The 70,829-nt window shown below is 32.4% G+C and overlaps 10 protein-coding genes across 10 annotated transcripts; 3 read left to right on the top strand and 7 right to left on the bottom strand.

Moving 5' to 3' along the window:
- The first annotated feature begins 345 nt into the window (after positions 1-345).
- Positions 346-2,824, top strand: LOC105170370 (DNA sliding clamp PCNA). The gene is made up of 4 exons (XM_011091107.3): positions 346-978; positions 2,049-2,201; positions 2,297-2,394; positions 2,486-2,824. Exons 1-4 carry the CDS (start codon positions 660-662, stop codon positions 2,708-2,710), a joined length of 795 nt encoding a protein of 264 aa, XP_011089409.1. The 5' UTR covers positions 346-659; the 3' UTR covers positions 2,711-2,824.
- A 659-nt stretch (positions 2,825-3,483) lies between these two features.
- Positions 3,484-12,502, bottom strand: ENOC (cytosolic enolase). The gene is made up of 12 exons (XM_011091108.3): positions 11,958-12,502; positions 10,719-10,893; positions 10,465-10,536; positions 10,269-10,385; positions 9,548-9,628; positions 7,741-7,817; positions 7,572-7,675; positions 5,922-6,020; positions 5,651-5,736; positions 5,291-5,377; positions 4,617-4,814; positions 3,484-4,103 (listed from the first exon to the last, which is right to left on the bottom strand). Exons 1-12 carry the CDS (start codon positions 12,215-12,217, stop codon positions 4,035-4,037), a joined length of 1,425 nt encoding a protein of 474 aa, XP_011089410.1. The 5' UTR covers positions 12,218-12,502; the 3' UTR covers positions 3,484-4,034.
- A 1,470-nt stretch (positions 12,503-13,972) lies between these two features.
- EXO70H7 (exocyst subunit exo70 family protein H7) lies at positions 13,973-16,291 on the bottom strand. Its single transcript, XM_011091109.3, has one exon. The coding sequence runs from the start codon at positions 16,130-16,132 to the stop codon at positions 14,201-14,203; it is 1,932 nt and encodes a 643-aa protein (XP_011089411.1). The 5' UTR covers positions 16,133-16,291; the 3' UTR covers positions 13,973-14,200.
- Positions 16,292-26,021: 9,730 nt separating this feature from the next.
- LOC105170374 (large ribosomal subunit protein uL29) lies at positions 26,022-27,991 on the bottom strand. The gene is made up of 3 exons (XM_011091110.3): positions 27,857-27,991; positions 27,468-27,760; positions 26,022-26,291 (listed from the first exon to the last, which is right to left on the bottom strand). Exons 1-3 carry the CDS (start codon positions 27,858-27,860, stop codon positions 26,217-26,219), a joined length of 372 nt encoding a protein of 123 aa, XP_011089412.1. The 5' UTR covers positions 27,861-27,991; the 3' UTR covers positions 26,022-26,216.
- A 4,931-nt stretch (positions 27,992-32,922) lies between these two features.
- Positions 32,923-34,846, top strand: LOC105170375 (Chloroplast-targeted copper chaperone protein). Its single transcript, XM_011091111.3, has 3 exons — positions 32,923-33,824; positions 33,932-34,007; positions 34,440-34,846. The coding sequence occupies exons 1-3, from the start codon at positions 33,252-33,254 to the stop codon at positions 34,616-34,618; spliced, it is 828 nt and encodes a 275-aa protein (XP_011089413.1). The 5' UTR covers positions 32,923-33,251; the 3' UTR covers positions 34,619-34,846.
- Positions 34,847-39,845: 4,999 nt separating this feature from the next.
- On the bottom strand, positions 39,846-40,890 carry LOC105170376 (dirigent protein 10). Its single transcript, XM_011091113.3, has one exon. It carries the CDS (start codon positions 40,821-40,823, stop codon positions 39,954-39,956), a length of 870 nt encoding a protein of 289 aa, XP_011089415.1. The 5' UTR covers positions 40,824-40,890; the 3' UTR covers positions 39,846-39,953.
- An 11,026-nt stretch (positions 40,891-51,916) lies between these two features.
- Positions 51,917-55,663, bottom strand: LOC105170377 (cytochrome P450 93B2). Its single transcript, XM_011091114.3, has 2 exons — positions 54,623-55,663; positions 51,917-52,767 (listed from the first exon to the last, which is right to left on the bottom strand). The coding sequence occupies exons 1-2, from the start codon at positions 55,517-55,519 to the stop codon at positions 52,135-52,137; spliced, it is 1,530 nt and encodes a 509-aa protein (XP_011089416.1). The 5' UTR covers positions 55,520-55,663; the 3' UTR covers positions 51,917-52,134.
- Positions 55,664-62,238: 6,575 nt separating this feature from the next.
- On the bottom strand, positions 62,239-64,290 carry LOC105170378 (glutelin type-A 2). The gene is made up of 3 exons (XM_011091115.3): positions 64,003-64,290; positions 62,627-63,347; positions 62,239-62,544 (listed from the first exon to the last, which is right to left on the bottom strand). The coding sequence occupies exons 1-3, from the start codon at positions 64,196-64,198 to the stop codon at positions 62,391-62,393; spliced, it is 1,071 nt and encodes a 356-aa protein (XP_011089417.1). The 5' UTR covers positions 64,199-64,290; the 3' UTR covers positions 62,239-62,390.
- Positions 64,291-66,725: 2,435 nt separating this feature from the next.
- RIBA3 (monofunctional riboflavin biosynthesis protein RIBA 3) lies at positions 66,726-69,581 on the top strand. Its single transcript, XM_011091752.3, has 6 exons — positions 66,726-67,247; positions 67,353-67,574; positions 67,892-68,217; positions 68,501-68,630; positions 68,710-69,006; positions 69,103-69,581. The coding sequence occupies exons 1-6, from the start codon at positions 66,843-66,845 to the stop codon at positions 69,364-69,366; spliced, it is 1,644 nt and encodes a 547-aa protein (XP_011090054.2). The 5' UTR covers positions 66,726-66,842; the 3' UTR covers positions 69,367-69,581.
- A 270-nt stretch (positions 69,582-69,851) lies between these two features.
- On the bottom strand, positions 69,852-70,481 carry LOC105170833 (RING-H2 finger protein ATL66-like). The gene has a single exon (XM_011091753.3). It carries the CDS (start codon positions 70,479-70,481, stop codon positions 69,852-69,854), a length of 630 nt encoding a protein of 209 aa, XP_011090055.1.
- Between the last annotated feature and the right edge of the window lie 348 nt (positions 70,482-70,829).

A 70,829-nucleotide genomic window follows, 5' to 3' on the forward strand; every position in this document is an offset into this window, starting at 1 on the left:
TTGAGGGTAATCGTGCCCAATCACCGGCAGAAGGAAATGGATTTCGGTGGATTTTAGCCCAATCCACCCTTGTCACATAATGTAATCCACTCCTAAATTAATTTCATATAATATTGAACATACATATATTTACAGAATATTATCTAAAAATTTCACAAATAGAAGAATAAAGAGAGAAAATATATTGCTGTTCAAGAGTTTTTTTAATACTGACTTTTGACTTCGAAATTAATTCATCAGAAAAGCTCAAGTTAGAATCGAGCTTTAAATTTGATCCAATTAACTTAAAAAATATTTGTAAGTTGGACTCATCTTACACTTCGAAAAGAAAAAAACATTTTATTTGAGGTTTTGAAGCATTTGAGCTTCAACAATTTTCAATGAGGCAAACCCTTTACCTTTGTATTTCCAGAAGTTATGGCGGGAAGAAAAACGTATTTGCATTTTGATCCCCCGCTCCCGCCAATCGAAAGCCCTAAATTCCCCCAGCACTCTTCAGCTGCCTTCTTCTATATAAATCCCTAACCCTCCCATCTCCCCCCATTTCGACCCCAACTTTTTAAACCCCAATCCCGAAAAAACCCTCCAAAGGTCCGTCCCATACCCTGAATTCTCTCTCGCACCGTGGTAAAGGAGAGTAACTTTGATTGTGATTAAGGATGTTGGAGCTGAGGCTAGTGCAGGGGAGCCTGCTGAAGAAGGTGCTGGAAGCGATTAAAGATCTGGTGAACGATGCTAATTTCGATTGCTCCGCCACTGGATTCTCCCTGCAGGCCATGGATTCGAGTCACGTGGCGCTGGTGGCCCTGCTGCTTAGATCAGAGGGTTTCGAGCACTACCGCTGCGACCGCAACATTTCCATGGGAATGAACCTCAATAACATGGCCAAGATGCTCAAGTGCGCCGGTAATGATGACATTATCACACTCAAGGCTGACGATGGCAGCGACACTGTCACCTTCATGTTCGAGAGCCCAAGTATGTTCTTACTATTCTTGCAGCTAGGTTCTGTCTGTTATTAATGTTTACGTTTCTGCTCGTTCCTAAGATTTTAGTCTTCCATGTCGTGGTCTGTTCCTTTTTCAAGAATACAGTAATGCCCAATACTGTTTAATTTTGTACATACTATGGCGCGCACCCGCTCGCTCCGGTGTGTATTTTCCGTGTGAAGGATAAATTTGTTAATCATTCCATGTTTTAAAAGAATGGGGTAATATTCGGTGAAATCTTGATATTACCTTCAGCTTCTATTGAGCCTGCTTTTAGCTGAGACTTTCTGTTTCGCTCTTGTCTTAATTATATATCAATATTAAATTGTAGAAAGAGAGGGGAGTGATGTATCTTTTTGTACTAGTACAGTTCTTTGAACTGTGTTTTGTGGGGAATTTACAATATATATGAAGAAAGCTGGAATTGGACTTGTACCTAGGACATTTTCTGGTGTTTGCATTGCGTGGGAAACTGTCTCCTTTTCATAAAGAAATGTTTGTTTTTTTTTTTCCCAAGATATTGAATGAGTGAGAATTGATTGAATGTTAACGTGGCAGAGGAAAATTGAGGAACATGTACTACTCTCCGCTGGGCCAATCTGAAAAATGTTTGATAGCTTTCAACATTGGTAGGGTAAATGCTATAGCTATGAACATGCTTTAGAAATTCTAAATTAAGTTTGATTAGATGTGTTGTCAATTCTCTTAGATTTTGAAAATGAAATAGCTTTTACCAAAATGAGTAAATTCAATTTAGTTTCCTTAACATCTTCGTACTATGAATAGGTTTTTCAGGCAGACTTTAAAGTTGGAAATGAGAATTATATCCAATTCGTTTTCTTTGGAGATAAAAGCTTGCTTTAGGCAGTTAACACAATTGTATATCAAATGTCCAGAGTCTATATGACAAAAGGCCCAGAGTTGTATGGCAAGATTGAATCTGTGACATGGTTCACACTTGAAGTCTGGTTTAGCTTTTTTAACTCTGTTAAACTTTACACTCATGTTTGACTTATTAGAGCCCATTTTTATGCTGATTTATTTGTTTATTTATCACAGCTCAAGATAAGATTGCGGATTTTGAGATGAAGCTCATGGATATTGACAGTGAGCATCTTGGAATTCCAGAAGCAGAGTACCATGCTATAGTTAGGATGCCATCTGCAGAGTTTGCAAGAATTTGTAAAGATCTTAGTAGTATTGGTGACACAGGTGATCTTACTGATGATCTTAATGTAGTTAATGCATTACATAAGATTTTTGTTTAGCGTAATATGCCTCTCATGTTGAGTAATTGGTGCTTGCAGTTGTGATTTCTGTTACCAAGGAGGGTGTAAAATTCTCAACAAGAGGAGATATTGGAACTGCCAATGTTGTTTGCAGGCAAAATACCACTGTTGACAAGGTTTGCTTCTCTAGCCTCTATCAAGCACAAAAGTCTGATTTCCCTTTTGGTAGATCACACTGATGTTTTGTCATTGTTCTCTAACATGCAGCCAGAAGAAGCAACGGTTATAGAAATGAACGAGCCAGTGTCACTGACTTTTGCGCTGAGGTATTTGAACTCCTTCACTAAGGCGACTCCCTTGTCAAACACGGTTACCATAAGCTTGTCTTCCGAACTCCCAGTGGTGGTAGAATACAAGATTGCAGAAATGGGGTATGTAAGGTTCTACTTGGCGCCCAAGATAGAGGAGGATGACGAGGAGACTAAGCCTTAAGTTTATTACTTGGAAATTCTCATCCTGCTAGTAGTTAGTCATCACAAGCTTTAGGTCTTGTATATCTTTTTACTGCATTTACTTCCCCTCAATGAGAGAACTTATGTTGAATTCCTTCTTTTTGTACCAGCATTTTAACTTCCTTGTCTGTTGTGCAGTGTGTTAGCATCTTGCCTTACTGCCCATCACATTCTTCGCTCATGTTATTAGCTGGAATGGGCAGAAGTACATAGGCAAATATACAATCAGGATTATGCTTTGATGTTTTGAATCATCGGATGGATACAGTATCTTTAGGGAGTATGCTGCAGCTTGGAAATAACGTCCGTGCATGATAATCTAATTTTACCTTCCTGAACTATGTAAAATGTTGAGCATAGTGATCATGATCTTTTAGATAGCAAAATTTGCAAATGAAGAATGTGAAAGAGCTGTGTATGGCAACTAACTAGATTATTCTTCCAAGTAATTTCACATTACAAATCACAATACCAATCATTAGAACTCCAAATTACAAAAATCAACTACATAAGGCACATGCTCAAACAACACTGAATTATTGGCAACTCCATAATTGAGTTCTCGTGAAAAAGTAACTGTAAATGTATTCCAGATTTTCTTTATGATAAGTTACGGATTCATTTGAGCCAAACAATTTTCAACCTATGGCTACAAGTATACTAGGAAATCTCAACTCTCCAAAGGGAATTCTATTCCAGATTGAGCTTAACATGCCAGTCCCTTGTAAATGAGCAACTATACTGGCATGTGGATTGTGATTAATTTGAACCTGGGCACAAGTTCAAAAATATTAAGGGAAAAATATACCCCCTCAAGGGAATATCACGCTTCCTATTTGGATACATATTCAATGACTGGATTATCGGATAGGAATATAATACTTCAACACCAAATACATCTAAAGATTCACGACTGACTTGGGTATGTACCAGCTTGAGTGACATAACTGTTGCTCAATAATCTTTTTGTCCATTGCATGAATACCATTTCAACTCAAAATAGTATGTCTTTTTTTTTCCCCTTTTGTTCTTTTGTTTCTTTGATCTTTCCATTTTGGCATCCAAACTTCTTGTCACACTACTTAAACCTCGTGAAACGACTCCTGTTACAGAACCCCTCAAATCTCACCAGACAATAATCAGGCACCAACCTTAACAAAATTGCAACCACAAATCATTTCAAGCAGCGTTGTCTCGGAACCATACCCCAATAACAGATATTATCTTGAAATCACGGGAGCCACTTGCCTCATAACGTAATAGTTCAACATGAAAACCACTGTAATAGAACTGTGCAGAAGCTGTCAGCAGTGCCTCCAGTCATCACCAGCATAAATCGATTTATCCCCGAGCTCTTCCTCAATTCTGAGCAACTGCAGATAAAGCATTCATTAAATCAAAAAATTTAAAGAATAACAAAAAAGAAAGACTGCAGTTGAAACAATATTATCAGTTCCATCCAAATCTTTGAATGAATCACTTTATCAAAATAAAATTGAGATAGCATTTGTTATTGTTTTCAGTTGAAGGAAGCACCATCAAGATGACAGCAATAATATCCTTTATTAACATTTCTAATCACGAATATTCTATATTTTAGTCACTCAGTGTTAATCATCAGAGTTTTTTGGGAAGAGACATCTTATCTTCCAAGTCTATACAGGTAATCAGAAGAAAACACATTATGCCTACTCAGGCAGATGAGTACGCTTAACAAGAAACCGTTTCCAAAAGATTTTTAAAGGCACCTAAAGAACAAAAGTTTTTTCTGACTTGTATATAAGCTACTAGAGCTACTCCACAGTCATACTTACTATGTGACAACTCCTGTGCTAGTAAAAACAGAAGAGGCAAACTACAGTATATAATAATAGATAGCTGTCTACCTGGTTGTACTTTGCTAGTCTCTCTCCACGACAAGGGGCACCGGCCTTAATTTGACCAGTGGCAAGGCCAACAGCTAAATCTGCCAGGAAAGAATCTTCACTTTCCCCACTTCTTTGAGATATCACCACGCCCCAGTTGGCATCCTTTGCTAACTTGGTTACTTCAATGGCCTCCGTCACAGTTCCAACCTGATTGATCTGAAATTTGTAGTAAGGCAAAATGGAAGTCAGAAAGACATTGTTAACAAAAATAACATATGTAACATCATCAAGTTGAGGCTATCATAGAGAATTGTTAGTGTTAGAGGAAACCAGGACACCAGAAATCATTAGGAAAGTGAAACAGAAGACTAACACCTTAGGCTACTTTGCTAATTGATCGAACAGATTCAAAGTCATAAACATATTCAATCAAATCAAGTTACCAGCAAACAGCATCTTATGTAAAAGTGCAACACCTGTGTGGTGCTGCTTTTAAATGGTGATAGGTTGTAGATGCTCTAGAGTTCTTCTTACATGGACATTTTGGATCTAATGGAAAGAGAGTAAATACCAGAACCATATTTATCTCATTTAGAAACTAATCTAAAATATCAGGTTGCCGCAGACATGTCATAACCTTGCTAACCATTCACTTGCAAGCACTAAAAGTTTGATTACCAATCAGAAGGTACCTTTAGCAGAAGAGCATTGCAAGCTGCTTCCTGTACAGCTCTCTCTATTCGTTTAGCATTTGACGTCAACAAGTCATCTCCTACAACCTGAATAATAAGAAACTTTATTAACTGAATGGATTCAGTGATGTTGAGCAAGCAAGCACACGTAAACTTGCGATTAGTTTCACAGACGAGCACAGGAGTCAGATCATATAGATAACGGAAGTCCACATGCTTAGCTGAAACTTTGAAGATGTGAGCTCATCACTTAAATTATAAATTGAAGTACTCTTGACTAAAGCTGTGGTGGTGGTTGTGGTGACTTCAGTATCATAAAAATTGCAGAGGATAATTCAAAAGTACGAATGACAAACAAACCTGGCATATTCCAAGACTAGAGAAATACTTGGAGTGTTCCCAATCCTCCTTGTCAAATGGATCTTCAATTGACACAATAGGGTAGGCTATACAGCACCAAACAGGAAGTAATGAGAGTCAGCAAACTTTTCAAATCAAAGACAAATTTTAAAGGTAACTCTAGAGTAAAGAACTAGAAGAGAAAATTATAACTGCAGTAGAGCTACCATAATAGATCTTTCCATTTCAGATAAAAGAGCTTGAAGAGAAAGTTGAGCTGCTATAAAGATACCTTCACATAGTTCTTTGTACATATCAATCATGTCCTCCCCTGACTTAAAATTTTGACCTGATTTATTTGGTGATTTGTAATCCAAATCATACTTGGTACCTAAATAAACAAATCAAACAAAATCAGCCTTTTGTCAACTGTAGATCAACAAAAAACTTCCACAAATTAGGATAAATCAGAATATTAAATTTGATCGGAGTTACAGCGGATCCTAAGAGGTGGTTGCATGCTCAAAGAATTCAGCAGGCAACTAACATATCAGGAAATATTTCTGTCTAACCAAAAGGCAATTTTCCACTCTAAAAAATAAAGGAATGATACAGACAGAGTATTACTGACAGGAGAGGACACAACTTAGGTGTTTGAAAATAAACAGTTCAAAGCAACTTTGAGCAAGATGACGTCTAGGAGGGTGAAATAGGGTACATCATTAAATGAGACTTAGTTACATCATACAATATGCGAAACATATAAAATCCAAAAGTACTAGACCTAGATAACATGTCAATCATAAGCGTTGAAATACGCAACAAATAAAGGTAAAGGCATGTGTAGATGCCAAAAACGACACTAAAATGCTAAATATTGTCTGCATAGATCTTTATGAATAATTAAACACAAATATAACATAGTATTCATAACATGGCCAGAGTTGGAATTTGCTATTAATATTTCTTTTTCTTCAAACTAAGTGTTCACACATTTTGTGATACAAAAACAAAAAGGTGTTTGGTTTCACTAAATTTTCTGGTGAAATACATTTACCCCTCATGATATTCACCTCCAATTATGTATGTTGAATCATTTATTGATGTAACAACACTAACAATCCTATAACACCTATTTATATACTTCACGCTGAATTCCATGAATGAAAACATTAAACCACACAACATTTCTTGTTTCCATTTCCATTCCTACCTAAACTATGTAGCCAAAACCCACTTTCTTTTATCACATACAAAAAACACCACTAATCCAAACACATCCTCATTTTCATACTAAAACCAATACAAAAACAAAGTTGAGCTGGAAAGATGAAACTAAAATTAAGTATGAGAAAGAAACTAAAAGGTCTTTTCATTTTATAAAAGCATATTGCTACGGAAGAATGACTTGAGTGCCACTGCCGCCTCAAAGAAAGACCAAATTCACAGTTACATCATAATGCTGTCAGAAAAACTAAATTTTATACTAAACCCACTGAAATTGTGGTAAACATAATTGAATCTCCCAGTTCTCATATTTCTTTCACCAGTTTTCAACGATCCACAACTTCCATTGTAAAGAAAATTACAGAATAGTCACTCTTTCTGTTCCCATATTTCCTAATCGGACCATTTTAAAGGATTCAACCATCATTCATGCTTTAAACAATCAAATAAATAAAATAAAATGAACAAAGAGGACATTTGGACCTCAACGCAACACCCTAATTTGGATATTTTGGTGCTTGTGGAAAAGGGTCAGCTTGAAACTGTGGCACTAGAGCCATATCTTGGGAGCTAGACATATGCACAAAATTACTTCGATATCTTGGATAAGGACTTTTTTTGCACAGGTTCGTGGCACCTCAAAATTTGTTTAACCTAGCAAGATAGTACATTCTTTCATGGTAAAGGTGCTGTCTCATAAGACGAGGAACATCACCTATGCAAAATTCAGTAGCACCAACACCAATTGCTATCTTTATTTTCTCGTTATATCCCGTTCTGGCAATGGCCTCCTTTACAAAATCCAAGCCTTCTTTCAAGCTGCATGTGCAAAAATTAAGATCATGATTTCACTCAACAGATGAGATCAAATGAGGAAAACTTGCCTGGATATATTTGGAGCAAACCCACCATCTTCCCCAACATTACATCCATGTGAACCATATTTTTCTGTAATCACAGCCTGATGAACCAAGAAGAGGACTAGTAAATAATGTGAAATGCAAGTCATAGAGAGTTTTCAGTCAAGTTTCAACCAAACAAGTTTATCATTCAAACAAAATGCATACTATTTATGGATATAGAGAAAGTTTCTCCCCTTAGTTTGATTTTGTTGTTTCGGTGGTCTCCTTTTAGAAGCATAGAAAAAGAATTTGGATATAAGGTTGTGTAGCTTTGGAAGACAAAAGAATGTTTGGTTTTCTTTATAGGGGAGAAAAGTTACTATAAATGCCAAATCATGTTCCAAAAAGTATTTCTTTTTACATTTATGTTTAAAAATGAGATTTATGCAGTTAATGTACTATTTGACAATGGGGAATCAACATATGATAATTGGATGATATTTTTAATTATTACAAACGGGGTAGAATATAATAGTTATTTCATAATTATTAAGAATTAGTAATATGTATAAAATATTTCTGGAGGTAATAACATATATGTTGGACTAAGATTGGAAGAACATCTTTAATATTGGTTTAGAAACTTGTTCACATGCATACGCATTTGCATGGAAAACTCTAACATTTCAGAGATTATATTTACAATGGAATTTACTGTAGTATGTATAGATAACTATTTATATATATATATATATACAACTATAAGTCCTTCACCTTAATCTGCTAATAAATTATAGTAATAAAGAAAGATGTATATAATTACATATACACATTTTATGCTCCTTCATTAATTTCCCGAATCCAGATGGAAAACACTGATGGATTGAATACCACCAGCCCATTATCAAGATGGAGCAAAAAGATTAGCTGTTGTGCAGCAATTAAAGACTGAAACCCAGATAAAAGGTAAAGAAAAGAAAGAAAGAACAGTTGGAAGTTTAATGGATAGTGAGTTCGTGCTAGGTATGTGTCTTTGTGCTTTCTAGGAGAGGACAATTGCTTGGCAATATATCTGAGGGAAGAATAGCATGTACGCAATATGCGACCTGTTTGGCAATGTGCAAAGAGTTGGACCACCCAGTACAAGAGAAGGAAGGAATATAACAAGAGCATGGTCCAAGAGGATGCTTTTTGTTATATTTTCCAAATTAACTAAAAAAAAGAGAGAGAAGGGGCATAAATTTCATTCACACCTCTTTCTTTCTATTTAAAAACAAAATTAAGTTATTTACAAAAGCATGGATGAAATCCACGTTTTTATAATTTTAATTAGGACAGAGAAAGGTGCTGGAGACAGGCCAATATTTTCAGTCTTGGCCTGTCTCCAAGAGTTGTTTTTTCACAAGACACACCCAAACATTTGTGAGATTTAGGAAAAACAAAAACAAAGCAAGTTGTTAGAGTCTTGCCAGGATCCTGTATGATTGACATCATAATAAGCACTCTCAATGGCATGCACACTAGAACCTTCATTCTTGAGATGTCAATGTAGAGAAAATAAGCATACAGACAATGTCGATGCAAGTTTTGTTACTAGCATAAACCATAAAAGTACTAAGAAAGAAGTCCTATTAGATCACTTTGATACCAGCATAAACCACAAAAGTGCTTTCAAATCATTTTTCAGACTAAGGAAGTAAATACAAATAAAGGGATGAATTGTAAAGTATGACTGGAACAGAGCAAAGGATAATTAAACTTTGAACAGTTTCAATCCTTACTAAAAAGAAATTAAAACAGGAAAATTAAATATTACAAATAAAGGCATTCTTTACTTTGGAGAACTCACCTTCAAATGTTGATAAGTTTCAGACCCTATTTGCAATGCTTCCTCAAATTTTCTTGCCCCAACAGGAAGAATCATAATTTCCTGATAACATTTTAGTTGTCATTGTCAGTTACATGAGGGACTAAGGGTCAGTGGATAGGGTATTCAGTTCCTCATTGACACAGTAGAATAACATGCTTGTATACTCGTCCATTTAAAATAGGAATTAATTAATAACACTGTTGGGATGAATAATCCATTCCGGCATAACTGCATATAGTCCGGGTACATGGTGTGCTTTGAATATTTGTTCAATGACATCACACAACTGATACAGAGAATAATAGAAAAGTACAGATGACTTAGACTGGCAATCAGACTGGAAAAACCAACTGCAGGAAGCCCAAGTGCCCCTTGCACTAACATGGGTAGTGCTTGCGCTGCCAGTGCATAAATTCCCCAAGACAGAGAGTAAGTACTGGACAATGGTAAAAAGACCCACCAAATACTCTCATTCTCAATTTCAGTTCCAAAAACACCATGCTCACTAAAAACAAGAAGACATTTCTCATACTTAAATAAAAAATAACTAAGTTTTGTGGCAGGTTCCGAATTCTTTGTGAGGCTTAGTAATCAAAACTTTTGAGCATGCTATTAGCATGTGTGAAAATCAAAGATGAGACAAGCTATGTCAATTAAATATAGAAACACGTCGTTGCCATATGTAATTCAACCACATTACCTGAATTGCCAGAATGTTCCCAGCATGTTTTCCACCACTTATGAGAGTGAAAGCTGGAACAGGAATATGGTAATTCGTTTTACCAGCAAGATCAGCAATGTGTTTGTAGAGTGGAACCTAAAATGAACTTTTAAGCAGAATTAGAACAAGATTTCTTCGTCTGTCAAAGAAAAGTTACATAGTCAAGTTTTCATGCCTCCTTTTCAGCTGCCCCTGCTTTGCAAGCGGCCATTGAGACTGCTAGAATTGCATTTGCCCCAAGTTCACCCTATAAGTAAACCAGCAAGCTTAATCTGGAGAATAGATACAATTTGGCAAGTCTTTCAAATGGCAGGGGGTGCCAAATAACATATGAGCGGAGTCATGTATAACCCAGATGTAACATAAATCTGAATCTTCCGCATACACACACATAAAACTAAATAACTCCGATCACAGAACAAAAGCTACCTTCTTCTCGGTCTTGTCCAAGTCTATCATGGCTTGATCAATTTGAACTTGAAGAGTTGGATCCATACCAATTAAAGCTTCTGATATTTTTTCATTGATATTCTTAACGGCTCTACTGACACCATTTCCAAGATACATTCCCTTGTCTCCATCTCGCAACTCAATAGCCTCGTACCTGGGTACAATAGCAAATAATAAATTCATACACAACTTGTAAGAAATCAAAGTGGATGGTCTCAGTCCCTTCCATATAACAAAGCTAAACAAAATACATGTGATTCATGTAACCAAATGATAAAACTAACTGGCACAGACACAACAATGTGCAGATATTTCTTATATTGAAACATCAGACTAATCGACATCAACAAGGGTTCGAAAATCAAAGCCCCAAAAGTAATTACATCTAACGAGTAACTGGTGCCAGACTGCCAGGTGAAATGGTAGCTAGAGCAACAAACTGAACCAGAAAACCATCTAGCCTTTCTCATAATAGCATCAGTTAGAAGAGAAACCAAGAAGATCAAAGGCCTTGCTAAAAACCTTACAAAGTGGATGATCTCAGTGCCTTCCTATAACAATGTGTATTCTGCTGAACAAGATAGTATTCAGACAAGTCAAGGGCTGATAGCTTTAAGAAAATTGCTGTAAACATGATAAAAAGAAGAGCAAAAAGACACCAGAATGAGCAAATGCAAGTAAAGACCAGCTAACTACGTAATATTCTCCAACGATTATAGAGTAAAACTCGAGTATCTCATCAGATGGCTCTCCTTCTCAAAAGGACTACATAGTTAAAATTTACATCTACCTTTATTTTTGTAGTCTTAAATGTCTCCATTAAATGGTTAGGATTAACTACATTTAGTATGTCTCCATTGAACTTGCTTTGATAAAAAGCAAAATTGAGCTCGACAAGCTAGATAACTTTACATTATTTCATAACTTCTGAAATATCCAATTCGAGCTCATAAGTTCATCATTCTTCGAAACGTGAAATCTCTCATCCTTGGTTTCATATGTCAACAATACGATCTAATCTCAAATAATCTGATTGATTCTTTCTCCACTATAACCACCTCACCCTACACATAAATACACACATCCAAAGAACAATATACCCAAACCTAAAATATAAATAATAGACTAAACAGAATAACGATACAGATAGAAACCTTTTTCGTTTTGAATCCTAATAAAAACAATATCATAAACAAGGAAGGGGAGACAAATGCTTACATCCCAGAGGAGACGCCGCTAGGTGCGGAAGCCCGAAACACGCCTTTATTGGTGTGCAAATCGACCTCAACAGTGGGAATTCCTCTGCTGTCGAGAATTTGCCTGGCTTTAACCTTGGTGATGACAGAGGGCACGGATTTCCTCATGTGATTGGAGATGAAGAGCACGGGATCCGGCGTCTTCGCTCTAACTGCGGCATTAACGGCGTCTTCTATTTTCCTGGAGAGCATGTGCTTGTCCAGATACTCCTGCACCGACATTTTCTTCTCGTCACTGAAATCACTATAACGCTTCTGGTTTTTCTTCTACTTCTTCCTCTTCTTCTGCTTGCTGCAACTGAAATACCAGAGCTTTGAGACTGAATTGGAAATAATGGGGTAGGGTTTGAAGATTTTGGGAGATGATCCGAAACCGAGGTAGATGGACGGAGAAATGGGTGCGGGCGGGTGTATGCTAGAGGTTTAAGCAAATCAAAATCCAAAATTCCAAATCTATTCATGCCTCATGCTATGAATGTCCGATTTTATTCTAATTTCAAGTTCAAGACCTTGAAATTATTTAAATCAAAATCTATCAACAATATATTATTAAAAGAAATTTCATACCTACAAATTCATCAATTTATTAAAGTTTAAACATAGTTAAGTAGTAAAATAAAAATGTATTTGTATCAGAACGTTTCATAATATTTTCTTTAAAATTTAATGAATTTATCCAAATTAATTACAAAAATATTATGTATTAATATTTTGTATAAATTTTTATAATCTTATTACAAAATTTATTTTTAAAATAAAATTTAATATTGGGTATAAAATATATGAACAGTTAAAACGTTTTAAATACGGGTTTAAGTGCGTAAAATTAGAATGTTTGAAGCCCAAACTCAATAATTTAGATGTATGGATCCGCCCAACATTTGTGCCATCGCTAGTCCTATTCCTAAGTTTGCCGAAAGGGCTTTCAGAAGAAATTAGTAGGACAAGAGAGAGTTTTGGAAGTCCATTGGCAGCCCAAACCCAAATACCAAGATACAATTCTCTGTTAGATTCCATAAATTATCAATTTCTTTTTTCAATTTTCCAAACTGGTAAAAATAAAATCAAATCTTGAAAGTAGAAACAAAAACTTCCTTTTCACCTTATTTTTTTTCAACATATACAAAACCACCCAAAAGAAAAAACAATTCGGTAACAATTGGGAGTGTATTCTCTATTTAATCTACATGTAGTATGTTATTTTTTTTAATTTCAATCTACATGGTAATAATGTCAAATTAAATGCCAAAACTCTTAAAATAATATCAATTCAGAATTTTCAATTCAATATTTGATGTCACTTGAAATTTAAATTCCAACACAGTTTGATTTATTTACTTAGGTGCACAAATAAGTCAAACTTACAGGGTGTGGTGTTCTCTAAGCTTATTTAAAATATCCTACAGGCTCGTACATTCTGTGAGATATTTTAAATGTTTATAAGATTTTGAATTTTACTTTAAAATTAAAATTTTAAAGTATTTGAATAAAATAAAATTGTGGATCAAAGTTGAAGGAGCTTGTTAATAATTTAAAAATAAATAAAAAAATTCTTGTGTTTTTTTTTTTAAAGTTATAAAGTCTTAACATTTTTGTATCTAATAAACCGATTCATTAAGGGTGTATTTGAATTGATAGATTTGAATTTGAATGAAGAATTTGAAAAGAAGTCCATTCGTTAAGGGTGTATCAACTTATTGTTGAAAATAAACTGATTTTTATTTTATTTTATAACTTGTGCTTTTGAATCGTATAAATTAAATTAATTTAACCGAAAAGTTATGAATAGTTTTCTATCCGTTTCTGCAACTTATTAGTAACATTACAAATACTATATTATTTTTCCAAACACTTTTGACTTAAAACTTTTTTTCACTTATTAACTTTTACTTTGAAATATTTATAACTTGTACCCCTATGTTACTTACAATTTATTAACACAACAAAAGTAAAAGTTATTGCAATTGCACGTTAATCTCTTGAGAAAAATCAAAGAATTTTCAGTACTGATAAATACCAAATGGTATAGGCCTAATATACTGGAAACGTCCCTCTCAAAGCGACATTCTCTACAACTGGAAGTTTGTATCTTATACATACACAAAAGATAACTCTAATCTTCCACCACATATCATGCACGTAGTGGTCTACTTAAACTATACATACAACGCCGCTGGCCGTCCATTCCAACGCGGACAAATTCCATCAACGGCCGTGTGAAGAAGATACCGAAGATCCAGGATAAGTCTCATACGGCGACGTCTTGCTTCCGAAAAACAAGTCCGATAAGTAATTATCCAAATCTTCGGGGACATATCTGACAATTGGCACCATGCCTGGTTCCCGAGCGTACTTCCCTCTATGTTTCTGGTAGAAGGCCCGGTAACCCGGAACGATCATTTTGGCCAGAGAAATTTTCACCTCGTCGCGCAGTTTCGGGTCGGGTATGACCCAGGAGGTCTGCTTCTTGTATGCCTCCTCGAAGGCTAAGTTGAATCGTCTGAAGCATTCCCTCGCTTCCTCAAGGGGAATCTCCGCCGTTGGATCATCGGGCAATGAGGAGACCACTTTACTCCAACCCATTCTCTCGTAGTTGGCTACGTAGCGGTTCACCTTTGAGCGGGTCTTCCAGATCCAGTCGAGTCCCATCAGGAGCCCCAGATTGGAGTTCTGGACCTTGGAAACGACGTAGTTCAAGTTGTTTGCCAGGAACAAGTAGGACAGTGCGACGTCGTTGTACAGCACAGCTTTTCCGTCCAGCTTACAGAGGAGCACGAGAATGACCCACGCGAGGCGGGCGGTTATAGCCGCAGCTGAAGGGTCCTCTCCGCCGCCGGAGGTGGGGCTGGAGAAATAAGATTCCGGCAGAGGCGTCTGCGCGGTCACTGGCCAGTCCGCTAATATGTCGGAGAGTGCGCCGCTGTAATCGCAGAGGAAAACGAGGTAATTCATCACGTAGCGAGTGAGCGGGTGCACTGCGCCGGCCGTTGGCGTTTTTGAGGAGTCCTTCTGAATCGCCGCCTCAAATTGGTCCAACATAATCCTCACCGCTTCCCCCAGCTTCACCAGCGCCGCCACCGCCTCTGACCTCACTGCGGACAACGATTCGTGAGAAAAAATCAATTCAATCTCCGGCCACAGGTCAGAGATTGACTCGTAGAGGTCCAGAGCGCGGAACATTTTCTCCGGCGAGAGAATTTTCTTACTCTTCCCGAAATTTTCGGGGAAACTAAACAAACTCAGAGCCGCATCCCTAGAAATCTCGGTGAAGCACGACTCGGCAATCTTCTCCGACGAGGAGAAGACGATATCGCAGAGAATCCTTTCGCCGTGGAACAGGGTTTTTACTGCAATTTTGACTGCGTGGAGCCAGTTCTTGATTTTCGGCTCCAGAACATTCCATTCCATTTTCTGCATCTGAGAATGGTTTAATTTTTCAACTCCCAAATAGTACAAAGCCTCGTCGACTATCGATTTCCGGATGAGTTTGTAAATGTTGACGCATTCTCTTGCGTAACCAGAGGCAATCATACACTCAGCAATACTCTTCAAATCCGCCATGGCAACATCCAAAGCTCTTTCAGCTTCGGATGGCGAATTCCCACCTCGAGGCGGGGTGCGCGGAGGAGTTCGCGGCGGCGTCGTGCTCTCTTCCTCTTCGGAAATTTCATCTTCATAGTAGTCGGAAATGGTGGACCTGGTGGAAGCCCTGGAGGACATTCCAGAGACCGATTCAGAATCAAGATTTCTTCTGTTGGCTGATAAAATTACATAAAATTCCTTCTCGAGTCTTTTGATTGCAATCTGCATCAAATTCTGAGCTCTGACGAGTTTATGGGAGCTGGAAGTCAGCTTCACGTAATAGTGCATGGCGCTCTGCAATCCACTCACGGCTTCAAGAAATCTCTTGGCTTCTCTTCTGTCGTCGGCAAAGAGAGGCGAGAATTTCTCGTGGTTATGGGCATCCAAATCCCATTTCCGGACTATGGATTCCGCGTGGTCGATATTCTCCTCCATCATCGTGTCGGAGAAAGTATGGTGGGCGGCTGCGCGGGGCGGCGTGGAAGAAGGGGAGACGTGGCTGCCATGATGTGAAGGAGAAGAACCCCTGCTGGAAAACAATGAACCACCCTTCATTTTTCTCGAATAATAAAGACTTAAGTTGAAATTTGCGAAAGTAATTGATGGTGTTGGGGATGAACAAGTAACTGAGAAGGAGTGGAAAATAGAGGAGAGGTTTTCAGTTGCTTGAGAGTTTGAGAGAGAGAGAGAGAAATGGGTTCTAACAAATGGAAGAGGGGACAGGGGGGGTATATATAGAGAGAGGGGACTGGGGAGAGAAAAGGGTGGTTGACTGAGCAAAGAGAGAAGTAGAAAAAAGGAAGGCACGGTGAAGGCGTTGCCTTTTCATTGGAACCAACGAAAAGTAATAATCTGGGGGATTGGGAACAAGAACAAGCAATTGGGTCGGCGTCTGCAGGAACAATCAACTCTAGTCAAACCATGAATTCTTAACCTTTACTATTTTCATATTTTTAATGTGGATATCCAAATCAACAGATAACTCAGTTTCATTTATCTTATTATGTTATCAGTATGCATTTTTTAAAGACATGAATATATAGCCAAAAAAATTAGTGTATAATTAAGTACATCTAACTAGAAGTATTCATTAAATTAAAAATTCGATTCCCATATTTAATTCTTAATTTTACAAAACTTGGTATCAGTTATATTTTAGATTTTTATTTTTAATTTATCAAATCATACTAAAAACCAAAATATTATTATTAAATTAAGCATATGCATAATTTTATATTTACCAATTATTTTTACATCATCTTAATTATATTACTTATCAAAATTTAAAAAAAATAATTATTTTAATAAAAAAAGTTGGTTTATCTAAGCATCAAGCTGAAATTTTGAAAGAGAAAAAACAAAATAAGTTACTATCAAAATCGAATCCAATTGGCATACTGAATATCTGATGTATTAAAATTTCGGTCTGATTTTATCAAATGAACTCGTGAACCTAAACCAAACATAGGTTGTGCAGGATGCTTCTGTGAAAAATAAATCATGGATGTAAGAATAAGAGAGCGACTTATTTGCAGATTGAATTTTATATTATAAAAATTTATTTTATATTTTATTTCATCCAACATATACACGTCATGTACATAAAGTAATTTTCAAAATAAAATAGATGACATGTTATTTTTTTTTTTATAAATGTAACGTATATACAGTTAAATGAAGTAAAAGATATAATGAGAATTGTATAACAAAATCCAACCCGATTTATCTGTGGGTTTGTAAGCGCGAGAAATACAAGGAACTCTCAACAGGTTGTGTCTAGCTGGGGATTTGGCTTGTTTTTTACCCATTAATGCTTACACAAATTCCCTTCAACCCAAAACACCTCCTTATTTTTGTTTCTATAATTTATAATTTTTATTTCATTAGATTAGATGATATAAATTCTCACCACTTTATTTCAGTTTTATTTGAATATATGGGATTTAAAGTTTTTTTTTTAATTAGACCTCATTTCGCTTTATATATTTTAGAAAGGAAAAAAAAAAAACATTCACAATATTGTGAACATGGAAATGGTATGGTTCTTTCGGACTATTTTCTTTTTGGCTAAAAAAACATAAATATTATCATTTAATTTTGAATTTTGTTAAGTATGTTATGAAAAAAATGCACATAATCACAACATAATTTCTTAAAAATATGATTAAGATCATATAAATTTATACTAGCATAATAATTTTTACACGATGTTTATTTGCATATTTATTTATATTACGTGTTTTGAACTCGTACAATTCAACCTTTATTTGTAAATTAGATAATTAATTAATACTTCATCTTATTCATGCAAATGCTGTTTTTTGATCGTATTCAAATTTCATCCGGAATATGTTACAGTAACTCGAGGTTTTTTCAAAATAAAAAAATTCAATGTTTCATAATAATTTATTGAACATCAAGCTTGTTGTTTGATACAGGTTAAATACATAAAATTACCAAAATACCCTTATTTTGACCTAATAATTCGAGATCACAACCTTTAACAGTTGGACATGTTGCACAATCCAAGCAAGTCTAATGCATTCCACATTGGTTCAAACGTATAAGTAGTGCCTCATTTTCCTTCTACAGGTATGATTGGTATAACAATCTAATATACGAATAATCACTTTATAAATTTAAAGGTAAATTATAATTTCCTTTTCTGAACTTTGGCTTAATTATAAATATCTCCTTATTATTTGAAAAATTACAAGTACTCTCCTTAAATGAAAAATAATTATGTAACCCCTAAATGATAAAGTGGATAATACTATTTTATCCTTACTAATTTTTTTTAAAAAACTATTTTAAAAAATGAAAAAAAAAATTGAGGGTAAATAAACAATTATAGGGAATATTAGCTCATAAAAATATTTTAAAAAATTATAAAATATATATCACATTATAATTTTAATTCAGCATTTTGGTCGATTCACTATAAAATTTGGATGAAAACCTAACGCAATAAGCTTGTTTTTAGATAAATATTAAAATCAGGGAAATATTTGTATTTTTTTAAATATTAAAAAGATAATTACAATTATGTCGAAAAGCAAGAAAAGTAATTATGATTTATCCTTAATTTAATTAGGGCATAACTTGGAATCAATGCTGACACAGCATTTTTCCTTATAATTTATCCCGACCCTTTCACCACAAGCATTTTTCCTAATAATATACTTATATATTTGCTTCTGCTTTTTGGGCCTAGTTTTGATAGTTTGTTGCATGTGTATATCGACTACATATATAAAATGATTTACATATTCTACAAAATTACAAATATATATATTATGAAAATATTGAACAAAATATAAATAAAAAAGAACTTAATTAGGCTAAATTTATGATGGACAAATTAACCAGTATTATGAATAAAGTTTTTTATATTTTATTCCGAATTTTATTAGATCTTTTATTTCATCTAATACATCAAAAAATTATTTCATCTCTTACATAAATGGAAAATGAAAAATTGTAATGTATATATGTTAAATGAAATAAAATTTATGAGTGGATTAAAATATGAAAATATTTGAAAAGGTGATGAAGAGAGAAGTAGAAACAAAAAAGAAATACGAAAATTCCAAATTCTTGATTCCTAATAAAATTCAACAAAGATTGGTCAACTATAGTGGTCTATGGTCTAATTTACATCTCTAATCTGCTTTTTGTATAGAACAGTTGGTCAGGTTTTTAGGTCGTTCACATCCATGCATTATGGACAAAAGAAAAGAAGGCTATTCATCCAACTTTCCTAACTCAATAAGTTTCGAGGTGATGTTTAAATTTTATTAGATATATACGTATTTATCTTATTTTATATGATTTATTATAATTTATTTATTATTAATAATTATATTAATGTATTGATTGAATTAAATTATTATATTTTTTTTACTATAATTAATAAAAAAAAAAATAACGTTCCTAACTCCCACAAGTTCTGAACTTCATGCCTAATTCTCTTTATAACCTACGTAAAAATCTTTTGTCAAATGGTCCCATCCTAGACATATATATATATATATAATAATTGAAATTGAATGTGGGAGACCTTTTCATCTCTATTCCAACTGCCCTATAATTTAAGGCACTGCCAAACCATCCCTATCGTAGGGCAATTTCAATAATAAATTGAGGAAAATTATAATTGAGACTTCTTCAAACGCTTTTGCTATATTCAGAAACTATGACCAACATTTTATGCCTTTTTCAGTAAACTGTTGACCTAAATCCTATAAATATTTGGTTCAAAATTGACCTTTTCATTGTCTTCCTCACAAATATTGGACTATAAGAAAATATAATATTAGGGACGAGAAAATATTAAAATTGTCATTAGTTATATATATTAACATATAAAGTAATAAAAAAATTTTATTTTATTATTATAATGATTATTATATATCCACTTGTTTCAATATATATATATATATATGGTAAAAAAACTTAGAAACTTAAAAAGATGTTATTTGCACATGATAATAATGTATATATTTGAAATGTGGGCTATGTATCATTCTTTTTAATTAATTTATGTTGTACATTTTTAAATTTCAAATTTTGCTTAATGAGATAATAGGGTCGTAAAATATTTCATAATTAACATCAATATTGTATGTTGTAACGACTAGTTTTGAAATGGTAGATCTAGATCTACTATGAACCCTGCATGGAAATATGGAATCTATAAAATAAAAAATCAAAAAAATAGAAGCAAAAACAAGTAACATATGTTTGCAAGTGTACGAAAGCTCTCACGAGACATCACATGATTAGTGAATTAGATTTTTTATTCCGGTGATGTCTTAACTTATTAGTTAAAGTAATGTTTTATAAATAAGTTTGAGGTAATGGATTTGTGTCTCATCGGATGCATGATTTTACTTGAGTTGTTATAATTTATTTATTGTTATTAATTATATTGATGTATTGATTGAATTGATGTGTTACTCACTTTATTGAGATGTTGATGTAATCATATAACTAACAATTTAAAAAATTCACGAACAATGTAATGTTCTTCTTTAGCAAAATCACCGAATCTGCTGACATTAGCAAAAATATTGAATGACAATTCATATTTACCTAGATTGATTTATTGTAGGTCAAACAAATCATTTTTTTATCAAAACACCCTTATATATCTTCACACGCTAATGCATGTGGGAAAGTTATCTTCATCTTTAAAATGGTAGTTTGGTAAGAAAAATATTTGTTTGATCTACAATAAGTCATTAATAAGTAAATCAGGGATAAATATAGATTTTCATTCAAATTTTTTACTAATATCAATAAATTTGGTAAATTTTCACTAACAGGGGATTTATTTATTAAATAAAAATGAACATTAAGAATACTAAATATAATTTTTTAAATTATAAAAGATTTATATATAATTATACGGAGTATCCAGTTTATTCTTTTATATTAGGAGGGAGAAAAGTAGTAATATTGGTATAAACGTTGAATGGCTTTGGTATTTGAAGATTAGCATTAAAAATTGAGTTTGACATGAAAAATGAGGAGTACGTGAGAGTCGTCCAAATACTTAATAAACAAAGCAGCGCGTGTAGTATAAAAGTTTGACCATACGTATTTATTCACTCATTTTGTAAGAATGACGACTTTCAATCAAATAATTGTTAGTGCGATTTTGTGTGTTGAAGTGAAGTTGTGGTGGTGCATAACTCGTAAAAATCCCTATACAATTATGAAAATATGTGTTGGTCATGAAACTATTTAGATTTTGTCCATACCAAAGAACACATGAATTAAGAATTTAAATAAAAAAAGAGTGGAATAAAATTTCTTTATTCTATAAATATAAATATTTGATACCTAATATTCCAAAATTGCTGTGAAATAGTCTTACAGATGACTTATTGTCAACTAATACTATTCTTGGTAGCAAGAGAGTAAGCAAAATGAAGATAATTACAAATATGCACAATTAATTAAACAATAGTTATGTCATTTTTTGTTGAGTCGAGAAGGAATTTTGTTTTTGGAGCAACGACTTGGTCATATATATATATATATATATATGGTTGTGGGTTCATAAAAGACATATATATATATATATATCTATATATATATGATGCAATAGTTTGACGTTGTTAAATAGGACTGCCCCAGCTATGTACTCTGCAAATACATGTCATCTATCTGCCCAATATCATACTCAAATCGTTTGTAGGACTTGTCACTATGATTCAACACTTTTAAGGATAATTCATGCTTTCTGTTTTTGGTTTGTTTGAATTCAACCCCACCCAATCACCCAAAATTATAATTATAAATACACAATCCAATTTATTAGTGAACTTGCAAACTCAACAAAAGACTTAATACCTAACTGTTGGTCTCCACATCAGATCTAAAATCTTTATTATTATTATTGTTGTCGTTTTGAGGTGTAATAATTCCAACAAGTTAAGTATGTAATTAGGTATATAGGATTTGAACATGTGAATGTGTGCTTGTATATATAATTTAATCTTTTATTTATTAGGTATTATTATTATTATTTTGTTCTCTTGGATGATGACTAAGTCAGCCTCTTGGATAATACGTCAAACTGATACATCTGGATGCCTTTAGTTTTAGCTAAAATTTCCGACAAAAGTGTTCATAAATATTATGGTAAATTGTATGTGTTGAAAAGAAATATTTATAGGATCAAATATAAGTTGATACGAAGACAATTCAGGTATATGTGCGGGCCACTAGAATCTCATGAAAGAATCAGCATGTTTGTTTACGTTTTCATTTTCAATTTTCAGTTTTTGAAATATTGATTAATATGAAAATATATTTGTTTATGCTGATTTTATTAAAAATATATTGATTTGACACCATAATTTAATATAAAACACAATTATTTATTAATTCAAACATATTCTCATTTCAAAAGAAAATGCTTATAACATAGCTATTTCATTGAATTAGTTTTTCCTCTAAAAAAAATTATAATATTTTAATTATACTTTATATACATTTTTTATTTTGTGTAGAAAATGACATCATTTATTTTATGTTAAAAAAATATACACATTTGCGATCACAATGTTTTCTTTTTAATAGCGCGTTTCCTATTAACTCATTGTTGAAAATAAGTTGAAAAAAGGGTTCCTAATTCATAGTTTTTGTTTTTGAATTGTTTAAAAAATTAAGTTAATTTAAGCAAAAAATTATAAGCAACTCCCTACTAACTTCTGTAACTTGCTAATAAAACTGTAAATATTAAGTTGTTTTTTTAAAGTAAATATTCCAACTTCAATTCCCCCCCCCCCCTACTTTCTACTTTTATTTTTAAATATTCCCAACTATTATTCTGCCTAACGTACAATTTCGTTTTAAATTTATTCGCACCGCAAAAAACAAAAGCTATTGCAAACACTGCTTAATTATGAGTGTGAAAGGTAGAAGGTAGTGGTGTTGAGAAGGGAGTTATAATTAGAGATAGAGAGAAGCGTAGAACTTAGACAAATATGTGCACAAATGTATAAAACTCAAAGTGTTTGTTGTGTATAGTGTTTATATATAGAAATTCTAGAATTAGGAACTCCATCTACACCAACTTCAAATTACCATCTCTTTCTTTATAACCGTTGTTTTTATTTTTTTTCTGGAAATCAAAATAACTTGATGACTCTAACAATAATTATGTATTGAAGTCTTTAAACAATAAATTAGAAATTTATTTATTTTTAATATTTTATAAACTTTCAAAACATATAATAAAATATATTGAAGAGATTATAAATTGGGAGAAAGAGCCTCTGAATAACGCCAAAATCGCGTGTGTACCCTCAGCATTCAAGATTTGACGACTTAACAATTCCTTCAAGTTAAGTAATCGTGAATGGTATTAATTGATGTGGAAATTATACATTAAAATTACTGAAACAAACAGCGACTTCAGTTTCCGGTCCCAACACGTCGCATTCTTTAGCAATTGCGTTGCCTCGTTACCACGATTTAATTGCTTGATGAAAGACAACTGGGATTAAAAAATAATATAAAAACAAATAATTGAGACAAGGAAAAAAAAATCAAAATCGCTATCAGAAGAAAAAGGAGTTGAGTGATGATAGGTATATGTGTAGAAGCGCATATTACAACTTGCATTATCTTATTATATAATAATTATGGCATTTACAACATATCCCAATAATCACTCAAATTAGTCCAAATTTATCTATACTATTTATTAAGTGTGAGGAAGTCAGAGTAACGATATTTAATTAAAAAGACACATGTTAATCAAAATACTTTTAATTACGTGTATTTATTTTTACACAAAATAACCCTCTCTTTTGATGTCTCTGTTAATAATATTTTGTCCACGCACATTTAAAATTAACAAAAAAAAATATTGAAGTACAATATAGCTATTTATTTTATTTTTTATAATTAATTAAAAAATTAAATTATGCATACTCGTCGACTGTACTCCTGTAGCTGGTATATATTATTACACTAGCAACCACATCATTATAAGTATCGTAAGTCTTCTTGTATAATTGACTATGCAAAAATCACTAAAATGGGTGTGTATATATATAGCAAACTTTGTTAACATCATCCAGTTACTAAAATTAAATTTGGGGAGCATGTAACTGGGGAAGTCTATTGACTAAGACCTGAATCAACCCAGAAATTAACAACGTAATGATTAACAAATCATTTACCGCCTGATTACTAATCAAACAACACATAAAGAACGTATCATGTCAAGATATCAATTCAGGCCACATCGTACTTAATTATGTATAACTAACATATATTACACATGCACACACACAGACACAGTAGTTAATCTTTTGATTAAGTCAAGAATATTATTGTTTTGGATTGATCCAAAACATTGATAAAGTTGGTATGGTGGGGGGGTCAAGAATGGGAAGTCGGACCTAATTATTCCCTTATCATTCATGTGATGGTGATTTGGATGTGGATGTGGAGTATATATATACTTTTTATTTATTATTTCGGAATAAATTGACTCAGCAACATCGGAAAGACTAATGCTGCTTTTCGATTAATTAAGATAATTATAAGATTATAATAATTAATGATGGATTAGGAATACACGTTTAATTGCCATCTCCCACTATCTTCAACTATTAACTTATTCATGCTTTCTTAATGTGTCCGTGGCATGCACGCATTGCTTTCAACTATAAAAATGTATACGTCTCTTTTAAATTAATATTATCCTATCAATGGAATTTACCTTTTTTTTGCTTTTCCTTTTACGAAATAATTATTTTATTTCAGATGGTTTGGTTATTGTTAGAAAAAATTGCAAATAACCCCTCTGTATTATTCAAAATATTTAGATAAGCCCCTGTTAGGCTGCATATATAAAGAAATTGGAAATTGCAGTAAAATTGATGTTGGGTTGTTTTACAAGCTGCTTATGCAATTGCATTTATGGAGATTATCGCAATAAATTAGGAACCCAAAGGCATACTCATGTCATCAAGAATGAAACCTCCAGCAAAACAATGTTCAAAGTGGCATTTTTCCATAAAAGAGAAACAAATGCAGAAAATCGTGGTACAGAGATGAACCAAACCGCGGCCGCCACAATTAATATGACCCGTATCCATGTTTTTAAGTTACGATGTTTTGATCCTTTATGTCCAATTCAATACTGATAACTGGCAAAATTGGCAGAAAGTTTTAGCCAAAACCAGTAGCTTATCTCTACTCTTACCCAATATTTAGCGCGTTGCTTCAGTTCTAAAACTGTGGAGCAACCCACAAACACGCCTTCTTTCAGAAAACTGTTGGACAACATGGTCTGAAATGAACTGTAGGAAACAGGGTTTGGAGTCGAACAAAGTCACAAGTTCAGTACCATTCTACAATAACACAACTGTCGATGAAAATAAGACTAGCGCTTATGGTTTAAGACAAAATTATATTTTCCAACTAGCAAAGATTTAGGATTAAACAATTTCACCATTTTGTCTTGTCAGTTTAACGTTTTTCCTTTCTTTCTCTCTGCATTTTGCTTCCAAGAGTAACACAATCTAAAAATCCGATTGCAACTCATGTTATACATCCTTAAACACTTATAAGTTGTATAAATAATTTTTTTCCTTAAATAAAATAAATGACATTATTTTTATTTACATTCACCCAACATGCTCAACTTTATTTATTCTTTTTGAAAGAGAGATTTATCATTATATATATCTTTCTATTTAAATGTTCAATATTAGTATCAACAACTTTTCATATAATAACGTAATTATTATATTACAATACATGTTTTTTCATTGATGATATCATGATATCAACAACTTTTAGTGTTTTCTTAAAGAGCTTCGCACAACCATTAAGAAAACACAAGTAACAAATTGCAGTTAAACAAGCAAGTTCGACCATGGGGTCAGTTGGAAAAAGCAAGAACAATGTCAGATGAAGCCATGTAAAAAGATGTGGGATCATTATATAAGATGGAAAATGGTACTTCAAGAGTCTACATATCACTTTTAATTTTAATTAATCAGAAAACTACAAATTCATTAAAACTAAAAATTCACTGGCACAAAATATGAATATCCTCCAAGATCAGAAATCAACACAAGCAAAACTGCAAAAGGAAGGAATTAACTTAAACTTTAATGGCATACTTTCTCATTGGGAAGTACATCTCTTTCTTCTTCTCCCTTTCTGTCTTCAAAGATGCCTGCAACAAATCCAGACCAAGAGTTAACAACCTTCAGCAAGGAGGGTCCAACCAACCAGGAGTAATGTTTCAAAATGAGTCACAATAGAATTTGGGACAATTATAATAACTACACAATTTTTTTTACAGTATGCATAATGGAAGTACATATCTTCGTGTTGTATCGATAATGTTGCAACTGTTCAATTGTGGACAAAATGCCAACTAAGATTGATGGGTATGATGAATCAGAATAAAGAAAGATAAAGAAATAGACATTCTCAAGATATGATACAGCAGTAAAGATTTTTGAGCATTTAAGAACCCAAAACCAACATTTGCTGCACCATGAGAGCCAATGCCAACTCAAGGATGACTTCTTTTATACAATAATACTACCTTCTGAAGTGTTCACAACAATGAACAACAGATAAAATTCAAAAGAATGAACTATGCATATAAGTCTCAACTAGGATGAACTGCCACAACTTTAATATGCCAGTAGTTAAAGGGGTCGAATTTCAAGAGGCATAAAACCCACCATACTGAGTAAATATGCATTACATACTGATGCCATGCACAAGAAATATAGGAGAATACACAAATGGGTCAAAAAAATTGTAAAACCACATCACATCATCCAAGCTGCAAACGCCGTTAACAAAATTTCTATCCAAAAATGCTACAGAAAATTGATGCTATCTACAGTTCTTCAATTCCTTCACACAGGATATCAGCTGTAGCAACAAGGAAGAATAGTAAAGCAAGTATAAAGATACTGATTGAGAAACATCAATAAAATTCTGAAACATTGTATAATCCTGATGAAAAGGCTATACATATCCAACAACACAAACTAACTATTCCGGAACTTAGCAAGGATAAGCGGTAGAAGAGTAACAGTAAGGTTGGAACTTTGGTTCATGGGGAAAGACATACAAGAAAACTTTGGGGGGGGGGGGGGAGAACATTTATGCAGACCCTAAAATAAAAGACACCGATAATTATCACTAGTGCGTCCCAACTAAATTTCCAAGCCGTGCAATGAAATAATAGCAAGATATTGCAGAAGAAATTACGATTATTTCTAAATAAAGCTCCAATGGACATACCAACTAAGCAGTCCAAACAAAACAAACATTTCTTTACAAGAAAATCACAGAAAAAGAGAAAAAGACCCTCGTCGAGGGCACAGACCTGGTGTTTAGTGAGGCGGCGGCGGATAGCACGGGTCTTCTTCGGGCGGAGATCAAGTGGCAAGTATTTCTTGTTCTTGTAGGCTTCTCTGAGAGCGGATTTCTGCTTTTGCGAAATGACAGTCAGCACCTGGGCAATAGAGAGCCTCACCACCTTGATCTTCGAAAGCTTGTTGGGGGCGCCTCCGGTCACTTTGGCCACCCTCAAAAGCGCCAACTCCGCCTTCAAATCCTTGAGCTGAGCCAGCAGCTCCGTCTTGTTCTTCTGCCTCAACTCGTGCACCTTAATCCTCGCTACATTAATGAAAACAGACAAGAAAGTTAAACAATACACTGAAAAATTGAAAACGAAAAACACTTGATTGTTATCTATCGAGGTTTTACGCATACCCATCTCGTCGTTCTTCCTCCTCTCGGTTCCTAAGTGGGGGTGGGGGAGTGTTTGGGACTGGCGGCTAAAAACCCTAATGTACTTATTTATGAATTTGGGCTTAAGGTTTCCGTGTCTTCAACTTTGGGCTAATCGTTTTATAATTGGTCTTCTTATTGGGCTAAAATATAACAAATTCTAGAAATGGATTTATGTTATACAAAGCCCAAATATAGAATTCTTGGGTCTTTAAAGCCCATGGGCCCAATCACTACCAATCTTGCAACATTTTTCCAAGTTTAAATTTCATTTATATTTGAAATTTGAGAGAAAAATTTAGAAAAAAAAACCGGAAACTAACCTAGGCTATACTTAATACACAAATACCTCCCGCTCTTTAATATTACAAAGATACCCCTTAAAATTATAATTATCATTACAACTACATTCTTTATTCGAAAACAAAACTTACACAAATATTTCTTAAAAAACATTACACTCAAAAAATATACTGATAATTTCATTAAAAACATAAATTATTTATGTATTTTGATCAAATCTTAATCGATGTCAATATAATTCATCCTATATAAATGGAAAAGGATAAACGGGGGCATGGCCACAAGAAGGACATGATGAAAGAAGTGAATTAGGTTGAAATTGAAAGGAAAGAGAATGTTGAATTAATGATCAGAGTTTGATTTGATGAGATTAGTAAAATCAAATTCATAATAATCTTTTTCACAAACTACTGTAGCCCCCACCCCTCACACCTCTGCTTTATACGCCTCATTTTTAAAACTAAAATATTTACTTTGAGTAAACCCCACACAACCATAATTCTCTGTAAACCTCCTAATTGATTAACAATTAAAATTGGAAGAACACATTTTCAACCCTGGAATCTTATTTCTAACCGAATTGCCAAACATTGGAGCTCTCGTAGGTAGGCCAACATGTACTAAACTAGGCTAAAATTTAGACCAATTCAAAAAATAACACACCTCAATCCAAACATACCCCCAATGCACCGGTAATAATATGATAAGACATCATGTTCCAAAGACAATTACAAAAAAAAATTTAAAAGAAAAAGGAAATTAAACAAAATATACTAAAAAGACGGCAAAAATTCATAAGAATCCAAATAATAACAATGGTTCGTCATAATTTAGATTCTTTTTAAGAAAGATTAAGATAGCATGCAACTGAAGGATCTTCAAAACTTTTCCTATATTAAAAAACTATTATTCTTTTTATTATTTTAAATTTTTATCGATCCAAACACCCTCAAAATGATGTGTGTCTACATCAACATTTGCCCTTTTGGTCCTGCTTACAACTAATAGAAGAGAACAGTTGTAGTTAGAGGTAGGGAACGAAAATGAAGGGCAAAGCAAAAGGTGTTAAAAGTACTGGTTGAATATTCCAAATGTTTTTTTTTTTTTTTTGAAAGGGAATATTCAAGTGTAATTATGGAACCATCTAATCAACTTTATTAACTGCTAAAAAGGTTTTCAATTTAATTGTCCCTACCAAAAGATTCATTATTTAAGGTGTAATAATTGCACAAATTATAATAAAGCAACATTAACTTTTATTTTAAAATTAATAAATGATCATCTCCTGCTGCACCATTATTTTTCCCTTCTAATTAAATCTTTAGATCAAAAAGGGTTGTGGTAGAAACTACTAATCCTTACAATTTAATGATCATTAGTGAATTGCATATATTATTTTATTGAATTCATTACATTTATAGAATAAGGGACACTTTGAATGAAAATAAAAATAAAAATATACATATATTAATAGTTGTAATTGTCTTGTTATAGTTGTTAATTATTTTGGTAGAAGTAATTAATGAGCAAATCATGGAGCCGCAGCCCATAAAACATGGTTCCAAATTTTAAGCAAGAGGCAAAAAATAAGGATGATATGAGAATTAGATCTTCTATTTTTAATTTTGTGGTTGTTTTTATTTTATTAAATATATATAAAGTATATGATTTATTTTATTTGAATAAAATAATTTATACACGTAACGTGCATATATTAAATGAAAGAAAATATGTAATTGAATCTTAAATAAACTTATATGCATTTTCTTACCATAACTTGAAACTTAGAAACGTATTTATATATTCACTTCTTCAAATTAAAAGCTAATTTAATGTGAAAACAAATATTCAGCTGAAAACCTGAAAACTAACACTATTGTTTGCTGGACCTCATAAATTAATTATATATATACAGAAGAAAAATCTAAGAGCAGTACAAACAGAGTTTTGAGGCTTTGTGGTCTGTTTGCTTACAGTACACACATTTCTAGAGAAATTGAGGTATTTGTCTATGTACTACGTACTTAGACGAGAAATGGGTAAATTATTTTTTATAAAAAAAAAAAATTATTTCTTATATTTTTCAAAAATAGAGTAATATACTCTCTTAAGTAATTTTGTATAATCCACGCGTGTTTTCTTTATTTTTTATTTTTTTTAATTTTTAATAATAAATTATATTTATACCCTTACTTAATAACTATTGAGTCTAATTCAATTTAAGGTTCACATTCAACTAACAAGATTGATGGTCTAATTTTTTTTAGTTTGAATCAAGGGTCTAGATTTAAATTTGTATATTCATGTTATATATATATTTATTTATATAAACTTTACCTTAAAAAGTATTTGAATTGAAGAGTGATTTTTGTTTTATATAATCGATCAGTATGAAAACAAAGAAAACATTTCTTAATTTATTTTAAACAAACTGTTGCATATATATATATATTCTTGCCAAGTAGACATTCCATATGAGAATCCAATGACAAAAACAGCATTCATGTCACGGGTATTTGTGATTAGCAGTGGAGACAACGGATAGTGAAGCAGCAGCAGGAGCGACAATGTACGTATTACATTATAGTACCTAGATCTGTGCTTGAATTAACCAAGACTGATCAGTATTATCCTTGGTGCATGTACCCCAGGTACAACATCACGTGCTCCACATCAATAATTGTCTTTATTATTCATATTTTCCAACCATTAAAAATAAGTAAAATATTTTTTTAGTCTCATAACATAAGGATAATTTTTTTTTTTTGTATCAAAATTATGGTAAGTGACACTTTTAGTCTCATAAAACTCAAAATCACGTTTTTTTAGTCCCAAAATCATAACGTCTTTTTAGTCTCAAAACCACAACGCACATAATTTTTTGAGATTAAAAATACTTGATTATGAATTTTACTGGACTAAAAGCGACACCTGCTATAATTGTGGTATCAAAACAAATCCTGTCTGTGTTTTATGGGACTATAAAAATATTTTACCTATTAAAACTTTACATCAATTACATATTGGTTGTCTGATAACGTAATTTGAGTTGATCAATTCATTTGTTAAAACAGATTCGAAGAGTAGCTGTTGGGACAAAATTCTGAATGTTGTGTATAATTGATCATGATTGCACGTATAAATATTTTTTTGGTACGATATTCTTTACTGGGTGGATACGTAATGCTCAATTTTGGGCTTCATTTTTGTATATTAATTGAAAAAAGTCAAGATAATTAATACTTAACGGGCCCTAAATAATACTTCTAATCAATTAAGGGATGAACCATTAATATTGAGCTTATACCAATTTTAAGATTAGAGTGTTAAACATTTGAATATTTCCTCGTTACTTAAAAACGCTGACAGTCTTTTTGCACTTGCTCATAATATTGTCTTAGACCGAACCAGTCCATGTTTTGCTCATTACAACATCATTAATACTTGTCCTAATCCCTACCTAGTAGTCGCAATGTTGTCGTTGGATTATGACCTTTAGCTTTGTTTGCTGGTGGATCAAAGTCTAAGGGTCCCTGATACACATCTTTAACCACGCTTTTTGGAATCACAGTACGTAATAGCAGGCAACACACACACACACATTTGAAATGATTGAAATTATTTCTGTACTAAAAATAAGGATGACAAGAGACACCGTTGTTTGCTTAAACAGTTGCCATCTTTCAGGTCACACGTATTATCATTGGAAACTGAAGTAGAAAGATTCTGTGTTCAGTGCCTGTGCTAGCTCGAGTGTTTTTTGCTTCCGCCCTCTCCCTCGTAGTTTGGGGTTTGGTGGGGGTTGAAATTCTTGTATTATTGAATATGAAAAATATCGAACAATGTGAATATATATATATATATATATATCACATTCACATAAATTAGTATGGTTCGACCCACGATTATATTATATTGCTAGAACGTAATTCATATTATTTGATGTTTTTTAAATATCATGTGTACAAATATTTTCGAGATTTCTTGGTTGAGTGCTAGCACTAGGAGAAATATAATATTTAATTCTTGCTAATGAAAATGGTTAAAAATAAATAGTTATAGTAAATAGTTATCGACTATGGCTATGCAACTCTATAAAAGAAAATTTGAGAAAATTATCTTGTAAGTTCTTTTTTTTTTTTTTTTTTTGTGGGTGGGTGGGAGATAGGATAACAGTTTTTGGTGTACTTAAATTCATTTGACAATAAAGAAAAATAATTTGAAAAAAATGGCACATTAAGTACATTTATCAATGGAAAATGTCTCCAATTTGTAGCCGTCATGTGTCATTTTTCACTCAAATAAGTAACTTTCGACAATAAATATCCTTTACCTGCCATTTTTTTGTTTATAAATTATCGTCCTTTATTATCAAAATGAATTTCAAGTGAATCAAAAGGCCACCCTGCCCCCATATTCACGGGATGAAAATCACAATTTTTTTCAGAATTTATAGATAAAGCAAAATAGCTAAGAAGCCATCTGATAGAAACAACTGGAACAAAAACAATGAGTTAGTTCCCAGAAAATATAGTACTTAGCCAAAGAAACAATTAAGAAGAAGCTAAAGGCAGACAAGAAAGGGCACACTTTCGGCTGTCCTGGCTCCTCAAGTCAATTCAGGTTGGCAAATGCTAAACCAGCAATCATACGTCAATAATAAGAGATCGCAGCAGCACACAAGTTGAAACTTCTTTTCCCCTAATTCTCCCCCCCAATAGTGCTAGTAATCATGACACATATGTGAAAAAGCCCTCAACCATCAAGCAAAAAGCAGAATCACAACCATAAAAGAATTCCAAGAAAATAACCCCCAAACACACTCTACTTTAACTAAAGCTTCCCATAATTTAATCTCAGTCCAGGTTTTACACTATTTTATATATCAATTTTCCACAGGGACCATTTTCCTTTTTTTTAAAAAAAAAAAAAATCAATTTGTACGATTTTCTGTTTTCAAATCCCTCCACTTTATATCCATATTGGATGGCCTCATTTTGAAGATCTTTCTTCACAGCCCACCACACTAATATATACCTTCCAAGAACAATCTCTCACACACACGCTGAGTAGAATGAAATCCATAGAGCTATTCTGTGCCTCTCCAGCCTCCACAGCCATATGTTCAAGCATGGACCAGAGGGCCATAATCAGGCCCGGCATCAGGCCGATTGATCGGCAGATTCACCGGTTGGGCGACACTCCGAGAAGCAGAACAAATGCAGCTCCATGCTCATCCCAGCTCCCCTTTGACCCTTCCAGGCCTTTCTACCACAAGAGCAGAAAGAACACGGCTTCTGCTAAGGAAACTGAAATTTTACGCAGGAAAAGCTCGGCCGACGTCCATGATCTTGCCAGCCCGCCAAGCTCTTCTAGATACTTATTGAGAGACAGGCCTTTCTTGGACCCCGTATCAGATTCCGAACGCGCCCTGGTTTCCAGCCACCCCCTTCTCAGGGATAACAATTATAACTACAAGCGCTTGAATCTAGACGATTTCCGGGCTTTCAGGTCCCTGTCCAGTCGCGCGGCCTATGAGACTCCTGTCTATAATCCAGGCCCGGATAACCCTCATCAGGCCCGGAAAACTTCACCTCAGAGACTCAGCGATCATTTGAATGCTCATAAATCTTCATCGAATCACCGGGTTAGTTCTTTATACGCATACCCTTTTGAATGATGCTTTTAAATTCGTCTAATATTTTGTATTACGTGTTCAAATCATTAATTAACGCTTTTAAGCTGTTTGCTCAGACTGTCGAGTTGAGGGTTTCAATTCATTGCAAGGGTTGTGAAGGGAAACTAAGGAAACATATATCCAGAATGGAAGGCAAGTACATTACTATTTCTCTATACCTATATTTTTGTGGGCAATAATAATAACAATATGCAGGAGACATGTTCCGGGGCAGTCAATGGTTCCGGTACAAGGTTTTTCTATGAAAACTCTTGTATTCAAATATGTGAATGTAAAAAAAAGAAAAAAAATCAGGAGATATATATACATAAATTCTACTCACATCAATCTAACTAAATTTCAAAGCAATTACATAATAAGTGTCATATAATTCACAGAGTGCGATCAATTACATAACAATTATATTGTACTTATGTAAAATTGGTTAAATTCAACTAAATCTCATCTGTATATTTACAAGAAAAACCATTCATTTTAAACCAATTTGTGAGATTATTTTTATTTTTTGATGCATTTTATATTAATATATATTTAAATATCTCTCTTTGTTGTGTTTATTTGCAGGGGTGACGTCATTCAGTATAGATTTAGCAACAAAAAAGGTGACAGTAATAGGGGACGTGACCCCTCTAGGGGTGCTTGCGAGCATTTCCAAGGTGAAGAACGCCCAATTTTGGCCATCTCCGACTTCGTCTTCGTCCTCCTCATCATCTCCCAGGCTCAGTCTCACAAAGATAAATTAATTAAATTTGTATTGGAAATACTTATGTATTTTGATGATAATATAATATCATATTTTATAGCTACAATAAATGGATGTGTACGTTGATTTAGAAGTATTGTGTTTTTTTTTTTTTTTGCTCTTTTTCTTTTTAATTTGAACGAGTAATGCTATAGTCGGATAATGTAATATGTTTACTGCGTGTAGATACAAACAATTTTACATAAGATAATTGCATATTTACATGACAGTATTGTTTGATGCGTGTTCAAATATTTGCTGTTTCCGAAAACTTGGGATAGTTAAGTTTGAGTAGGTACTTCTCGATGCCCTTTAAAAATAATTAATTTTTAAAATAAGTGATATCACGTTTGAATCCATATTTTTATAATTGATTACATAGATGTTGAATGTATACATAAATTGATACTGAATTAACTAACATAAAATTAGGGTTAAATGCAATTTATCCGCATGTGGTATGCGAAATGAACAAATAAACTCAGGTGAAAAAAATATTAGCAAATTAACCCACTGTGTATGGAAAAATGAAGCAAATTACCCCTCTATCAATGGTTTAGATATAGGATAATTTGCTTTATTTTTTAAAACATGGAATAATTTGCTATTTTATTTTTTATATGAAACCTTTTACTCATTTATAATATCATAGGGTAAATTATATTTCCCCCCAATTAAATTATAGTGTTTTCTAGCTAGTGATATATGTAACATTAAAAAAAAAAGTTTTATTTTTCTTTTAAATGATGAATAAAATTAAAAAGGTTTGTTTGTATATAAGTGTCTCGTGCTCTCTGATCATAATTTCTTGGGAACAACCCTTCCCCCCCGCCCCCCGCCCCGGCCCATGGCCTTTTTGTACCTTTCTTTTAATTTCGAAATATGGAGGTGCTCAGGCTGGCATGTCTCTGTGTCTGAACAAGTGCTCTTGTTTATTGCTTTCCAGATAGACAACCTCATCACGGTTCTCGTGCATTTCTTGTCAACATTTTCACTGCCTTAAATTAATTACACATATAAACTCTGACGTTATTTTTTTTTTTTAATCTCACAATGTATCTCTGTCTGTCACTTCTAAAAGAAAAAATTTATATCCCTGCATTATAAAAAAAATTTAAAAATCTTGATGAATCAATATATACTATCAACTACGACCACTTAAACCAATTCACAAATTTAAATTTCGACTAAAGTCAATTAATAATATTTACCATTTCATAATTATGATTAAAGTATTTATTATGGTTATTAGTTATGACCAAAAAATTTTAAGTTATGACAGAGTTTTGGCATCGTTTATTGGAACAACATATTCAATAATCATTTTGAATTCATAGTTAATCATTACATATTTACTGTTGTTTTTTTTTCCATATATAGTAATTAGTTATAGTAAAAATTTCACATTTTCTTACAGTAGTGTGAACAATGAAAAGAGATAATATCATTGGAAAAAATATGACTTATCGTATCTAATATTAATTAATTGTGATTAAAATTTAAATTTTGTATCAATTTAATTTAACCATAATAAATAATATTAATTTATCATAATTTTTAACTCGAAATAATTTATAATGTAGAGAATAAATTAATTTTTCAAGTGTATCATCTTAAGCTATGAGTGGATTTATGTTTTAATTTATTATTACATTCACATTCGAAAGATGCAAAGTAACTGAAATAAAAAGAAACTCGGTTGTGCCTCGGCTACGTAAACTTGTTCATTTGTTCATTGTTAGTAAGTCTATATATGTAATTGTTATTAATTAATCATTATCTTGATGGAACAATGTAACTACCATTATTTATATAGGAAAAATAAAAATATTAATGAATATATAGTTAGTTAATTATTAATAAGTTTTGATGTAACAGACAACCAACATTATTTCTCTAAGAAAAACATTATTAAAATATTTATTATGATTTCTGATTACAGTGAAAATATTTATCATGATTTTTCTAGTAATAATTAATATTTTGATTTAATCGGCAAAAAAGCAAGTAATAACTATTTTTAGCCGTAATTATTAATTGGCATGCATTGTATATATATATGAAATTATAATTATAATAATTGATGATGATAAAATATGAATTGGTTTGTAGTGAAAAACGGGTAATATTCTCCATGTGTAAGCCAAATGCATATTCCAAAATCAGCGGGAAAGAAGGTGTCCGTGATGTGTGTGTGTGTGGAAAGCAGTGTAGATATGATAATTACACGTGGAAGTGAGGGATGCATGCGGGTAAGCATTAGGGTTTTGGAAGCAGACATAACAAACTTTACACTCTTTCCCTTTTTCCTTCCCAAATAAATGTGTCCGCCAACGTGCTCTATTCTGATTATAATGTCTCAAAACTTCATTTTCTTCAAAAACAAAAAAGGAAAATAATTACTTGCTTCTATTTAACATGATACTATAAAGAGATTTCGGATTTGAATAAATATAAAAAATATATATATATATTGTCTGTACGTAAGGTAAATATATCAAGAATATTAAATAATTCATTAATAAAGATTTAATGGTGGTTTAATATTTTATAATTAAATTATTGAAATTGGAAGTTATCCAATTTCAGTATTTCATTTAGGGTGGGTTGGAAATTGGAATATATTATGAGTGGGTGGGACGGGACAACCAATATCCTCATTTCTTCTAAGGTCCTACTTTGGTGGTTGGCCTTCTTTACTTACTTTTATGTCTCTAATATCAGATATTTCCCTTCTTTTCTTATATTTTTACATTTACCATTCATTATTGTAAGAAAAATAAAATGTTAATCACTAACTATTAAAATCAATCAACTTATGTCTTACAGATGAGACATTGTATTTAAATTAATTATCATTGAACATAATTTTCTTAATTATTATTATATACGTACATGTTCAAGAAATTGTCACTGCCTACAACCTAAACCATATATTTTGTTACTATAAACCTTTTAGTGCATTAATTATTGACCACAAAATCAAAATTATCTTTAATATTAATTATTGTAACAGACCCATGATTTTCCAGCAAATCAAGGTTTATCAACAACACAATTCAAAAAAATCAATGCGGTATAGTTCAATTTGCGAAGTTAAGGCCCAATGATTCTATGGTTATGGGTTCAAAACAGAGAGAATTCGACTCGTCTGCCACCCCTATTATAGTTGTTAGAGATAAGTACTCGATATTTACGAGACTTATTGAAAAGAGAATAACAATTCTTTGTCTTCTTAATATAAAATTCGAAAATATAGTACTAATCATCTTATCATATGATTAATCACTCTTTTTAAATTGTATTACATTTACCATGTGATTGATTCGAGGTTGGATCTAAAATTTTCCCTAAATTATCCACACTCTTAATTAATTTACAAAATAAAATTTGAATAATGATTAACTTTTTGACTTTAGAATTGTATTGGTGGGGTTCACTGTTTCTTCCACTCTTTTCCTTTCCACCCAAATCAACTAACTGAATACAAAAAGAAATGGAGTGAAAAGAAAAGGGAAATTCTGATGATTTGCTTTAGTTTAAACAGATTAAGCCTTTCCCCACAAACACTCTTTATTAATTATTATATATATATTGGATAATTCTTTTGTAACTAAACAGCTTTATTTTCTTTGACCAAAAATCCTCTTTGGACGGCTCATCATCAACAATTAAATATATACCAACTGCAGAAAAGTGGAATTTGGCGCGTCCATCAAGCCTTCTTTTATTATCATTATTTTTTTATAAAATAAAAAATAAATTAATCTGTGGAGCAAAATATTTTTCTTTATTTTTTTTCTTTTATAAAATAACCCAGACCATGCGAGGCAATCAACATCACTCAACTGAAATGTACGACATAATTGTTATGATTATAGTTGTTCGTTGTTGTGACATATAAATATTTAATATTTATGATTGTAATAGATTCATTCAATAAATAATAATTCATCGCTTTTATTTAAAAATTTATAATTGGCGGAGGTGACGGGATTGATCCCGAGTCCATCCAGACCGTTGTGTTGCTACCCCTAATGGCCCTTTCGCCTTCAATTCTTGTTTCCAGCCCGGTTGCCGTGGGACCAATCCATCAATTTATGGGCTAGCCCAATTCAATTGGCGTCTTCATAGAAAGTTTGAACTATTAATTAATTTTGTAGCCTGTATTATAGATTTAGAATCACAACCTAAATTTTAAAAATTGTTAAATTATTAGAGAAGATTTTGTAAAATCCAACACATAAAAACTCTTTTCAAACATGTTAAGATTTGGATATGTAGAAGACGTTTTGGTTGATGAGTAATTATATTATTTAAAATTTTAAACTCGTTAAATAGAGAAATTTGAAATAATGAAAAGTTTGGTCAGTATAGTGTAAAATAAATTTAACTACTCGATAATTATTTTTGGTTTGAGATTGATATGCTTTTGATGGTAGTTCAATTCGGATAAGTGTTGATAACTGAGAAAACGAGCAAATATTAGACTTACTGGAAGGCTCCCAATTAAGATCGTTCAATATTTGAGTAAACAGTCATTGATAAAGAAAATATCAATCATATATTTATGTTAATATTCGATAAAAAATTATGTAATAATTCATCATTTTTTATTTTTTGAAAGAAATTATCTATTAAATTTTTATTTGGAGCGAAATCAATGTGAGCTATCTATGAAAGTATTTTAAAAGTATTTAAATATAAAATATGTCAAAAAATAACAACTTATTTGATATTTTTTTTATTATTTTACCAATAAAAGATCTTATAATGTCAAACACCCTCATATTTTATAAGATGTGAAAACATCTTATTTTATTCAAACTGTCTGAAAGCTTATTTTTGAAATAATTAGATCCAACATCTTATAAGCTTTTAAAATATATTATATATAATCTTGTAATCCTTTTTTTTTTTTTTTAATATACAAAATTTTAGGATACGATGCTTCCATATTAAATGCAATACAAGATGGTAATATTAATTTGGTGAAAAATAAAAAGTTACATAATCTTTCCTTTCATTTAATTAATACTCTATTATTATTGAAAAAACCCTTTTGTGTTCCAATAAAATTTTGATAAGTCGATTTATCATTTTTTTCTTACACTATCTTATTATTTGTTTTTAATTTTTATCACTTCTTAAATTCCAATTTTCTATGCTAAATTTCCTTTTTTTTCTTTATTTGTAATATTTTTTAATTTATTTAATTAAAATACATATTTATGATAATAATGATGAATTTAAAAATCTTGAATTAATTGAGAAGACATAATTGAGGTCATAAAGGAAATCACAACGGACATATACAACAATTGCCAGGAAACAAACTAATAAGCAAGAATAACAGTAATCTGCAGCAGTGTCTCCACTCCGTCAGTCTCGTGCTGGTTGGCCGCCGGGAATGTCTTCACAGTCGCAAACCCCTTAGCGTTCACATACTTCCCGGTCCCGCCCATCACTGCCAAATGCGATTCTGCCACCGCCGTCCGGTGAACTCCAAAGAAGCTCAAACTGTCAGCGTAGCTTCCACTCGTGAACATCACGGTGAACGCCATAGTTTGGCTCGTCCCGTCTTCTGAGCTTGAGATGTAAAACCCCTGTGCTTTTCCCACCAGCCCTGATCCTAGCTCGTGCCCTTCTGTCAGTTCGTCGTCGAAAACGGTCATCGTCCCGAACATGAGCTTCTGGAGGGTGGTGCCGGATGGAAACTGTGCGCTGTTGAGGACGGGGAATCCAGGGACCCCACCGATGATGTTGTTCCCATTGTTGTTCTGCAAGATGTTCGACGAAAATCCGCTGAGGCCGGTGAGGAAGGGAATGTTGTTGTTGTTGACGATTCCGCCGTTGGCATTGTTCGTGGGGATGCCGTTGTTGACCGGGAGAACCGCGCCGTTCGGCTTTGCGAAGGGGACTTGCCCCCCGACTGCTGGATTGGCGACAATGCCCGTCACCGCGATGGCGGAGGGGTGACTCCCGCCGAGTATATCGTGCATGAAGAAGGTGAGCGAGTGAACATCATCCGGGAATATCGGGGCGACACCGCCGGCAGGGTTGGTGGTGCCAGGAGACACACCAGGAAGCGGAACCGTAGCGGGTGCAGCCGCCGCCGCCTCGTCAAGAATTCGAGCGGAGGCTGTGGATGAGACAGTGAGAGCAAGAATGAGGAGGGAGATGAAGCCCTTCAGGTGAAAAACCATGATTGTTAATTTTGAAGAACAAATTTGCACCAATGATGCTGGTTCTGGTTAATTTCTGATATTTATGGAACTGAATCTTCCTGAATTTGAATCAATAGGAAAATGTTTGGCGGGGATTTTGTAGACTGAAATTAGGGAGCTATTGATAATCGATCAGGTTAGAATTATTATCAACACTGTGGAGTTGATGGGATGGATTCGGTGCATGGCTCTCTAGTGGTCTTGGTGTGATTTGGGCACTGTACACAGTACGGGAGTTAATTATTTTTTTATTAGTAAAAAAAAATTATATTAATAAATTTATTAAAATATTATAATATTAATGTGTCGAGTCGTGATTTAAAATCACAATCTGGTCAATTTATCTAAAAAATACTAATTTTAATGTCAGAGCGTGATTTAAAATCACGACTCGATATATTATTATTTTAATAATAAAAAAATAAATAACCCTAAAAACCTCAGCCAATCTTATATTTTACTCTTACCCCTCCACTCCAAATATTTATTTTTATTTTTAAGATTCCCAATAATAATAATTCATCTTTCTTTTTCTTTTAATATTAGTCTATCGACATTCCATATTCTTACAACATATTTAATGTACTTTTATACAGAATCTTATTCAAAAAAATAAATTAATAATTTGAGGCCGGAGAAGTAAAGTTTTAGTCTATATTATTTAATAAAAACTCAGCTATTTAGAATAAGTGATTTGGTATAAATTTGCATTTTATTTAATGTTTTTTGTTAAATTAAAATAAATTTTCTTGTACGCTTATATAAATGAATTCATAATTATTGGAATTAAATACTAAATAAATTTTGATTTTTATCTTAATATTATATTTGAATGTGGTACCTACGCTCATAAGAAAAAAAGAAAAGAAAGCAATGTGGTGGGTCTTGATTGTTCAGAATATTAGATGAGATGAGAATATGTAATATGATTGGAGCTGAAGCACGACATGTAATTTAATAGATGGTTTGGGCCAGATTCGCTCATTTTTGTTCTCATGTAGTAGAAGATTGAATAGATTGAGAACACTATCACCGTTGTTTTTGTTTCTCTTAATAGGGCGACCAGACCTAGTTAAGCAACATACAAAAAGCAACAGAAGATTGAATGCCGCAAGAACAAGTAACCTTCAATATGTTCCTCGTTATAGAGCGACAAGACATAGTTAAACCGCACAGAAGATTGAATGCGACAAGACCAAGGAACCTTCAACATTTTGCTCTTTATAAATCGACAAGATATAGTTCAGCCGCACAGAATATTGAATGCGGCAAGAACAAAGCAACCATCAATATGTTTCTCTTTATAAAGCGACAAGACTCAGTTTAGCCACGCAGAAGATTGAATGCGGCAAGAACAAAGTAACCTTCAATATTTTGCTCTTTATAAAGCAACAAAGTATATAGTTGAGCCGCGCAGAATACTAGAATGCGACAACAACAAAGTAACCATAAATATGTTCCTCTTTATAAAGCGACAAGATATAATTTAGCCGCGCAGAATATTGAATGCGGCAACAACAGTACCCATCAATATGTTACTTTTTACAAAGCCACAAGATATAGTTTAGCCGCGCAAAAGATTGAATGCGGCAGGAACAAGGTAACTTTCAATATGTTCCTCTTCATACAACACTAAGATATATAGTTCAGCCGTGCAGAATAGTGAATGCGACAAAAACAAAGTTACCATCAATATGTTCCATTTATAAAGGCGACAATACATAATTTAGCAGAGCACAAGATTGAATGTGGCAAGAACAAAATAGCCTTCACTATGTTTCTCTTTAAAAAAGATACAAGCAGCATGTTTTTCACTTTGAAATGCAAACAGAAGCACATGATTGATTCTGATTCTCTGTATAGCAACAAAACCAAGTCCGACCACATTAACAAAGTATGAGCACAAGATTGAGTAGGGCAAGAATACAAAAAACTTCTTTTAGTTTCTCTTTCTAGATCAACAAGAACAAAGTTCTTCACTTTAAAATATTCTCACATAGCAGATTGAATCCGGCAAGAAAAAAGTAACCTTGTACATTTTCCTCTTTATAAAAAGGCAAGATTGTCTAGCCGCGCACAATATTGAATATGGCAAGGACAAAGTAACCATTAATATGTTCCTCTTTATAAAGGGGCAAGACATGTGATCCTCTTTATAGAGTGACAACACATAGTTTAGCCGTGCTGAATATTGAATGGGGCAAGAACAAAGGAACCATCAATATATTCCTTTTTATAAAGTGTCAAGACATAGTTTAGCCACGCACGAGATTTAATGTGGCAAGAAAAATAGCCTTCAGTATGTTTCTCTTTCGAAAAGAGACACAAAGCATGTTTTGCATGTTTTTCACTTTGCAAACATGAGCAGATGATTGAATAAGTTAAAAATATATGATTCGGATTCTCTGTCTAGCACCAATACCAAGTCCGACCAGATATACAAAGTATAAGCAGAACATTGAATGGGGCAAGAACAAAATAACATTGTTTTAGTTTCTCTTTCAAGAGAAACAAGAAGAAAGCTTTTCAATTTAAAATGTTCTCATGTAGCAGATGATTGAATAGACTGAGAACACTATCACCTTTATTTTGTTTCTCTTAATAGGGCGACAAGACCTAGTTAAGCAACATATACAAAGTAACAGAAGATTGAATGCCGCAAGAACAAGAAACCTTCAATATGTTCCTCGTTATAGAGCGACAAGACATAGTTAAGCCGCGCAGAAGATTGAATGCGACAAGAACAAAGTAACCTTCAACATTTTGCTCTTTATAAAGTGACAAAATATATAGTTGAGCCGAGCAAAATTGAATGCGGCAACAACAAAGTGACCGTCAATATGTTCCTCTTTATAAAGCGACAAGATATAGTTTAGCCGCGCAGAATATTAAATGCGGCAAGAACAAAGCAACCATCAATATGTTTCTCTTTATAAAGCGACAAGACTCAGTTTAGCAGCGCAGAAGATTGAATGTGGCAAGAACAAAGTAACCTTCAATATTTTGCTCTTTATAAAGCAACAAAATATATAGTCTAGCCACGCGGAATATTGAATGCGGCAACAACAGTACCCATCAATATGTTACTTTTTACAAAGGCACAAAATATAGTTTAGCCGCGCAAAAGATTGAATGCGGTAGGAACAAGGTAACTTTCAATATGTTCCTCTTCATACAACACTAAGATATATAGTTCAGCCGTGCAGAATAGTGAATGCGACAAAAAAAAAGTTACCATCAATATGTTCCTTTTATAAAGGCGACAATATATAATTTAGCAGAGCACAAGATTGAATGTGACAAGAACAAAATAGCCTTCACTATGTTTCTCTTTCAAAAAGATACAAGCAGCATGTTTTTCACTTTGAAATGCAAACATGAGCACATGATTGATTCTGATTCTCTGTATAGCAACAAAATCAAATCCGACCACATTAACAAAGTATGAGCACACGATTGAATGGGGCAAGAATACAACAAACTTCTTTTAGTTTCTCTTTCTAGATCAACAAGAACAAAGTTCTTCACTTTAAAATGTTCTCACGTAGCAGATTGAATCCGACAAGAAAAAAGTAACCGTGTATATTTTTCTCTTTATAAAAAGGCAAGGTGTCTAGCCGCGCACAATATTGAACGTGGCAAGAACAAAGTAACCATCAATATGTTCCTCTTTATAAAGGGGCAAGACATGTGACCCTCTTTATAGAGTGACAATACATAGTTTAGCCGTGCAGAATATTGAATGGGGCAAGAACAAAGGAACGATCAATATATTCCTCTTTATAAAGTGTCAAGACATAATTTAGCCATGCACGAGATTTAATGCGACAAGAACAAAGTAGCCTTCAGTATGTTTCTCTTTTGAAAAGAGACACCAAGCATGTTTTGCATGTTTCACTTTGCAAACATGAGCAGATGATTAAATAAGTTAAAAATATATGATTCGGATTCTCTGTCTAGCACCAATACCAAGTCCGACCAAATACACAAAGTATAAGCAGAACATTGAATGGGGAAAGAACAAAATAACATTGTTTTAGTTTCTCTTTCAAAAGAAACAAGAAGAAAGCTTTTCAATTTAAAATGTTCTCATGTAGAGAAAACTATCACATTTGTTTTTGTTTCTCTTAATAGGGCGACAAGACCTAGTTAAGTAACATACACAAAACAACAGAAGATTGAATGCCGCAAGAACAAGTAACCTTCAATATGTTCCTCGTTATAGAGCGACAAGACATAGTTAAGCCGCGCAGAAGATTGAATGCGACAAGAACAAAGTAACCTTCAACATTTTGCTCTTTATAAAGCGACAAAATATATAGTTGAGCCGCGCAGAATATTGAATGCGGCAACAACAAAGTGACCGTCAATATGTTCCTCTTTATAAAGCGACAAGATATAGTTCAACCGCGCAGAATGTTGAATGCGGCAAGAACAAAGCAACCATCAATATGTTTCTCTTTATAAAGTGACGAGACTCAGTTTAGCCACGCAGAAGATTGAATGCGGCAAGAACAAAGTAACCTTCAATATTTTGCTCTTTATAAAGCGGCAAGACTTAGTTTAGCCATGCAGAAGATTGAATGTGGCAAGAACAAAGTAAGCTTCAATATTTTGCTCTTTATAAAGCAACAAAATATATAGTCTAGCCACGCAGAATATTGAATGCGGCAACAATAAAGTAACCATCTATATGTTACTCTTCATAAAACGACAAGATATAGTTTAGCTGCGCAGAAGATTGAATGCGGCAGGAACAAAGTAACTTTCAATATGTTCCTCTTTATAAAGCAACAAGAAATATAGTTCAACGACGCAAAATAGTTAATGCGACAAAAATAAAGTTTCCATCAATATATTCCTTTTATAAAGTGACAACTCATAATTTAGCCACGCAGAAGATTGAATGCAGCAAGAACAAAGTATCCTTCAATATCTTGCTCTTTATAAAACAACAAAATATATAGTTGAGTCGTGCAGAATATTGAATGCTGCAACAACAAAGTAACCATCAAAATGTTCCTTTTTATAAAACGACAAAATATTTAGTTGAGCCGCGCAGAATATTGATGCGGCAACAACAAAGTAACCATCAATATGTTACTCTTTATAAAGCGACAAGATATAGGTTACCCTCACACAAGATTGAATCCGGTAGGAACAAAGTAACTTTCAATATGTTTCTCTTTATAAAGTACCAAGATATATAGTTCAGCCGCGCAGAATAGTGAATGCGACAAAATCAAAGTTACCATCAATATTTTCCTTTTATAAATCAACAACACATAATTTAGCCGTGCAAAAGATTGAATGCCGCAAGAACAAAGTAACCTTCAATATTATGCTCTTTATAAAGCGACAAAATATATAGTTGAGCCACGCAGAATATTAAATGCGGCAACAACAAAGTATCCATCAATACTTTGCTCCTTATAAACCGACAAGGTATACTTTAGCCTCGCAGAATATTGGATGCGGCAACAACAAAGTAACCATCAATACTTTGCTCCTTATAAACTGACAAGATATACTTTAGCCGCACAGAATATTGAATGCGGCAACAACAAAGTAACCATCAATATGTTCCTCTTTATAAAGCGACAAGAAATAGGTTAGCCGCACAGAATATTGAATGCGACAACAACAAAGTAACCATCAATATGTTACTCTTTATAAAGCGACAAGATATAGTTTAGCCGCGCAGAAGATTGAATCCGGCAGGAACAAAGTATCTTTCACTATGCTTCTCTTTATAAAGCACCAAGATATATAGTTCAGCCGCGCAGAATAGTGAATGCGACAAAAACAAAGTTACCATCAATATTTTCCTTTTATAAAGCAACAACACATAATTTAGCCACGCAGAAGATTGAATGCGGCAAGAACAAAGTAACCTTCAATATTTTTCTCTTTATAAAGCAACAAAATATATAGTTGAGCCGCGCAGAATGTTGAATGCGGCAACAACAAAGTAACCATTAATACTTTGCTCCTTATAAACCGATAAGATATACTTTAGCCACGCAGAATATTGAATGCGGCAAGAATAAAGTAACCTTCAATATTTTGCTCTTTATAAAGCGACAAAATATATAGTTGAGCCTCGCAGAATATTGAATGCTGCAACACTAAAGTAACCATCAATACTTTGCTCCTTATAAACCGACAAGATATACTTTAGCCGCACAGAATATTGAATGCGGCAACACCAAAGTAACCATCAATATGCTCCTCTTTATAAAGCGACAAGATATAGGTTAGCTGCGCAGAATATTGCATGCGGCAACAACAAAGTAACTATCAATATGTTACTCTTAAGCGACAAGATATATTTTAGCCTCGCACAAGATTGAATCCGGCAGGAACAAAGTAACTTTCAATATGTTTCTCTTTATAAAGCACCAAGATATATAGTTCAGCCGCGCAGAATAGTGAATGCGACAAAAACAAAGTTACCATCAATATTTTCCTTTTGTAAAGCAATAACACATAATTTAGCCGCGCAGAAGATTGAATGCGGCAAGAACAAAGTAATCTTCAATAGACATTACAAATTAAAAATTCAACCAAAATACTATGTTTATTGTAATTTTAAATTCTTCAATAGATAAAAATTAACTAGGATAATAAACATTACAAATTATAATTAAGATACTTACGCTGCTATGCGTTTATTTTTATATGTCACCTAATAAGAGAGTCAAATCAAATAATACAGTATTTATTATTTTTTCTAGCTCTAATTCAGCTAAAAGTCTAAATTTTGAAAATATAATTCTCATAAATCAATATTATTTATATAGCACAAGATGACCTTAAATGAAAATTTGTTCTCTCAGTTTTACAACTGCATAATACTCATCATGCACCAATGCATCTGCTAAATTAATAGATTTCATCTGTATAATAAAGGGTTTCACAATTTATTTAATTTTTTTTTTGTTTTTTTCATACCTTGACATGGAATTTCGTCAATAATATTTAATTAAATTTTAAATTAATTTGTTCCGCCTATTATTTTCTATTCATACATATTATATATTAATATATTTTATCATTTTGAGGTCCAATTCATCTCTATTATTTTTTATTTATTATGTAAATATAGTCTAAGCACACTTGTCAATTGTACTTTTGAACTACTTTACATATGTTGAGAGTAGGAATATTTGATCCTTCAATACATATCCTCCCACTATAAATTTTTTATTTAAATTAAATTTGGTCGGATCATATCCACTATAAAATAAGTATGATAAATTTGTCATATAATTTATCAATATCTATTAATTATATACTAATCACATCATAAATATAATATACATATCATATAATTAATTCAAATTCTATCAAATTCGAGCTGAATTAGAATTTTCTATTTCACCATTGTTGTCAGCTAACACTCAAAATTTTGACGACCGGCATAGCACTTAAAATGGGCCCCTATTGGTCTCAACATAATAATATCGGATCTGTTTGTGGACTTAGACCAGGATCGGTCAAAGCCCATATGATATATTTTACAAGTAAATTACGTTGACTAAGATTAGATTTTAATGTATAAATACTTTATATTTTTTTGTACTTTTTTTTAAATTTTAGTCGTAATTACGAATACACTCCTTATTTAAGGTGAAATATTGTACAAACACTCATTGAGTATATTACAGCTAACACCCCACAAAAATATTATAAAATAAAACCTAATTTGAAAAAGTATCAATATACTTTACCTTATATTTCAAAGTCGAAAATATTTAATGATGTCGTGTTTATGCGTATAGCTCTTTTTAAAAAGTGTTGGCCCCGGTACAATAAAAAGTGTTTTTTACTAAAGTACAAATGAATTTCTTACAATAAGGGATTGAAGACCAATTTCTCACAAATAGAATCACAAAATTCCTACCGTATTACTGTCAAAGTCATATTTGAAACAAAAATTTAAATTGTAATTAGAGAGAAAATTTATTTACTTTTTAATTTTTTTAACACGCTCCTCACATGCATTTTTGTCAAGTCTTTCACATAAAACTCCTTCTATAAGCGAGAAGCCGTGAGGTTTAACTTCAAAATCATTTATTTGACTCGAATATTGTGTTGATGACAACTCCATTTAAATATTTAAATTATTGTTATTGTTAAAAAATTAATGATATTCAATATCTCTTAAATAGCTCAGTAGTAGAATTTAAGGGAATTAATATTTCAACCACTTACAACATTACAAACTAATTTATTAAATCATAAAATAAAAAACTTGATGAGTAAATAATAAAATAGCAATTTTTAAGAAAATCAATAAATAAATATTTGAAAAATCTTAATTAATGGTGTGTGCCATAGCCGACCTATCCAAAGATGGCAGTGAAATAAAAAAAAATTAATTCTTTTGTTGATAATCCAAATTGCCACCCCTACGTACCCTCTACCAAGAACAAGGGTATCTATCAGGTATGCTACCCTACACCTGATTTATTAGGTTTGGCTGATGTATATTGTAGATTGCTGGCTGGATAGAGTATTAAGTACTAATTATCCGATTTTTTTAAAATAAAATAAACTAATTATTATTATTTTTGAATAAATTAATTATAATTGTTAATATCAAATGTTTATGTTTAACAACAACTAACAATTATATACTAATTAACAGTATTATATAACTATTAATTACCTAATATTATTAGACTAATTAATTAATTAGTTTGTAGTTTCCATAGTCATCCAAAGCCTTAAGTACTTAAGGGATGTTTCTGCCGTTTAAAATAAGTATTGATCACCTTATATCGATGAAAATAAATGGAAAAGAATATTTTTTATTTACAGTATTTTAGAACTATTTAAATAAATTTAATTTAAACTAAAAATTATAAGCAATTCCTTGTTAATTTTTGTAGTTTGTTGATAAATTATAAATATTAAATTATTTTTTTAAAATACTCTAACTTCATTTATTTTTATTTTTTTCATTTTTCACTGTTATTTTCAAATATTTCATCTCTAATTTCTATTTAATTCACAACTTTTCTCCACAATTGAGTATCTGTATACCTTCTAAGAGTCAACGGTGGATTAACAATGCCTGTGGACACAGAATAAGGCACTGCCGTGGCAAGAAAGGAGAGGGGTTATGGTGACGATGAACGATGAACGATGACAAGAAAATGAAAAAAAAGGATCGAAAGTATAAATTGATATATATTCACATGCATACATACATATATATATATAAGTAGAATACATTCTATAGATAATTATATGTTATTAGGCTACAATTCAAATTTTAAAATGCTACTTATGACACTCCGCATTTATAGTATTAAATATTACGAGTTTCTTTAAAAAAATTAATTTATTATCACCCATGAGATTTGTCATTCTTCACCTATTTCTTATTTGACGGTTATTCACAAAAGTTTATTTAAGCTAATTTAGGTACAAAAGAAGTTGTATAAGACTTAAGGGATCAATTTGTAAGAATTAAAAAAAATTAAGGTAGGCTAGTAAACAAATTATGGGTATAATTTTAATATACTGAAACAATAAGGGGCTAAACTGGACTTCTAAAAGAAAAAAAGTTGGGATTAAATCGATTTAGGTTTAGAAAATGAGGGGGCAAATAGTAATTTTATAAGAATAAAGTAAAAGGGGACAAATGGAAATGCAACAAGGGATGACAAGCCTAATTTGGAGCAGCAACGTACCAGTTTGTTTTGTGTTTGTGAGAAGTGGGATGCATCACCTAATTTCCTATAAATACAAGTTAGTATTGTTTCTTTTCTAAACATCTATATTGATCTACATATGTTGTCCGAACCTCCAAATTAAGCATATGGAAACAAGGGAGAATTGAAAAGGCTAATCAAGGCACACTTAGATTTTGTTAGCCAGTTATAATTCAATTTGTAAAATTGAAGTCCTATCATTAATTTTAAGGTGATAGGATCAAACCGTGTAAAGATGTGTAATATTCTACTTTAATAGTAAATGTTGTTTTACGATAATAGTAGATATTGATTAGATATAATTATACGATATTGATGATTAATATATATATATATGATTGTTACAGTTGTCGGTTGTTGTTAGATTCAAATATTTTTTATTAATAAATATAATTAATTTGTTTAATAAATAACATATCATTGTTTTCATTTCTAAAATGGTACACTCAGATTGTATGTGTACTAAAGTTAATTGTATCAAGTTAGAGAACTTATGGGTGTGAAATTATGCGTGGTCAAATTAAAAATTTGCACTTTTATATCATTTTGATTAGATTGCAAACTTTTATTTTATTTACAATAAGAGGGAATATTGTGTTTCTTTTAATTTACATTTAAAAAATTCCTGCACGCGGACATTGTGTGCCACGATTGCTAATTTCCTATAAATAGAAGTTAGCCTTGTTATACAAAAAAACAAAAAAAAAAAAAAAAAAAAACGATAGAGACATACACAATGAAAGAGGGAACTTCCCTTTAGCAATAGGTATCCTTCTGATAATAGCATTACGTCGTCAATAGGAGTTTTGTCGTTCAATTCCTACTTGAATGTCGTTTAATGAATAATAAAGCGAATAAATTAGGATTTAATTTATATAGAAAAGAGAGAAATGTAGTTGAGAAGAAGTCAATTGATTAGGATTTATAATTGTTGTGATTATTAGGTTATTATTTTAATGAGTATATTATTGCTATAATTGCGATAAGATTACATCAGAAGCATAGGACCTAAAAAGTTACCCTACTTTTGGGGCTTGACATAAGTGTATCAGGTTGGGTGCAACATCAATTATTGAACGTAAAAAGTTGGATCCAATACATTTCTACCAGGTGGAGCTTAAAGGTCCTCCAAAAAAAAAAAAAAAACTCAAAGAGATCTAATTTTTTAATCTATCAAAAACCACAGCCACTCGATTCAAATTTAAGGGAAAATTGTATTTTTGATTTTATATGTTAGAATTAATCTCATTTATTATAATTTTGTCACATTGCTTTTCATATATATTTTTAATTTTAATCATCGCATACATTTTTTGTCCGATAAATAATGGAACAGTTAGAAGAATCTCACATGAACTTTCGTACATTTTTTGTTTAATAATTGAACGAAAAATGCACAAGAGGACTAAAATTTAAAAAAACAAATCAACTTAAGAAATAAAAAATGGAACAAATATGACTAAATTGTAAATTTCCCCAAACATAACTTTGAAGGACAAGACAATTCGAAATCAACCTCCAATGCAAAAAACGAGCACCGAAACAACTTATCAAGACCCTCACCATCATGAGCCTGAAACGACAACGGGATCAATCCTTGGCACCACACAGCAAACCAAATCATAGGCTCGTGGGGCTGTCAAACCAGGCCGCTCGGTCATGTCAACAGGCCCGGACCCATCAGGGAGTTTCCAATCAAAGCATTGGACCATAGTCCCAATTATACTGATCACCTCTTGTATGGCTAGCAACATTCCGGGGCAGCCCCTCCTGCCCGTGCCAAAAGGCAGCAACTCAAAATTCTGCCCTTTAATATCGATGGAACAATTTTCCTTCTCTAGGAACCTCTCCGGCCTGAACACCATCGGGCTTTCCCAGTATTTGGGGTTCCTACCCATGGACCATAGGTTGACGAATAATAGGCTTTTGCCCGGAATTTTGTACCCGTCGACCACGCAATCGGATACTGATTTCCTGGAGAGCATGGGAATGGGAGGGTGGAGCCGGAACGTCTCTTTGATGACTGCCTGGAGATAGGGCAAATTAGGGGCATCAGATTCCTGCACCAACCGGTTCGGGCCGACGACATTGTCGATCTCTTCTTGAGCTTTTTTCAGCACATTAGGGTTGCTGAGGAGTTCTGCTATTGTCCATTCCGTGGCAATCGCTGTTGTGTCCGTCCCGGCAGTGAAGAAATCCTAGACAATATACACAAGTATGTTAATGAATCAATTAACTAAGACATTCTTAATTTTCAAATCGTGATAAATATTAATACAATTATACAATCATTATTAGTCTTTTTTTTTTGCATGTATGGTAAAAATATTAATAATAACGAGACAACAATTATTATGGTCATAATTAACAACAAATCTATACTATTAAATAAAGTATGTATTGGATACAATTTTATTGATCATGAACTAAAATCTTAATGAATAATTATTATTAGTCATGACTGAATAAAAATTAATATAAAATCTTAAATTATCCATCATTAAATTAATTATTAAATTCAAATATCAATCTGGATGATTATTTCTTTTTACTGGCCTATATTTATTTATTTAATTTTGTCCTTTCTTATCTCTTATCTTACTTTTTTCTATCTAAATGTTTTATTTTTTTCATCTCATATTTATTTTTTTATTTTTAATCATTTTATTTTACTCTTACTTATTTATTAATCATTTTAAATTAACAAATAATTTAATAATTAAAGAAAATTATTTCATAAAAAATCATAATATATATGTATAATTTTAAATTTAAAAATTACACACACACAGATGCTAAGATTATTTAACCGCAATAAAAAAGTTAAAAAGTTATTTTATTTGATTTAGATAATTATGGTATGTCCGTCAGAGTTTAATTGATTCAAACGGGAAAATTTATCTCGAATTAAATTTTAGATCAAAATTAATTGTATGATAGATTTAATACATTTAATATATAATGGAAGTATGATTTTAAAAAAATATTATGAAATAAATATTAGTAATTTAATTTGATCAAAACACATCCGGACAGTAAGCAATATCAAAGTGCGTTTTGTATGCTACACAGCTGGTGTGCATTGCATGTCCATACAGAATCGTATGGGTATAATTTTCTAAAACTGATAAGTTAATGTTTCAAAAGTTTTTTGCCAGAGCCGATTTGGCCAAATCAATTTAATTATAAAGTAAGCCTGATATATTTATTTTAAAATTGATTGCTTTTTTTAAATTGTACATCAATTATTGTACTTGTGATGTAATTAGTTTAAGTTTGACCGAACTGGGTTCGAGGAACAATTTTCCATTAATGTAACTAGGGGTGCCCACGATACGATTTCGATCTTTTTAAAGTTATTTTCAAATCGGATTGATCTTAGCGATTTTATGAAATAATTTTTTAAATTGACACTTTAAAATTCAAAAGCAAAGTGCAGTTTGTGCGGTTTGACGATTTTAATATTTATAACAAAAATAAAATCTCGAGACCAATAAAAATAAAACAAGTATTTATATGTAACAATTAAGAAAGACCAACATTATATAACATAAATTATCAATACTTTTCACAACTTTAAATAGATTAAAATATAAAAACATACACAGTAATTCAACAAGAAACCCTTAATCCAACAAATGACATGGGTAGATTATGTACATATTAAGTATATTATTAAGAAAGCAAATCAAATTTAATTGCATCCTTAATCAATATTTGATAATTAGTACTGAGTGTATATGCACAACTTAACTATTAGTATATAGCAGGAAGAACATTTCATAAATGTGTGACTTATTAATATTTAATATTAACACAAAATTAAAAAAAAAATCATTTATATATATTTAAATATAGTGCAATTTTACTCTAAATTTAAAAAATAAATTATAAAAAATAATACTATTTGATTTGATTTGATTTGATTGGAATGGTTGGAATTTTCTCATCACCCCTAAATGTAATTAACTTTCCAGGGTCTGCTTGTTCACAAAAAGATTGAGACATGTCACAAAATAGACCACCCACAAGTGGAAGAGAGAGAGAGCTAACCAAAATCAAAGCTTTGAGATGTTCCCTGGTGAACTTCACCTCCGTTTTCCCACTCTCCATCACATCCAGCAACATGTCAAGAAAATCACTTGCCTCACAGCCGCCGCCGCGAATTCGCCGTGCTTTCTCCCTGTCGGTGATAATCTTCTCCAACAAAGCATCGTACCTCCGCTGAATATCCTCCGACCTCTTCCTTATCCCCTGCAAATCCAAGTTCTTGCAGAACCATATAATATCTGAGACATCAAACTCCCCGAAGATCTGCGTCACCTCCCGGATCACCGTCCTCGCTGCCTCCGCCTCGCCTTCGTTCTCCGAGCACCTGATGCTCAGCATCATATGAGAAATGACGTTGCTTGTCAGCTTCACCAGCTCTTCAGTGACATTGATATCCTTCCCCGATTCACCCTTCCGCATCAGAACTTCCAGGAAGCTCCTGATTTCCAGCGTCCTTATGGGCTGAAAATGGTTGAGATTTCTGGCGCCGAGGAGTTCATAGGTGCATAGTTTCTTGATGAACTTCCAGTAGGGGCCGTAGGGCGAGAAAGCGAAGGAAGAATCGTAGGTGACGATGTCAATGGCAGTGGAGTGCTTGCGTGAGGAGAAGATGAGTTCGTGAGTTTTGAGGAACTCTTTTGCTAGTTCGGGGCTGGAGACGACGACACAGGGGATGGAGCCAAGACGGAGCTGGATTAAGGGGCCGTAGCGTTGGGAGAGATCGTGGAAGGTTTGGTGGAGTCTTGGACCGAGGAGGTGGAGATGGCCGATGATGGGAAGGGCGAGAGGGCCGGGCGGGGAGGAGAGACCGCGGCGTTTTCTGGTGAGGAGGAGGAGGAGGAGGACGGAGGAGAGGAGGAAGAGGGCGGCGTAGAGTGTGATTTCTAGTGATGAGTTCATTTTTTTCCTTTTGCTGCTGAGATATTGATGCTTGGGTTTGGCTGTGTTATATAAAATGATGATATGAATGTGTTTGGTAGAAGGGGTGGTGGGCAGTGAGCGATTTGTTTTGTTTTGAGACGTCCGTCTGTACGAGTTTCTCTGTCTCTCTCTATATATAGATGGATAGATATAGAGAGAAATTTTGAAGGGGATTTAGAATTACACAAATCAGACTCTTGTTATGTAATTAATTATATATTAATTTTATTATAAGTATATTATATTTGTTATATAATTAATTTAAATTTATTCAAATTCAATTTATATTAAAATTTTCCATCTTCAAATTAAACCTAGAGATAACCCAATGATTCGAATTTAAATCTTTATGTCTCAAGGTCAAGTCTTGAATTTGTGGGTGTATTAGTATGGTGCATGTTAAAAAAGGAAAAGGAAAAAAAAAAAAAACTGAAAAAAGACCAACCAACGCAAACACTCATTCGCCAAAAATCCAAAACCAAAACAAACCATTTCATTCACACTCCAATTTCTTCTTTCTTCGTTTCAAGTTTTTCAATTGTTAAATTATATTTTGTCATTTAAATTATATACATTTTTATATTTTGCTATTAAAAAAAATTTCTGTTAATTTAACATCTCAACTTTAAAAAATTTACACTTTGTCATATACGATCGTCTTAATATTAATGTTTCTATCAGAAAAATATCACATACTGTACATATATGAAAAATAGCACATCACATAATTCAAAAATATCACATATAAACTGCATAGGATAGTTTTTCAACAAAAAATTTTGGTTGAGAAATAGTTATAAATAACAAAGTGTAAAATTTTGTAAAACTGAAACAATAAGTTGACACAAAAAAAATTAAAAAATAAAATATAAAAACGAACATAATTATAACGACAAAATATAATTAACCCTTTTTCAAAAAAACTCACTTGAAAGCCACATGTGCATTGCAAAAATAACCATCAAGAAAGGGATCCACATATTACATTTTTCAACCCTTTTGCATTAATATATATATATATATATATATATCATGATCATTTCATAGATATAACATAAATTATTGAATTCTGCATATTAATGAATAATTTACAAGTAGCTTTAGATTTTCACATGCAAAATATTGCAAACACCCCCGAGTATAATTGCAATTTTCCTTTCCTTTTTTTTTTTCTAAATAAAGAGTTTCTGACTTGCTTTAATATATTAACAGAGTGTTTCAATTCTGATTATATTAATTACAAAAATTATTATCACTAACACCTCATAAGTCTTTTTAATTTTATTTTATCCAAATATATAAATATTATTTTAAAAATAAAACTTAATACTTTAATTCAATCCAACATAATTCAAATAAAAAAAAGAATCTGCATATCATACTCTTTGTGAGGCAATAATTGATGTCTTTGTTCTAACACGTGTCGATCGACACTAGGTAGGGTCAAATTACAAAAACACATCATATCTTTTACAAAATTATAACTGCACATTTTGAGAAAGGTTAGTATAATATTTTTCATGGGGTGTTCGTGTCTAAGCTTCGTATTTGAATATGATTGCAGTTGTAATTATAATTATAATCTCAAAAAAATATAATAGTAATTTTATAAAATATATTTTGCCCTGACCTCATCTGGTGTATAATCACTGCCCTCACTTTGTTATATAATGCATAGCAAGCTTCCATGTACCAAAGCCAACACCACCTCCTTATAAGGACTCAAAAACTAGCTAAAAAAGAACCAAGAAATGAATAAATCAGCTTGTAATATGGTTAATGGATACTAGAAAAGTCAAGACACTATTGAGCTTTTTTAGGGATGAAATTCGAGTAACCTCTTTGCAAGGTCTAATTGACTATTTCTAAATTCCCTTATCATTTTCATATGCATTAAAAAAAATATAACATTTAATAATAATTAGTTGTCATGGTTAAAAAATAATATAGCCGTAGTAAATATTCAAGACCACAGTCACGCAACTATTGTGAGTGTGACTTTTGCAAGTGTGGCTAAGATACTTGTCATAGTCAAGAGCCATGGTAAAAATATTTACCATGACAAAATATTGTCAATTATGGATAAGTTAAGTTTTTACATCGATTTTATCTAACAATGATTAATAATAATTATTTATCATGATTTTTAATTTAAAGCCATTAAAAATGTTTTTTTTTTCTCTAGTGACAAATCCAACTAATTCAAAAATAAAAATGAAAATTTTATTTACCGTCTAGATATAAAAATATTCTTATCAATTTATATTTCTATATATTTGACAAATCAATTCAGTCTCATTTTATTAATTTAGCCAAAAGAAAGATTGTAACTAATATATATGTTTTAGCGGAGAAAGATTGTAAGTTGAATTAAGGTGCAAAAAATATTTAAAAAGAATTATGCACTAATTATATATGTATATATAATATAAGGTTAATTTTATCTAAATTTTAATTTGAGGTAGAGATAAATAATACTACATGAGACATAGTTCACGGAATTTTAATTACCTACTCATTGTTGACGGTTGCGCCCATATAGCCCATAATGCTTCTTGAATGTGCTGGTCACCAACTAAGCCGACGGGTCATCGATAAGTTTGAAGTTATAGATTTAAATTCTATTGGATGATTTTATTTTTATTAATTATTTATCTTATTTTATGTAAATTATTATAATTTATTTATTATTATTAGTCATATTAATATATTAATAAAATTTAAATATTACAAAATATATTAAGTGCTCGATATATAAAAATAAGATTTTGTAATTTATTCACGGTTATTAGTAAAAATAAAATAAAATATGGCTAGGACAGGGGTAGCTGTCCAAGTATGGACAGTACTGTATGCAACGCAGTTGATGCATTAATTAGATAGGGACCTACTACCTACAAATCAATCGGACATTGATTTAGTAGAAAAAGTTGAGGTGTCATCATTAAAATATCGGGAGTTGAAATCCCATAAATATTAGTTTATATCTATTTTTATAATAATTTTTTGTAATTTTTTTTGTTTTGTTTAGATATATTCATTGATTTTGAATTATTCATGTATGGACTTGACTGTATTAAAATAGTAGGATAATTACACCTCTTTTCTTGAGGGTTGGTATAATTACACGTAAATTCAATGTGGTTTAAAGAATTACATTTAGTAACTCTAATGTCTGCTTTTGGTTTAGCGAGTAGATCCACCCGTTAGTCAATATTTATCAAGGTAATGCATTTACTCTAAATCTATAAAAAGAAGGTGTAATTATTCCTAATATAATTAATTATAAGATAACTGAGTTGAGAAAATCCTTAAGCTCATTTTACAATGTAATTATTAACATTAACATTATGTTTGGATTAATGTTTTGGATGTTTTTGTTTTGGTGTTTTGGAGATAGAGAGAGGAAAATAGAGATAACTAAGTATGTGTTTTGAAATAGATGGTATATTTAGATTTGTATTTTGATATAATATAAAATAGTATAAAATAAGTGGTGTAGGTTTGATGTTGGAATTTGGGAGACAAAAGTTACTGTTCATCTTTGAATATATATATATATATTTAGTAATATATATGTGTATGTATATAGTATTTTGTATGTTAGTAAAATATAATATATATATTTATGTTAAGTAATTTTTTTTATTGAGAAATTTCTTTTTATATTTTAAATAATAATTATAATTTTAACACATAATTAAATACATTGTAGTATTGTCTCCAGAATAATTTTGTTAGATTTTATCTTTGGAATGAAAAAACATAATATATAAAATTTAAATAAAAAATTCAGAATTAAGTATGTATTCTTGGTATATTGTCCTCAAATTTCAAATTTCTCAAATATTTCAGTGAAATAGGAAAAATTATAAGTACAAAAGATTTAAATGGTCTAAGTTGAAAAAAATTATAATCAAGAGTTAAATGCACTATATAACATGTTGAAAATATATTCATTAGAATTTTATATGTGAACTGATAAATTTTAATAGATAATTGAAGTAATAAAAATACGAATTAGGTATGTAGTACTGATATATTGTTAGTAGTGTACGCAACTGCTACAGTATTTTCGTCAGGTAGAAAAGTTTTAAATATTTTAACTAAGTAGCATTGATATTAAAAATCTTTAATATCAATAATTTCAAAAAAGTTAATAATTATTTTTTAGTAGTAATTATTAATACATTTCACAAATATTATATATTAAATAATATATAATACATATAATAAGAAAGAAGAAAAGAAAGAAAGAGAAGAAGGCTGCGACAAAAAGTAAAAAGAGAGAGAAAATAATAAAAAAAAGTATTTCAAATTAAAATTGCACACCTATTAGTGTACAAATTATAAAAACAAGCAATGTTTTGTGTTTCGGCCTATTTTTAAAATGGGCCAAGACACAAAACCAAAAATAACTTAATTATCTCGAAATTAAACATGGAACAATTCTTTCAGTAGTCTTGATCAATGTCACGGAAAAGACAAGACTATGAATGCTGAACAACGTACAACAAAGACATGTAACACGATACAGCACCACACATCTCACCTAACACACATGCAACTTATCGGAATTCAACAATGAATATACAATAAAACCTCAATAATTTAATAATTTCAGGACCACATAATTTTAAAAATTATTAATAAACTAATAAATTATTAATTTGAAGATATATATATTTTTTTATACAACAAACTTATATTATTCTTTATAAATAAAATATACACATTATAATTGATTAATTAGATGATGTTAATGTTCAGAGGTCCAAAGTTTAGAAGAAATTGTAGACAATGATATTGAAAAGCCTATTGAGAATGAAACTGGAGATGATACAATGTATTTACAAATGGAAGGAAGCACTCATAGCGGCAACAATTCTTTAAAATTTTGTGTTGTAATATGATAACACAACACTGGAGCTTTTGGATGCCGTAAGGAAAGTTAGAGATGAAGTACAATTAAATTTAAATTTTTTTTAAAAAAAAAAACAACAATAAAATCATATTTTACTAAGTTGTCCTAATTGTATTTGTAATTTTACAAAATTATTAATTATATAAGGATCTTCCAAAAAATTATTATCTTATTAATTTATTCAGATCATTAATTTAAATTTTGGGCCCAAGTCTAGATCAATTTTAAATAAATTATTATTTTATCGAGTATCAATTTATAGAGATTGTATTTTATTTATTTTGATTATTTTCTATTAAGAGAAAATATTTTCATTCGCAATCTATAAGTTGGAGTGTGGAATTCCAATTTCAGGTGAAAAATTATGACAAATTATGTAGTAATTGAGTTTCTAAAATCAGTGGAGGAGGAAAATAAGTTAGAAATTTGCACACACAATAAAAGTGTTGAACTTGACCCAATAGGAACACTCGAGAATTAAATTAGAAAATAGGGTAGATGAGTTGTTATAGCGGAGCTCAAGCAGTAATTGATGTTATCATTAGGGGTGTAATTGATTCGAATCAAACCGAATATATTATTATTCAATTATATTTAAATTATTATTGAGTTTCAAAAATTATGTTTGAATTTAGTTTGATTATTATTCTAGTCGAGCTCAAACGAATTTTAATTGGATCGAATTCTAACCGAGCTTAAGTAATTTGATTTTTAAATATATTTTACTATTGTTCAAGTTTGATTTATTAAATATAACAAATTGAGTTCAAATAAATTTTTATAAATATATTTCAATCGAATATCGAATAATTTGATTATTTTTCAGCCTTAGTTCTCATATATGCAATTTGTATCACCTAAATGCTAGGTTTTTATAGTCGTTCACCCAATGTATGGACCCCAGCTGCCGGCATCCGGATAAAGCCATGTGTCGTCCATCCACCATCATCCGCTGTGAATGTTCTTTCTCTCTGGGCCTTGCTGATGCGGGCCAGGGCTAGCATAGGGTTGGTTCATGTTTGAGATTGGGCCAGTCTTTGGGCAGATACTACCTAAGAGTTATGGCCCATTTTCTCCTTTAAACCATATCATATAGTAATTTTTTTTGCAAAAATTTCTGAATTCAAATTGTATGAATATAATTTTAATTCACTTCTAGTAGTAGTAATATTATAAACACCATTATTGTGAAAGATATTAGAGAGAGGATTATCAGTATAAATTTATCTCGTTCTGTTAGTTAATGTGCGTTATATAGATTATGGTATATGCCTTGGCCTGTCGAGAGCATTGTTGTACTGTATAATTTTATTTTATTAATGAAACTTACATTTATCTAAAAAAAGATAATATTATTTATTTTCCAAAATTTACCTATATTAAAAAATAAACAAAGAAACTCCTCTATAAATTGATAGAGTTAAAAAAACCTCTCTCCATCGTAAACTAATGGGCAATGGTAGTTACACGTCCAAATTGAAAATGATTTGTTTTTCTATTTTATTTAATATAAAAGACCATTTTAACCCTCAAATGACTTGAATAAAAATGATTTTTATTTTATTCAATGTAAAATTAAAATGTATACTATTTTATGCTCTTCTTTCGATTAATTAATTTTATGAATAGTATATTATTCATATGAACTTAAAAAATTCATTTCATTTTACCAATTTAAACATTAGTCAAAAGAAATAAATAACAAAAAATTAAGTTACGGATGCAAATTATGATCGTTAATATATATATAAAATCAAAACACAGTGAATAAGAATAGCATAAATAAGAAAATAGCATTATAGAAAGTTATTTTAACAATATGAAAAAAGAAAATAAAAAGTACTAAAATTCTCCCAAGTCCTGCTGCTTATTTTCTACTCAGACTAAAATGAAAACTAAGAAAAAAAGACTAGTAATACTCCATGATCAATTTGGTGGTGGGAAGAAGATTTCTTCAGCCTTCCTCTTTGAGCTGAACTTCTGCTCCACATCTGCCCCAACGTTGAAAGAAGCCTGCAGCACTTCTGGTGACAATGCCTTCCACACTGACGTCCTTCCAGCCAGATGAGTGAAAATTGGACTGCCATAAAAAACACACATATTACATCAAAATGCACACAATGGGGAAACAACCAACTAAGAGCTGCCGTATTACTACTCACTTGGGAGTTGTGATTATAGAGAACCAATCCAAACCATCAGCATCAGAGATCTTCGACACCACGAAAAACCTCGGCACAATGAAAAGATTGCCAGCCTTAACCGTTGTTTCCAGCACGCGCTTCCCGTCCACCCCGACAACCTGGACTCTGCCGCTTCCCCTGACTATGTAAGTGACCTGCAAGGCTGAGTCGCAGGAGAACCCCGGCGAGCACATGGCTCCCCCATTCAGCCTCACAAGATCGGCACCCAGGCCCACCTCCCCGACCAATGGCAAGTTCTTTGTGTTAAGAACCACCACTTTCCCTCCACCCTTAATGTCGACATCCAATGGCGCTTCCTCACAGTTGAGTGCCATGCCTTTGTAGTGCTCTGCTTTCGGTTCAGGCATTTTCGTGCCTGCAGCTAGCTTGACGATTCCCTTGCCTGCTTGGCTCCCGACAAGGGTCTTCGCGGTGGATTCGTCCAAATCCCAAGCCCTGCTAACAAACTCTGTTGAGAATCCGGTGAAGATGCCGTTGGAGCCGGTTAAGCAGAAGTCGGTGAAAGAACCGGATTTGTGGCCTTTAGAGGTGTCTCCGAGGAAGAGGATAGCTAGTTCGGTGTCCTCTTTGTTGTACCACCAGGTGGTCACACCAAATGGAAGGGCAATAGCATCACCCTTCTTGATTGCAAGAACCTTCTCTTCTTTCTCAGGAAGTATGATTCCAGCCACTCCAGTACCTGTAAGCAGTCATGAATGTTTGTGAAATTCAGGCAAAACTGGTTTAGCAGCATCAAAGGTTGTACAATTCAGATAAACTACATTTTGAGGATGTAATACGACAGAAATCATAATCTTGAATTAATTGAGATGATCAGAATAATTCCAGCGGAAAACTCTTTGATACAGATTACATACAATCACTCAAGATTCTCTGTTCTAAACTTGGGTATACACACATAGAAACACCACGTTTATGGCTCTAATTACATACATGATTGGAATAAAATACCAATTTGTAATAAAAAAAATCCAGACTGACTCATTAACCACTCCTAACATTCAATCCGGATTGTGTATGTTGTATCTTGTACTTTTACCTTTATATACGTATACGTGTATATATATATATGACACGTATATGAAATATTTTCATAAATATACATACATGTCTTTTATACTCAATCTGAAAATAAAAACACAACAAACACATAAAGTATGCGATTTCGATTTTGACTGAACAATTTCGTCAAAATCTCCGAAACAGAAGATACACAACACCCACGAATCAATCAAGACATATACCAAAGAAATTGAAGAGAAATCAGATCACGCTGCTGTAAACCAAATATTACGTGCATGGATGCAGAAGGGGTGGAAGATCAATATATATACCTTGAAGAACATAAGCGACCTTAGCGGAATCAGAGTATTGAGGCAGAGCAAAGCCGTTCTTCTCCAAGGCAAGCTTGGCGGCGCCAATATTCCCTTGGCGCAGCATAGGAAGTTCATTGGGACACCACGCGTAGTACGCGCCGCCGTCTCCGCCGTAGACTTTCTTAGAGAGCTTCGGTGACAAATCAATCTCCATAGCTCTTAATGGATCTCTTCTGAGTTTTCACTCAATATCTGTAAAACAAGAAGATTATGAAAGTAAAGGATGGAGGTAGAGGGTTTGTGTGGGGCTGTATATATAGGGGTTGGAACTCAAGTTGAAGAGTCCGAGTCAACTTAGAATCTTTAATATATCCAATTTCTGTTTAATTAGGAAACAAATTTAGAATTCTATATTTTGCATAAGTTTGAATTTATCTATTATTATGTAAGAAAATTTAATATTATGAGATACACAAAATAAATGTATTTCCAAAGATATTTAAATTTTTTAGATAGAGATAACAATTATACACTTATGTAAATTCAAATAAGAAAAAGATAATTATCCAAAAGATATGATGAATCTTATGGATAAAGATAAACAATCATATCCAAAAATTAGATCTTCAAAAAATCATAATTATGTATGTTGCAAAATAGAAGGCTAAAATGCCGGGGAAATTTATGTTATTCAAAAAATAAGTAAATAAATTTCAAAGAATTCAAACTTAATGTATTATTAAGCTCAAATAAATTTAAGTTCTTAAGAAAAATCTTTTGAGTAAGAATAAATAACCAACTATATATTTATATAAAATCTAAAGAGGTTTCCCAAGAAAAAAAATCAGGATTATGTGGTGAGGAAATAAATATAAAAAATCCAACCGTTGAAAATATTAATTAAATAATTAGTAACTAAGATCGAAATTTAGTTTACCTAGAAATATAATAGAAAAAAATATTAATTAGGTCTTTGAATTTAATTAAGTTATTAATCAATTTATCAGAACAAATTCGGAATTCTTTTAGATAAACCAGAATACCTAATACAAAGTCTTTTGTTTACAATGTCGGTCTAAAATAATCATACATTTCTTATGGTAAAAATATTGCAGAAAAATTATCTTAATTTATATTATATATTGATGCCAGTGATATATTATTTTTTTGCTAAAATTGTTTAGATTATTGTTGAAAAATAAAAATAATATTCTTCGAAAATATCATTGACATTAATAAGAGGGGCCATCTTGAGGACGGCTCATAATTAGTATAAACTATTTTCCAAATAGTATTTAAATTGAATTAGGTATATGTGTGATATGCGTGTCAATATATATATATATATATATATATAACATTATAAAAAAATGATTGGATTATAAAATCATTTTAATTTATGAATGATATGAGTAATGTGGGTGAGTTGTGGCGTTCTGAATACTTTGTCAGAGTTCCAGTCATTGATTACATCTTGAAATTGGCCGATCATTTAAATATCCTCAATTTTGATTTTACTAATAACCACAAATGACTTATATTAATTTATCTTAATATATTAAATCATATTTTAATATGGTTAATAATTATAAATACATTATAGTAACTCACATAAAGCGACATAAATACCCACACATTCGATCGAATTTAAATCATAACTCCGAACTTATTCATGGGACATCATTCTTATTTTTAACCATTAAACTAAAACATCATTAATAAATATCTCAATTTCCGTGAGTCCAAAAACAACATATTCTTTCATTTTTTGAAAAAAATAAAAATAAATTCAATACTTTATGTATTAAGTATATAAATAATTTATGTACGTGAGAATTATATAATTTGGTGATGTATTAAATGAACATCTACAAAATCAATAGAAAATAAGGTCTTATAGATTGTTGTTGCCCACATCAAATTGATTGTTAAACAAAGTTAGGTGATGTTGCACCTCGTGGGATACAATTTAATTCCATATTTAATTTTGTTATCATAAGCTAATTATAATTTTTGTTCTTGTCAAACGTTTCACAATTAATAATTCTATCTTAATTTCTTCCCCAGCGGATATTGCATAATATTGATGTGATTATATAGTCATAACAAATACTTTAGTCACACTCATAAAAATTATGATCAATAATCCTTCCATTATGTGGCTCCGAATCTCCGTACATATATATTATGGATAATTACATCGCTCTCCACTAATTTGATTTAATTATATATAGCTATTTTGTAATTTGAAAAGTTATATATAATACTTTTAATATTTGTTCTCCTAATAAATAGATTTATCTGTTAGTAAAATTTATAAAATTTGCTGATATTAGTGAAAAAATTGAATGAAAATTCATATTTACCCCAATTAAATTTATAAATTTATTATATGTCAAACAAAATTTTTCTGACTAAACTAACATAAAAAAGGTGAGAATGTACCTCCTCACATGCATTAGTTTATTAAGATGTAAAGATAGTTTGGTCAGAAATATTTGTTTGTTATGTAATAATTCAATAATAAATTAATCGGGGTAAATATGAATTTTCATTCAACTTTTTTGTTAGTATGCATAAATTTTGTTAATTTTAATTAATGAATGAATATATTTATTAGACGAAACAAATATTATGAGTACTAAATATAATTATTCAAATGATAGAGGATGTACGTATGAAATTTTCCCCATATATTACTATAGTGTTTGTTTTTTATAACTGGATAACAATACAGAAAAACTAGAGGTGGTGTTTTCTGATAGAAATGGCTGCTGCTGTCCTTCACATTCAAGCAACACAACAAGAAAACAACAACCAGTTTCCCAAATTCCATTGCAGAAATAAAAGAAACAGAAATGAAACACTATCTTTCCAGGCCAATGGATCAAAGCACTGTCTTTCAGCAATCACTGTTTCCTCACATTTTCGTCAACTCAAAATCCTCATGTTTCACTCAGAATTCAGCAATTTCTCCTTGTAAAACTGGAAAGAGGACATGGAAGCTCACAACTTGCTGGGCTGTGGGATCATCAAGGAACATATCTGATGAGGACTCATTCACAAAGGAGAACTTGAATGGCTCACTGTTTGATGCCTTGAGTGATGAATCTTCTTCCCCTGCTCCCTTTGGAACGCTGGAAGCAGAAATAACTCAAGAAACCATTGATTTCTTCGTTAGTGATGCCGAAGGGGATCCTGACTGCCCGTCTCCTGGATACTCTTCCATTGAGCAAGCACTTACAGCATTGCGCCAAGAGAAGGTTGAATATCTTCACAGAAAGTCTTTTGAGTTTGTTTTTTTGTGTGACGGTTTGATTTTTGATTATTAGTCTTGTGCTGATTAAATTGCTCCGGAATTGTTTAAGTTTGTGATAGTTGTAGATGATGATGAAACTGGGAATATTGAAGGAAACCTTGTGATGGCAGCATCGCACGTGAGTTCAAAGGCTATTGCGTTCATGGTTAAGCATGGATCAGGTATAGTTTCAGTTGGCATGAAAGGAGAGGATCTCGAGAGGCTAAAGCTCCCTTTGATGTCTCCTGACAAAGAAGATGATTCTTCTGCTCCTTCGTTCACTATCACAGTGGTAAAGTGAATGCTTATTTTTCCAAATATGCGTTCCTGATGTTGAAATACTGTTCCATCATCGTGTTTTTCCTGCTCGTGTGCGAAAAAATGACACTCCCATCATTCTTAAGTTTCAAGTTTGGATTGAGAAAGAAAAGTTGGTGTTCTGTCTTGAAATTATGCAACCTAAATGAGCAGATTCCTAATGTATTCATCAACAACTTGCCTGTTGAAATCCCAAGCATACTTGGATTTGCACTGAACTTTAAGTTCAATGTAAAAAACTTTTATGTTAGAATAGTTTTGATTGTCTCGAGCTTTTTCTTTCTTGATTAGGATGTTAAAGTTGGAACGTCTACTGGTGTATCAGCTTCTGATAGGGCAAAAACCGTCCGGGCACTCTCATCTCCTCAATCTAGGCCCGAAGATTTCAGAAGGCCAGGCCATGTATTCCCACTAAAGTATAGAAATGGGGGTGTTTTACGTAGAGTTGGCCACACTGAGGCTTCTGTTGATTTGGTAACACTAGCTGGTTTACAGCCCGTCTCAGTTCTCTCAGCTGTAGTTGACACAGAAGACGTTTCTATGGCCTCCTTGGCGGAGTTAAAAAAGTTGGCCTCAGATCACAGTATTCCAATAGTTTTGATCACTGATCTCATAAGGTAAGTACAAAGTCTAAAGTATTTGACTTTGAGAGAAATCGTTTCCTTAAGCACATTATAGGAATATGAAATGCTGAGAACTTTGAATTAGGATATGCTGAAAATGCACGTCGAGTTCAAATGGAACTCATTGTTGAATATCACATGGTATCATACTCGTATATAACGGATGCATCACCTTAACAGATCACCTCAAAATGGTACTACTAGCACACTAGGCTGAATTCTATGCATAGTGAGAGCAGCATGACTAACCTCGATCACAAAATATTTTTGCTTTTAGGTATAGGAGAAAGAGGGAAAAACTGGTGGAAAGAACTGCAATTTCACGTTTGCCAACTAAATGGGGTTTGTTTCACGCACATTGTTATCGTTCAAAACTTGACGGAATGGAGCATATAGCCATTGTGAAGGTAAAACGATAAAAAGAATTGCTAACATCTTGTTCTTGAAAATCATCGTTATCAGTGTGTTGTGTACTTGTACCTGCAGGGAGACATTGGGAATGGACAAGATGTTCTAGTAAGGGTCCACTCAGAGTGTTTAACAGGTGACATATTTGGATCAAGACGATGCGACTGTGGCAATCAGTTAGATTTGGCAATGCAGCTAATTGAGCAAGCTGGTAGAGGTGTTGTCGTGTACCTTAGAGGGCATGAAGGGCGTGGAATTGGCCTTGGACACAAACTTCAGGCATATAATCTGCAAGACGAAGGCCATGACACAGTAGAAGCAAATCTTGAGCTCGGTTTCGCTGCTGATGCACGTGAATACGGGATTGGAGCCCAGGTTTGTCAATAAACTCTTACCAGAGTAGTTTCAGGATCATTCAGGCTTAAAATTCTTCTAATCTTGATCAAAATGACTTTTTCTCTGTTTCAACAGATACTACATGACATTGGAGTTCACACTATGCGCCTGATGACTAACAATCCCGCCAAATTTACCGGTCTAAAAGGCTATGGATTGGCAGTTGTTGGACGTGTCCCTGTGCTAACACCTATCACAGAGGACAACAAGCGCTATCTGGAAACAAAACGGATAAAAATGGGCCATGTATATGGATCTGACCTACAAGAACAGTACACTCAATTGACCAAACCAAGTACAGATAAACAGGGGTCGTCTGAGGGAAAAAGCACGAGCTGAAGGGATTTCCTTGACCTTTAGATCATTATGTATAGAGATAATTACCAAGGGGGTTCAGAGTTTAAGTCCCTTTGCATTGTTTTTGAATTACATCGTGTCCAAGTTTGCCTTATTCTCACACCGTATGAAACATCATTCTATTAAAACTGTCGTTGCAATGTAAAGAAAGTAATGAAAATAATTTAAAGCACCAACCATCCAGATTCCAGACCAAAGTTTGATGTTTTCTCATTGATATGCAATGTATTCCTAGTACTTGAGGAGATAATCGAACATTTTACGAAATAGATAATCCTTAGAGTAGTGCCTCTGTTGCTAGCACGTGTATAAATCTTATGGAGACACTATCCTGGAAAACGGTACGAGATCAGAAAAAATTTACATAATCTTGTTCAGGCATTTAAAATTTAGAGAAGTTGTTGAATAACCATAATCTGTCCTCCGTGGGTTTACCTCCTGAGCTCAAAACATATGAACGATTGCTGTTATTGCCTAAAATCAATGGTTACTTCTGTAGCAGTTGTTTCAGAAGAATTTTGCAGTACTTGGGATGGCACAACTTGGTACCGCTCTGATCTTTGTCGATGGTAGTCTTCCCGATTAAGAGTCTCCAGAGGCAAGCGCATGGCCACTGACGATTCTTGGGACGAATTAATGCCAAAAACATAAGACCGACAGAGGGGGCAGCTTGAATGAGTCTGAAACCAAGTATCAATACACGAAACGTGGAACACATGAGAGCAATGAGGCAGATGTTTCACCCATTCTCCTTCTTCAAATTCACCCAAGCAAACTGCGCATTCTGCATCATCTGGATGTGATTCTCTGTCTTTGTGTTTCTTAATCTGCGTGACAGGAAGCGAGTGCATAACGTAAGAATCCAATCCCCTACTCCGTAACTGTGAAGAGAGTTCTTCAAGATGCTCGTTTATGCGCCTCCTTTGCTCTGGATTACGGGATAGAGTTATCCCACGAAACGTGTCACAATTTCTCTCGATAATCTTGTAGTAACTAAATAATAGGAAGATGCTGCAAATAAGACCAACCAAGCCAATAACCCGAGGATCCCACTTTGAAGGATCGGTACTGGGAGAGGCCGACGGTGGTGGAGGCATGCTATTTAACTGCTTTCTAATGAAGTATATGGCCTTACAGAACCAGGCTGAAAAAAGACCTGCCTTTCAGACATCCCTTGCTAATATTCTTGGACAGTCATTGCTTTTTGTTGGGCAGATGACTACAATGATTAAGCTAAAACAAGAATACTGGTGACAATACCTAAGAAACCTTGCATATCTTTAGAAACTGACATTCTGTATTTTTCATATGAAGCTTCTGTCCTTATGTAATAAGCCCATCCATTTTCAACGACATTGGCAATAGCAAGAAAATGGAGTTTACAAAGAGCATCACAACTTTCTCTTTCTTGAGATCTGTCACCAAATCAGGTCTTTTAAGATCCT

The sequence above is a fragment of the Sesamum indicum genome, linkage group LG9 (assembly GCF_026168435.1).
Source record: "Sesamum indicum cultivar Baizhima isolate 11 linkage group LG9, ASM2616843v1, whole genome shotgun sequence".
NCBI lineage: Eukaryota > Viridiplantae > Streptophyta > Magnoliopsida > Lamiales > Pedaliaceae > Sesamum > Sesamum indicum.

What these genes read in the sequence shown, in the direction of transcription:
- LOC105170370 (XM_011091107.3), top strand. Translation starts at nt 660, where the DNA reads ATGTTGGAGCTGAGGCTAGTGCAGGGGAGCCTGCTGAAGAAGGTGCTG. An exon ending in TAGTAGTATTGGTGACACAG is followed by an intron (nt 2,202 to 2,296) that starts GTGATCTTACTG and finishes TGGTGCTTGCAG; the next exon opens with TTGTGATTTCTGTTACCAAG. An exon ending in AAAATACCACTGTTGACAAG is followed by an intron (nt 2,395 to 2,485) that starts GTTTGCTTCTCT and finishes TCTAACATGCAG; the next exon opens with CCAGAAGAAGCAACGGTTAT.
- ENOC (XM_011091108.3), bottom strand. Translation starts at nt 12,217, where the DNA reads ATGTCGGTGCAGGAGTATCTGGACAAGCACATGCTCTCCAGGAAAATA. An exon ending in GGAACATTCTGGCAATTCAG is followed by an intron (nt 9,629 to 10,268) that starts GTAATGTGGTTG and finishes AAATGTTATCAG; the next exon opens with GAAATTATGATTCTTCCTGT. An exon ending in GTACAAAGAACTATGTGAAG is followed by an intron (nt 5,737 to 5,921) that starts GTATCTTTATAG and finishes GGTGCTGTATAG; the next exon opens with CCTACCCTATTGTGTCAATT.
- EXO70H7 (XM_011091109.3), bottom strand. Translation starts at nt 16,132, where the DNA reads ATGAAGGGTGGTTCATTGTTTTCCAGCAGGGGTTCTTCTCCTTCACAT.
- LOC105170374 (XM_011091110.3), bottom strand. An exon ending in GCCGCCTCACTAAACACCAG is followed by an intron (nt 26,292 to 27,467) that starts GTCTGTGCCCTC and finishes GATTTGTTGCAG; the next exon opens with GCATCTTTGAAGACAGAAAG.
- LOC105170375 (XM_011091111.3), top strand. Translation starts at nt 33,252, where the DNA reads ATGAAATCCATAGAGCTATTCTGTGCCTCTCCAGCCTCCACAGCCATA. An exon ending in AATCTTCATCGAATCACCGG is followed by an intron (nt 33,825 to 33,931) that starts GTTAGTTCTTTA and finishes CTGTTTGCTCAG; the next exon opens with ACTGTCGAGTTGAGGGTTTC. An exon ending in ACATATATCCAGAATGGAAG is followed by an intron (nt 34,008 to 34,439) that starts GCAAGTACATTA and finishes GTTTATTTGCAG; the next exon opens with GGGTGACGTCATTCAGTATA.
- LOC105170376 (XM_011091113.3), bottom strand. Translation starts at nt 40,823, where the DNA reads ATGGTTTTTCACCTGAAGGGCTTCATCTCCCTCCTCATTCTTGCTCTC.
- LOC105170377 (XM_011091114.3), bottom strand. Translation starts at nt 55,519, where the DNA reads ATGAACTCATCACTAGAAATCACACTCTACGCCGCCCTCTTCCTCCTC. An exon ending in ATCTCAAAGCTTTGATTTTG is followed by an intron (nt 52,768 to 54,622) that starts GTTAGCTCTCTC and finishes TATATTGTCTAG; the next exon opens with GATTTCTTCACTGCCGGGAC.
- LOC105170378 (XM_011091115.3), bottom strand. Translation starts at nt 64,198, where the DNA reads ATGGAGATTGATTTGTCACCGAAGCTCTCTAAGAAAGTCTACGGCGGA. An exon ending in GGTCGCTTATGTTCTTCAAG is followed by an intron (nt 63,348 to 64,002) that starts GTATATATATTG and finishes GACTGCTTACAG; the next exon opens with GTACTGGAGTGGCTGGAATC. An exon ending in TCTATAATCACAACTCCCAA is followed by an intron (nt 62,545 to 62,626) that starts GTGAGTAGTAAT and finishes TTTTTATGGCAG; the next exon opens with TCCAATTTTCACTCATCTGG.
- RIBA3 (XM_011091752.3), top strand. Translation starts at nt 66,843, where the DNA reads ATGAAACACTATCTTTCCAGGCCAATGGATCAAAGCACTGTCTTTCAG. An exon ending in TTGATCACTGATCTCATAAG is followed by an intron (nt 68,218 to 68,500) that starts GTAAGTACAAAG and finishes TTTTGCTTTTAG; the next exon opens with GTATAGGAGAAAGAGGGAAA. An exon ending in AATACGGGATTGGAGCCCAG is followed by an intron (nt 69,007 to 69,102) that starts GTTTGTCAATAA and finishes CTGTTTCAACAG; the next exon opens with ATACTACATGACATTGGAGT.
- LOC105170833 (XM_011091753.3), bottom strand. Translation starts at nt 70,481, where the DNA reads ATGCCTCCACCACCGTCGGCCTCTCCCAGTACCGATCCTTCAAAGTGG.